The sequence below is a fragment of the Platalea leucorodia genome (assembly GCF_965183815.1).
Source record: "Platalea leucorodia genome assembly, chromosome: 3".
Classification (NCBI taxonomy): domain Eukaryota; kingdom Metazoa; phylum Chordata; class Aves; order Pelecaniformes; family Threskiornithidae; genus Platalea; species Platalea leucorodia.
Genome location: NC_138825.1, coordinates 109822185 through 109894273, shown reverse-complemented (window position 1 = coordinate 109894273; position 72089 = coordinate 109822185).

Genomic DNA, 72089 nt, shown 5'->3' with positions numbered 1-72089 from the left:
TTTGGCCAGCAGTGTCCAAAGGGCCACATTCAATGTTTCCTTGCCACATGGCATTTAAGACAGAGAAGCACTGATTATCTCCCAGGTTTCTTGCTTCAAAATGCCATCAGAAGTGGAATCCAAAGTATTAGGTGGCAGGGGACATGACCTGTTTTCTAGGAGATGAAGTAGCTAGGGTAAACACTGTCACTAAACAGATATTCATATATATTTCCTGGGGAATTTTGTATACCAATTGGACTTCAACGTAGCTCAACAAAGTAATCACATGGATTTGGCCACAAACAGTATGGTTATCAGTCGTGGTCATGGAGTTTTTAGAGTTTTGGTACAAACGTCATGTAATCTTGTAATCTGTGAAAATGTGTCTCAAGAAATTGTACGCTGTACTACTGACATCTCATTTGTTGGGTTATCTCATTTAAATTGGGTGCTAAGTTTCCACTGGCTGCCCAGGACCACAGGGTACCTGGAACAGAGTTGCAATCATGGTCTTTGACAGCTCCTGAAGACTGTGGGCTTTCATGATTCCCTTACTGTGTTGGGGAAGGAGTTTGAATAGCTGGACGTGCTGCATAAGAATTTTCTTCCCAAAACATAAGTTTTTCCTTTTAAGTACAAAACAGAAATCAGGTCACTGTATTGAAAACTGACATTTAGATGAGAATCTGTTATTCCTATCTGTCTTTTCAGCAGGAATTCACAGGTAGAGTTATATCAGCTTTATCTGGAATTGTGGAATGCTCAGTCACACCCGCTGCACTTCCAGTACAAAGAAACACAAGGACATGTTATGCACTCAGGTGATTATATCCTAAACTAATTCAGGCACAACCTGAAACAAATATATTTGATTCTGTGGATCTCATCTAAACCTCATATATCTCCATTCTACACTGACATTTATGCGGCCTGATGTTTTCTTTCTCTTTAAAATAATACTCATTATAGGAAACTAAACACATAGATCATACATATTTATGTAGAGATACATTTATCAACCATTAAAAAATTTAATTAGCCCTTTTTGTTTTGTATTTTTCTCTTTCAAGGCATAAAGCAAGCTCTATACAAATATGCTGAGAATAACCAGGTACTCTCTGGGAAGCCTCACAAATTATCCCTGTTTTTTTGTGTGCCTTAAAACATGAGCTCCTCTGAATACAAAGTCACAAATATGGGCTATACTAATGTGTTTTCCTTTCGCAACAATAATTACTTCGAGGGTAACTCCATTGGTGCAATGATACCGTTATGTAGGTTGACTTCAGTTCACTAAATCTGATTTCCAATTCAGGGATGATAGAACATATTGAAAACACAGGATCCAATTTCTACTAATAAAGATATCACAATCGTAATTAGAACTCAAGTTGTTTTAAAACCCAACTTTTATAAAGACATTTCTAAAAGGAAAATGGCTTTATATCCTCAAATGCTTTTCATGGACCTTTTTGCTACATCAAAATGATTCAATACTAGAAAATATTTTTTTTTCCTAAGACTGTTTTTTTGTTCTTTTTATTTGGAACCTGAAAAAATTCCATGAATTAAAAAGCAAATATTTGGTTATATTGCTTTATTTAAATACCTCCATCTTTCTAATTAGCTCTACTTACAGCTTACCTTGAGGAGCACGGCATCTTTTCAAATCAGTAAAAGGTAGTATAATTAGTATCCAATTTTGAAGGACTGTGTTCAAATTTGACCCCTCTACAGATTGCCTCAGTGTTTAAGGAAGCATATTCTTCTTTTTCATCTGTTACAGTCTGCAGTTTCTGCATAACGTTTACTGAAGTAAAATCTTGTTATGAAACCTGCTATGTCAATGATGTGTTACCTAACCACTTGCTGAAGGTAACCTGATAATAATTATTTTAACAGTGTTTTGCTCCTTTTCATTTCTGAATGATGCATTGAAAAAGTCTGGAAGATTTTTTTTCCTTCTTGTTTGTTTGTTTTTATTTTATTTCTTTCTTTTGCTTTGGAAATGTGAAAGCTTTAATTTTTTGTTTGTTTGTTTCATTTTGCAAGAGAACAGCCAGAGAAATATGAGAATATTTTCTTGTGAGCTCTTGAACCTTACCCAAAAGGATGGGAATGCCATACCTTCAGTAGCGACATCCTTCATCCTAAATATTTTGACTTATATAGTTGTATAAAGGTCATGAACATGCCCTGGATAGCCTGCACCCTCATAAAGTCTGAGGTCGCTGGGATTCTCTTTTAGTGCAAGAGTCAATTCAGGCCCTTTGGGCAGTGAACCATCCCATCACTAAAATACTCTGAGGATAAATTGAACAGAAGTTTTACAGTTTGACTTGAAAAAAATCTCATGTTTTACATATTATTCAATTTAACCCTGCTACCCCCAAAACACTGCATGTTCAAATGGTCTATAGATGGAGTCATACTGAGGGGGGTTTGGAAAGGGGAACAGAAAGGGTAAAGTTGTGAGCACAATAGTGTGGTTTCCCCGTTCATTTGGTTCTAGATAGATACTGAATGTATTGCTCTTTTGCAAATTTTCTTTGGGTCACTAGAGTGACTCTCGGCAGCCTTGCTTGCTGGCTGAACCGATCTGTTTTACATCACTTTTAGACAGTGCTATTCCACTAATGCATTAGACAAAAGAATTGCCACAGAACAGGGGGTCATAATAAATGGCTTTTGAAACATGTCCAGCTAAATACAAAAATAAAAAGATATTTAAAGCAGCACTAAATAAAATGGAAACATTTAAAAATAATCCCCAAAAAAACTAATTGCAACCATTTGTTTCATAGGATTAAATCCTTGTAGAACATTTCATCTGACTATTTGGACTAGGACGTGAACTTTACAAATTACTACTTTTTTATTTTATTTGGCACCAGCTGTGTGCATGCTTCTGAAACATCACCAGTCATGCTGAGCATTTAGTAGGAATGTTGCAATGGCAATTTAGATGTTAAAGGGCATTGTGATTTTTAAGGGTTTGTTATCATGGCCAGCTGTAGCTAACAGCTTGTAAGAGATCAGGAAGAGGTATGTGATTTTCCAAGTAACAAGAGCAGCCTGTGTTTACCGCAATTTCTTTCCTGCTGCAGAATGTGAGGTGCTGGATATGGAAATAGATCTTTTCCCAGGAACAGTATTAATAAATGTTGTAACTGTGTTGTATGTATTTTAATCTCTCAAAGAGTTTCAAAATGTCTAAAAAGCATCAAATACAATGTTGATACCCTTTCCAACAAGCGATTTAGTATCTATAAAAGTTGTTACATTGAAAGTTCTGGAAAAGTAAGGTGTGTTTTTTTTTTTGTCTCTGTTTTGTGCATTCAAACCAGGGAACATGGGTTAAAGCATCCTTTCATCATTTCCCTATGTAATTCTCAATAATTGGGGCCAGGATTATGGTTCATGATATGGCCATTAATTACTAGATAAGAGCAGGAGACATTCCATGGAAGATGGCGGTCCCACAAGACCTTGTTGCAGGATATTCTGTAGCTTCTTCTGATGTCAGCTACGGCTGGAAAACAGAGACCAGCCTGTTGAATCATGGGTCATTTAGGATAAATGAGGATTGTTTCAAGGCACCTTTCAAACAGTGGTTTTAAAGAGAGTATGTTTGAAAACTATTATTTGCACACAAAGCCATCATTTTCCTGATTACTTGGAAGCCTTTGAAAAGATATATGCATATTGGTCTTTTGAATGTGGAGAAAACCAAATTAAGATATAGACCACTCTTTCAAACTCATCTTTTGCTAGGTTTCTTGGTTAGGAAGAGTTTTATGCAATACTCAGTAAATATCTCATCAAATTTGTTTTGTTTGCTAAGACTTTTCAAAGTCTTTTTAAAGATTGGTAAGGTAGATGCTCTGAGATATAAATACCTGCATAACTGCATGCGAGATTAAAGTAAAACTAAATAAACAAATTATATATCAGACACAGACATACCAGGACCTCATTAAAAAGCTGGAACCATCAGCACCACACAATTAGCTTTTGTGTCTTGCAATTATGACTTACAGCTAAAGGTAAATTGATAACTCTGGTGAAAGAAAATCATGTAACGTGTTGGAGGTCCCTAGATCACCGGTTACACTTCACTTTTCACATTTCAGGAAAGATGGTGAGCCTTGCTGGACACATTGAAAGTTAATTGCACAAACTGGACTTTATTAAACAAGTAACTGAGCTACAAAGACAAAGATACATGCTGTCCTTTACTATATCTGTGAGACTTTATTCTCTGCATTGCATTAAGATATCAGTCTGATGTATTGTCTTTGCAATAGGCGGGAAACAGGAAAGAAATGTAAGCAGAAGTGCAGAGTAACAGAAAGAAGACCTCACATACTCATTCAAAACTATGTTTGTAATAAAAATGAACTACACACTGAATGAAAACCTGAATAACTACTAGGTTTTAGTTAAGGAAGAGCTCCTCACTGACCTCTGTAGTAGTTAGGCCTTGGTAACAAACTGACTGCAAACTTAATTTTTTTATCATCTCCTATGACCAAACCAGCTTCCACAAAGTAGTTGCCACCTTGTCCCCCCTTGAATTACCAAGTGTTTTGAAGTGAGAAACTCCATTATGAGAAGCTCTGAGATAATCTGCTCAGTGAAGATCTGATCTCAGCTTTAGTTTTGGTGCCTGGCTTCATCTGATTCCAGCACCCTTTGTGTTAGTGTGAGCCAACATGTATTTTTAAGTAGAGCATATAGTATGTTAAATGTTATCCATAAAAAGAAATGTCCAGTCTTCCTTTGAATATTGTTGCATTTTGACTGTTTCAGCACACTCTTGCCATGGGTTCTGTAGTCTATTAATGGTACTATGTGTGAAAATTCATCCTCTTTGCCTCCCTTCATTTTCTGAAAATAAAAACTTAGGAAGTAATTAGTAGAAAGAAAATATCCCTAGGCCCCTCCGCTCCATTTATTCATCATCCTAATGGTGGAAGCTTCAATTTTTGTAATTTCTCTGCCTCCCAGATGGGTACAGCCATCATATGGCTGGATGACAAGGACTTTACCTGAAGAAGGAAGCTGTGCCTTCTTTTCCTCAGCCTTCCACAAGAAACTGAAGTAAAACCACTACTTTTTAGATAAGCTTACAATAAATTAGGTGGATTCTGTGGACTAAGTCATCCTGTGAATGAAACCTGTGTTAAAAGAGCATGAATTCAGTTCTGCATTTTAATGCAGACAAGACTGAATGGGGAGCATGATTCCAATGCCATTTGAATATTTAGATTCAGGAGAATTTGTCAGGGCTCTGAGGGCACCATCAGGCTGCAATGGCCCTGACCACCTCCTCTGGGGCTTCCCCCATCCTGTCCACAGCTCAGAACCCCATTTCAGCCCCCTGGGACCATCAGTCCCTCCCCCAGAGATGCCACAGCAGGGCCAGTATCCAGCTCACTGCAGCCTTGCCCTGCCCATCCATGGGCACTGCTGAGCTGGGCCAACCTCTGGGCCTACATCCCAGCCTGGCCTCGGCCCATCCCCAGGGAGGTGTTGGGGCTGGGGCTGCCCCTGGTACCCCCCCAGCTGCCCTGCTCCTGGCTGGGGCAGTGAGACGGGTCCTGGCTGCCAGGCCCTGCCCTGCCACCCCTCCATGAGGAGCCCTTGCAGTCCCAGTCCTGGGGAGCCCCAGCCTGCCCAGTGCACAGACAGAGCTACAAGGTCATTTACATCCCTGAATGCTGATATAAAGGATTTCAGATTGTCAGTCACTGAGAGACATGTCTTTCTACTTTTACCAAAGCAAATACATGATAGATTTGCCCAGCTGCAGTCTAAATCATTCTTTACTTGTCTTTCCCAAGACCGTTTCATTGCATATTAGGTGGCATGTTAGCACCTTGCTCTGTGCACATTATCCCTCCTCTTTCTGTCTGCTACAGACTTGTTGGAACAGCACCTAGAGGAAATCTCTGCTGAGTGGCGATGGGGGACATACAATGTCCCTGCTGCAGCCCCCAAGGCCTCCCCGAGTGGCAGCCTTAGGGGGAACTTTTGCACAGGCTCCAGAATTCTGAGACTGCTCTCTGGCTTTGCCTTGTGATCTGTCAGTTACAGACTTGTGCTGGGATTCAGCCTGGGATTAGTATAAATGTCCTTATGTGAGTGTCTGCAGATGTGCTAGGAATCTGAGCTCCCAAAACAGTCAGCGGAGATGGGGGAGCGATTCAGCTGACCAGCCATGGGCTTCAGGTGGCTAAATGGGGGTGCCTCTTGTGGAATACTCTGCCTCCCCTCCAGCTGTCCTCAGAAGAGCATGTCTCCCCTGGATCTTTTGTCTCCTACTTGCCAGTCCCCATGCAGAGATAAATTGGGACATTTCAAATTGCAGTGGAGGCCTATTTGTGAGCAACTGAATAATGCCATCAGTGTCTGCTGTAGGGTGAACCAAGCCACTCTCTAGGCTGCATTGTTTGCATTGCCTAGTTTGCCTTTGGTTATAATGGGAGCTCAGATTTCTAGTGTGCCTCTACATGGACACTTACTTTTCAGAGTCTTTGCATACTTTTAGATATCTTAAATTTGGTCTCCTATCTCATTTGCACTTTCTCATGTACAAAATAGGATAAATCCTACACATGCTCTCTCTGTTTGCTTGTACTACAGAGAAGCAATCTCCTCCTTGTCTGCAGGTACTTTGCTGCTTTCTAGGTGCTGTGTCTCAATTTCTTGTGGGATACATGTCTAAGCAGCACTTCAGTTGCTTTACTGCAAATGGCAGGACTATGGAAGATAACAAGGTTACTCCCTAAGACATTAAGATTTCTCTGTCTGTCTCCACAGTAAGCAGTTCAGTTAGAAGGAGAAATCCTTTTCTGCTACCTGTCTTCAGAGTCAGGGGTGAGTATTCAACATAGTAGCAAACAAACTCATGCTCTTCATGATGAAGACAGGACAACAGAAACTGTAACCTGGTAGGGGGACAGAAGACAAGTTGCATCAGTAAATAATGATGTTAAACTGTAGTTAAGCCGCTGCACAATATTACAGCAAATATCAAAGCATTTTCAAAATTAGATTTTTTCACCATCCCAAAAGCCATGTTTGATGAATAAGCTATTTACTGTAGTGGGTAAGACCTGAAAAGATTCTTTTTCTGCACAGTTATACACACCTTGGTTTGCAGCTGCCGTGAATGAAAGCAGGAACTGCAGGGAGTCTGGCAGGTTTCATCATCACGTGTAACTTGTGACCCTAAGTCTTACATTTGGATGCTGTGGATGCCCTACTTTCTGAACTATGGATTTATTTTAAACCACTAATTGTGAAAATGAGTAGTAAGAATCACAATTAAATATATAAAATCCCTTTTATGTTTGTAATTAATAAAATAAAGACTCCTTGCTCTGAACCAGAGAAAATGTCCATTTTTCATCAAGGAATGAAAAAAAATGGCTTCGACTTTTAGATGTTTTAAAAGCTTTAGTCTGCCCAGCTAGGGAGGAAAACAGGCTTAAAATCAAGTTACATAAATGTCTGCAAATAAGCTAGTCATTCTGCACATGTTCTGGTTTAAAAAGCTTCTATGAACTTCTCTGAAGTCTTTTCCATTTCAAGATCCACAATAATTCTGCAAATTAATTACCCATGTATGTGATAATGTGGCTGTCCCCCTTTGTGTCCTTTTTCAGATAAATGTGATTTAACCATCCTGTTGGTACAATCCTTTCCAGCTGGGTTTGTTTCCTACAGATATGCTTTCTCCTGAGGGCCCAAGCTGTACCTCTCTTTGGCTACACCAAATGAACAAAACAAAAGATTCTGGATGCCTCCTTGATATTGAACAGAGATGAAGACACAGATGTTCATCTTGTGGGGACTTCAGTTTTCAGACTTAATTCCCCAGGGCCTCAGACCTACTCCACCAAAGTTAGAAAGTGTTTCTCCCTTGTCTTCAGGGGAAGTTGTTTTAGGTCTCTTTATTTCCTAAAAGTATTTTGAAAATCCTCTTCTGATACTGGCAGAATATAATACCTGCTTTCTTGAGTTCAGAAGTCATACTGCTAATCTGTCTGACACGACACAAATGAAAAAGGAAGGGCTCCAACCTGCAAGTTTCCTTTCTGCTGGGGTGGGGTTTCAGTGACAGTGCTCTACACAAAGAATTTTACTCTCAACTTTGAAACTCATTGCCAGCTGACTGATATTAAAATCATTGTCTTTTTTTTTTTTACCTTAGAAACTTCTCAATCCTGACAAATGTTAATGCAAAACCTATGGCATCAGCATGACCTGGCATCTACCCAACCTCTGCACCTGCACAATTACAGCCAAGCTTTCCTAAACACTTCTTCCCTAACAGCTTGTTTTGTTTTGGGTTTGCTGTTGTTTTGTGCCGTTTTCACCACCTTTCTCTTTTTAAACACCAAACGCTTATGGCAGGCATAATTTTTCAGATGTTGTTTTGGAGAGTTTTTCAGAGCTAATCATATATGCCCCTTGAGAAGGTTTGCAAGACTGGCCCACACCTGAAGCCGGAGTTGGTGAGTTCCAGCAAAGATACCGGCAAAGATCCACAGCCATCTGGCTCGCCTGAAGGGCAGCGGGAGAGGCTGCTCAAGGAGTGCAGAGCCAGCAGCTGTATTCTGCTCAGGCCACTCTGACAGTTCCCACCGTACCTATAAAAGCAGAGCTATCAATCACTAAACAAGATCAGCCAGCATTTTAGTATTTCCCTCCCCTTTCTCGCTCTCTTTCTTTCCCTGTTGCAAATGGCCCTGAGTGTTCTGCACCAATACACAGTCAGGTGTGTTTACACACAAGTCATTTGCATGAGTGCTTGTGACCTGTCAAGACAGAGAAAATGAATGTCAGCTCATTATCAGAAAGGGGAAAACAAGCAAAAAACTTCGAAGGTGGAGACCAGGAACCAGATGCTTAGTTATGTTAATTGCCCAAGCTCCTCTGATTTCAGTTGAGTTTTATCAATCTACCTCAGCTGAGAATCTGGTGTATGATATAACGAAATAAGGATGTTCACATGTTACATTTTTTTTTTCCTAAAAGAAGTGGATTTAGATCTGTTATGCCAAATTTATAATATTTGAATGGGTAAAATAAAGTAGGAATTAATAGGCTGAGAATTCTTTTTATTTATGTTGATATAAATCTGGAAGAAGTGTTCAGAAATCTGTTCAAATGTGTACAAATGTGGTTACATTCAGAATCTGCAGACTTCAATATGTCTGATCAGGATCTAACGGCCCACTCATTTTTAAACAGAACGTCTCCTGCAACAGCAATGGAAGAGCTCTACCAGGAAACAGATGGTATGTAATGGACCGCGATTTGACCTTTCATCTACAGCCTGAGAAGTATGTAATAGGTCTGCATTACTGATCAGTAATTGCTAAATCCAGGAGTTCCTATTTTTGCATCAAAAGGAAACCTGTAACTCATTATGTAAAAGCTAAATCATGAAATTTGTACTTAATTTCATTGAGTTTTCTCTATTCAGAGAGATGAAGGAAAACAATGTCTACTTTAGGATTTTGACCATGTTGATTATTAGATATAGACTGTCATCTCAGGATTTCCTAGAGAAGGTTGCCTGTATCTTGGTTGCTAATTTTCCCTTCAAAAAAGAAAATACAAAACCCCAAATTTGTACTTGCCCTGTGTTGGCACAGTTTCATCAAAATATTGGTCTGTAAATACGAAGAAAAACTAATTTATCAGTCTGTAAAAATATATGTATATTACATGTGGTATCATGTTTAAAAAAAAAAGAAAAGAAAGAACAACTTAGTGACTACAAAAGAATAATTTGAAATGGGAGACAATCTTTGAGCAATGGGAGTTAACAGCTGTAGAAAAAATTAGACTGACACAATATGATTAAAATGCTGAACTTCTGTTGATCACAAAGAATCCAGTGGTTTACTATGGCCCCATATACTTAGCTGATTTGTTTTTGAAAATTGTGATTAAAAACTTTTATTTGAAGCATTACAAGCACGCAGATTCTCATAATGTAAAGGAATTTATGTTTATATGGAAACATTATAGTATGATATAAATTTTGAAAAAAGACATTTGTACTTTGCTTTTCCCCTTAATTTTGAACTTTTTAATTGCCTTGACTGTGTGATACTCTGAGAAAAGTTTCTAAGGAGACACTTCTGTGTTTCAAAGCATGCAGACATAATTATCACCCGTTCAAGATGCTAGGTGTTTGCCTAGGTAGACATTCATTACCCATTTTAAAAGGACAATTACAGGGGCAGTGTGGATACCCATGGTTACCTTTGTAAAATGTCTGAATAATTTAATTGCTTAAATCTCCCTTTATTTTAGCCAGCTGATGGGATTTGTACACCCTTGCCATTTTTGTGTGACGTTGCTTACATTTGTACACAGCTGAACATGAACTCGGACTAGTTGTTGAAGAAGAGCTCCTAAAATGTCAATAATATGTTTCCCTGCATTAATCAGATTTTCCTGTGTAGGTGAGTGAATTTGGGGAATTTACTCACTGTTTTTTTGTGTTACTTAAAGCATCAGGAAGTCTGATTTTCATTAGTGAAAATTCTAACTCCTCCTATTCATTTTGGCCAGGGATTTTGACAGAGAACATTCGTTTTCAAAACCTTTGACATTCTAAATCCCTGTGGTCTGACTTTATATTTTGATTTATTCCTCCTCACAGTCTTGCTTTATCTTACATTCATAGTCAAGGACTTTGCAACAAAAATGTTGGAACTTTCATTTTGTGGCTTGATAACTTGTAATTAATTCAATCAATTTTTTTTTTTCCTATTTTTTTTTCTAGTTGATGGTTATTACTGCTTGTTCTAGCAAAGGAGGTCATTCATACTTGTGTGACTTTTTAGCAGGCCTGCTTCTAATGGGTCCTCCTTGGTAAAATTTTACCTACCAGTGGTAGCATTTAGACCTTCTTATTCACCCAAAATGATCAATAAAGATTGCTATGGCAGCAACAAAACATTTAATCCCTGCAAAAAAGTCGGCGAATATAAACTGACCTGCCCTACATCAGCACAGTATCTAACTCACATTGTGCTTGTCCTACAGTTATTTAAATATATGTCAGCAGATACAATAGGGCAAATATGCCAAAAGGAGGTCCTGAATTAGGAAAGTGCTTAAGTCCAAATTCAAGCAAATAAGCAAAGGCGTAAGGGCTTTAGGACTTTGCTGACTCAAAGTTTGCATGACTAAATTGCAACCCAAAGACCTGCACGTTTGAACATGACAGATACCACGAAAGATATAATTGTTGGTACCCAAGTGATAATTGCACATCTGCATATTAACTTGGATAGAGAAATCTGAAGGGGAAAAAATACAAGATTGAACAAGTCATGTTATGTTTTGGGAGTTAAGACTGATACTTTGGTATGCAAAACATTTCTCCTTTTCTTCTGTTTTTGGTGGCTTTATTTATAGGGTCTGATGCAAATTCCACTAGCTTCAATGGACTTTGGATCATATCCCTGAAAAGGAAAGCATTTATCTTCTATATAGAAATTCAGATACAGCAAGTAGATTCCCCTATACCTTCATATATTTGTTAGATACGTGCTAAATAATGTTTTATACCAGGTCTTTTGCTTCTTTAACAAATTAAAGGAATGTATTTTTGCACAGTTTACCACAAACAATATTGGTTTTTATTGTTAGGGCTCTTTGAATTAATTCCAGGTTTATCTGCACACACCTGTGAGCCTTGGGAATAACCTGTCTCAGTTTTGGATTTGAAACAAAACTAAGAAATGCAGGCAGATATTTTTTTCAAGTAGACTTGGAACAGAGATCTTTTGGGGGGATCTTTTAAATTGAAACATTGATTATATTTCTCCAGGCTGGAGCAACATACTGGCTCCTGAGAAATCCAGAACTGCAAAGAATAGCTTCACAATTTTTTTTTGTCTTTTCACAAAATAGGCTACATAAACACAGGTCATCTCTGATATTGATTCCATTCTCTAATGCTGTTAGAAAAACCTCCAAGCAGTACCCTGGGCTGATAATCTCACTATTGAAAAAAAGAGCCTTGCAGAAGTTGTCTCATAAGCTGCATGTGCAAGACCAATTTCTGGATATAGCACTCTATACACAAATGAAAATGGCATAAAAGTTTTAAATATTAATGTAGAACTTGCTTCTATTGGCTTTATGATATCTACTGATGATACTCAACATAAACAAAAAATACTACTTGGTATATTAAGTCAGATACAAGGCTTGCAGAGTAACGTGCAAAAGCCAATGTAAGGGATGATACAATGTAATTGTCTGAATACAGAAAGCATGAAAATTCTTGTGTTTTGACCCCAGTACAATGCACAGAAGAAAAGAATTACACAACATCAGTGCTAAAGAGGTATAAAACATCCTCTATCAAGCCTAGCCTGATTTCAAAGAGTTTGCACAAGGGAAGAAAGGGGTTGCTCAGCTCAAGATGTGCAAAACCGATGTCAACTCACCTCAGCAGGCAAAATGAAGCTAGAAAGAGGAACAGGTATGAACAAATCATGTGACCACTGACAGGCTGCTGAATAGTTCATTTGTCATCTGTGACTAGTACTTGACACAGATAAACATCAGGCATCACATAAAAACATGGATAAGCCCCCATGATTCCAAAGGTCAATGAATCCAGGGGGCAGATACAGCTATCATTTTTACAGGCATAAATCTGTGGTAATCTATTGCAGCTCACTCAGTTCCTTTGGGCTGACATTAGGTAAGCAGGGACAAAAATGGATGGAAAAGTCACCATTTTGAAAAGTGAAACGGATGATTTTTTTTTAATCTCACGTTCAAAATTTCATGCCTCTACAGCAGTAAACAAAAGCATCAGGAGCACTTCTACATGCACTGGGCTGCTTTCCTCATGTCATTTTATCCTTCCTCAGCTTGAGCAGGAGAAACGTGGAATAATGAAATTTGGAAGAAGAAGAAGATTTATAATAAAAATAGTACTGCTATGCACACTTTTCAAATGGCATCTCAGAATTTTTAATGATGGGGACAATAAAGAGCATTTTTGAACTGCACATATTTTCACTGATATGGTAAACTGCCAAATTTCATTTTGCACTACTGATTAAGATGTAATGATGGATAAGTACACTTTGTAAACCATACACATACTGTAACTGCTGGTTCTCTGGAACTGTTTTCAGTTTTAATGGGAATATATATCTAGATACACACATATACATGTACACATATATATATTTAATGGGATTAAAAGAGAATTTACAGAGAATACAGATATAAGACTACTAGGAAGTACGTGCTAGTTTGACCTATGACCATTACAAAACAAAGTCACTTAGTGCCACACTTACTCCTGTGGTAAATCTACCTCAGGAAACAATACTTACTTTCTGTATTTCTATTGTGCAAGGCGAATCAAATGAGCTTAAACAGTTAGATGTCCTTAAGTTGTTTTTTCTTCATGTGGTGGGTAGCAGACCTTAGAAAATCACTGACAAAAGACCTTATGAATGTTAAAATTTTACCTGGGATCAAGCGAAGATGGGATAGACACTCAAAAGAAAAGACAGAAGAAAATCCATGAAAGCTACAAAAAAGATAGAAACCACATTTGGTTCAGGAAATCCCCTGAGCTGAAAATATATGGAGTCTGAAAGAATACCTGGGAGAAGGATCAAACCTTCTTGTCCCATTCCTGCAATCTGTGAGGTGCCCCCTTTGCAGCCCTCCAAGCAGAACTCAGTTCCAGGCTGACTCTTGCTCTCACCCCCTTCACCCATTCCTATAATATGTACGCTTATCTTAAGAAATCTAGAGGTAAAACTTAGGGTCAGTTAAATAAGTCCAGATTATAAAGGTTCACATTGAGTTAGTAAACAGGAGATGAGAATCTGATGAAGAAAACTGTAAAACATCCCTCTTCTGATTTTTAGGCATCCAAAGCAGTGATTCCCTATTTCGCCCATGATTTTCTCTGTGCAATTAGAATCACAGAATCATAGAATAGTTTGGGTTGGAAGGGACCTCTGAAAGTTGTCTAGTCCAACACCCTGAAATGATCAGGGACATCTACAACTAGATCAGGTTGCTCAGAGCCCCGTCCAACCTCACCTTGAATGTCTCCAAGGGATGGGGCATCTACCACCTCTCTGCGCAACCTGTTCCAGTGTTTCACCACCTTCATTGTAAACAATTTCTTCCTTATATCTAGCCTAAATCTACCGTCTTTTACTTTAAAATCATTATCCCTTGTCCTGTCACAATAGGCCCTGCTAAAAATTCTGTCCCCTTCTTTCTTATAGGCCCCCTTTAAGTACTGAAAGGCTCCAATAAGGTCTCCCCGAAGCCTTCTCTTCTCCAGGATGAACAACCCCAACTCTCTCAGCCTTTCTTCACAGGAGAGGTGCTCTAGCCCTCTGATCATCTTTGTGGCCCTCCTATGGACTCACTCCAACAGGTCCATGTCTTTTCTGTATTGGAGACCCCAGAGCTGGATGCAGTACTGTAGGTGGGGTCTCACCAGAGTGGAGTAGGGAGGCAGAATCACCTCCCTCGACCTGCTGGCCACGCTTCTTTTGATGCAGCTCGGGATACGGTTGGCCTTCTGGGCTGCAAGCACACATTGTTGGCTCATGTCCAGCTTTTCATCCACCAGTATCCCCAAGTCCTCTCTGCGGGGCTGCTCTCAATCCCTTCATCCCCCAGCCTGTATTAATACCAGGGGTTGCCCCGACCCATGTGCAGGACCTTGCACTTCTCTTTGTTGAACCTCATGAGGTTCACACAGGCCCACTTCTCAAGCTTGTCCAGGTCCCTCTGGATAGCATCCTGTCTCTCAAGCATGTAAACAGCACCACTCAGCTTGGTGTTGTCTGCAAACTTGCTGAGGGTGCACTCGATCCCACTGTCTGTGTCACTGATGAATATATTAAGCAGTACTGGCCCCAGTACAGACCCCTGAGGGACACCACTTGTCACTGATCTCCATCTGGACATTGAGCCATTGGCCACTACCCTCTGGATGTAACCATCTAACCAATTCCTCATCCACTGAACAGTCCACCCATCAAATCCATATCTCTTCAATTTAGAGAAAAGGATGTTGTGGAGGACTGTGTCAAAGGAGTTACAGAAATCCAGACAGATGACATCTGTAGCTCTTCTTTATTAGTCTGATATATTTTTCTACTAATTTCTCTCTTGCTGAATATTTTTAACTGACAAAATTCAAGAATACTACAGAGCATATCACAGAAAATCTCACAGTAAGGAATGTAGCCTTTGTCTAACTTCAGTTTTTATGATCTTAGAAGTGATAACACTTCTAAAAGTGCTTTTTAAGAAGAGGACACAGTCTGCTACAGGAATGATGCCATGATTGGCTACAAGCCAATACTTAAAACACACTTCTATGCTGTTTTAATGGACACAATTTCTGGTCAGGGAAAAGAAAACACAACTTACTGTAAGTGAGCTCAGCAAGCTCATTCGTTCTGGTTTTGATTTTTTTTTTGTTGGTGTTTTTTTTGTTTTCTGAAGGCAATCAATAACTAACAATTTATTATAAATAACATTTGGGATGCATTGCTTTCCTGTGTATTAAATACAGTGATGGTTTTCACTCAGCAAGGGAAGTACCATGATAATTACCTTTAATGTCTAAATGACTTTATAGACCTTACTCAGACAAAAATTGCTCCTGCTTCTTCTCTAAGTGCCAACCATCACTCCCTCTCTACTGAATGCTGTGAAAATCATTATTTACCTCCAGGGAGGTAAACAGTAAGGTTATTTCATCTTTTTTTTTCTTTCAGAGAAAAACATTTTACCTCTCAGAAGATCTTGGTCTCAGTAAAAGGCTAGTAATGTACTTCTGGAAGCCAATTTACTTCTGTTAGATTATTAATCAAAGAATACAAAGTAAATACTAAGTAAAGTTGTAGGTCAAATGCTAATATATTGGTGTAATTCTGTCAGGAGATCTTGACTTGGCAAGAAATTGCCCACATAAAGTCATTGCCTCTATAAAGGTGTCTTCTTTGAGGCTGGAAATATAAGCACCTTTTGCATTTCTCTTCTGGGTTTGCCAGAGAGGTTGTTTACATCTGGATGTGTCATACATTTTAAAGGAAATTGAGTCATTTATAACTCATTATAAGTCAATAAATTTTCTAAACTACCCAGACTTACTGATTATAAGGTTTACAAAAGACCAAGTCTTCATCAGAAAAAGAAGAGACTGGAGAGATGTATTTCTTTCTAAAATCTATGCATAGCCTTTGATGATATAAATTTCTGGCTCTCTAAAGTTACCTTTTCAATTTACATATCCCAAAGTAAGACAATACTGATCTGAAATGACACTGCTCTGCAAAATATAAGTTTGTCATACTGCAATGTGTCTGAAAAGAGTGTATCATACTGATCTAGCAGGGGGAACTTTAGGATAAGACTATATTTTCTATGGTTTTCTTAAAATTATACTGAGGGTATAGTTGGAAAAACTGTTCAGCCTCAGAATAGTCATTATAAGGAAAAACATTTCACATTCTGTTTCTAAAAGGGTGTTACAGTGTTAAAAAGAACAATACTCATCTGACTATTTTAGCCACCAGTACAGAATGGTGATTTGTTTCCCTCTAATGGTGACTGGGTCGTGTATTGTTTGGTGCATAGACTACAAGCTTTCACCATAGACAGAAATCGCTGCTCTTTGACTTTACGATTCAGTGAGATTATATTTATTTTTATCTTATCTGGACGACTAAAATTAAATCCATTCATTTTTGCTTATAAACAGTTTCACTTGCAAATTCTCCATATTATAAGATTTGTATTATTCACCCTGGAAAAAAGCTTTAGATGCATTAAAGCTATAAATCACAATGTGCTAGAGTGGTCCAGAGCAACATACTGGAATTCAGTTTTGGTCAGATATATTATTGTTCTAGCATGTCTCAGCCAAATGATATCTATACAAAGTTAGGCAAAGCTGTGCCATACCCTCATTTTTCTCTCTGTCTCTAGCACTGTTGGCATTTTAATGCTACAGGCTGAAATATTGGTATTATTACTAAATCCCATAGGAGCATGAGACATACTCCAGAAAAACATGAGATCACTGTAACAGGGCAGGCAAGTTTCCATGCATCTTCCTGGGATCATTTACTGTTGGTTTTCTGTTGCGGTTATCACGTGATTGGGCACAAGGAGTCACTGTATTTATGAATTCCTAATGAGCATTTCTCTGAACCTGAAAACCAGCTTGGCAAAGCTCTGTGCAGGTATACACTGGTATTAGTGCCCCCTCTATTGTGCAGTGGCTGCTGCCTAAAGACAAATGCCACAGCTTTTGAGCCACTATTGAAAAAAGCACAATGCACTGTCCAGTAAGAGCAATATTTCTATTCTCATATTTCATTTATTAGCACTGCAACTAAATGAAATGTCACGAAAGCATGTCCCTCTGTTGAAGCCTAGAAGAGGCTGATAGAAGAATGGTGGTTTTAATGAGAAGTAGACTGGGAGATGAGGAAGCTTTTGTCAGTAACTTCCATGTACTATTGGGTTTGGGTACTACCTGGAACATAGGAGGCTGAAGTTAAAATTCCTACTTTTCCTGATTTGGAGTAACTTGGGATGAGAAACTCTGCTCCCAATCAGGCAGAGAAAGTCTTATTTTTGATTCAGACTAAGTACCATTCACTGGACATGAGTCTCAAAGACTGAAAGTGTCATGCATACTTGTGTGTCTACAAGGAAGGGTATTTTTGCTTTGATTTGAATGAAACAGAAATGAAACATTGAAGGAACATACTCTGCCCAGTTCTATGGTTATGCCCTTAAAGCTTGGCAGTAGCACTGAGTTCTTTTTAGTTCAGGCAGCAAACCTTTCATTGAACTAATGAGTAGAAAACAGCCAAAAGCAATCTTCAGTCAGCTCTAAGTTCAATGATGATTGCTGAAGAATTCTGATAGTATTAAAATACTTGAAAGCGTAAATATATCACCTGGCCTTATTTTTTTTTACTTTGATAAAAAAGGATATACATATTTGCAATACAGTCTAGGCTCCTGCATTTCTAGGTATTGTACGTAAATAAATTGCCATCACCCTGTACAGTACAGTTCACTTGTCAGGTCCGTGAAATTGTAATAGGAAACTGCTCATATACTTATATTATAACCATATGTGTTGCTCCTGATCTTTTGCAAATAGTTGCTGCACCTGAGTGGTCTGTATGTCCCTTAATTTTGTTCCTTAAACTAGGCACGGTAATGATTGACTTTAGTAGAGTAAAGGTAAAATATGGAAAAGGAAATGTCTGTAAAAGCAATAGAGAATTAAAAAAAAAAAGAAAAAAAAAAAAAAGAAAAAGAAAGCAATTGAGAAGAAAACCTCCTTATAGCAGAGCAGTGTTAGACAGAGCTGCTGTTTCTCTGGGCTTTTGAAGTCTATTTTTTCTCTTTGACAATCATAAGCTAGGCTCTTCCAGTTGTGTTCTTTTTTTCCCCCTTTATCCAGATGAGAATGTGTTTAATGATCTGGGTATTTTGTCAGAGAAATTTTGGTGAGTTTTTTCACTTTGACCAAATGAATTTTACAAACAAAATTCTTCAATATGTCCATATTTCAGGTGTTATCTGATCATGAATTCCAGGATGTTTTTTTTCTTTCATTTTGCACAGCTAATAGAATTCAGAGTTCTGCAGTAACTAGGGAGGATTTGGTTGTCTCATATAGGCATCCAGTGTCATTTCAAAGATCCAAGGGCATCCAAAATGCCTGCGTGGAGCTGGGAGATCCAATGTAAGCACTTGGACACTTGGACCCTTCTAGTGGAGGCTGAGCAGATATCCTATGATGCCTAAAATGACAATCAGTATTTACATGTAGGCAAATGAATCTTGCTCTAAAGAGAGGGTGTGCATTTAGGTTGTAAAAGATAATTACTGCTGCTTTGACTGTTGAGTTTCTGTGATGTGTTTGCAGTTACTGCAGAACACTACTGAAGAACATGGAGAAGAACATCAGACTATGAAATCACATGAACTTGGGTCTCAGTTTAGTAGCTCCCACATAGGTTTCCAGGAGTAAACCACTGAGATGCCGTAGGCTATCCCACCTGAACTCTGTCTCTCATTAAGTCCTGTGGCAGCCATGTGCCAGACAGGTTGGGTACCCTGGGGCATCTCAGGCAGCGCTAGACACTTACATTCAATTAATTTATGAATTGATTGAATGAAGGTTATTGAATGAAGTCCTACATATCCACCACGTGGGATCCACTATATATCCTATATTCACTATAGGAATGAAGTCTTATATATCCACTATGCGGATATCTACATCTGAGGTAAATAGACTAGGCTTCTGTCATAATCAGTGGAGAGGAAATGGTGGGGTTTTAGGTAAGATTAATCTAATTTACTTGAGATGGGATGGTTTGTCCTCCAAGATATCTCAGGTGCCTAGATCAGATCAAGACATTGATACCTTTTCTATCAGATTTTCCTGATCCAAAAGCGCAATTAGGGGACATTGTGTGTCACACATCTTCTGCAGAGCTGAACATGTACTGGAGAGGAGCTAAGTTTGTCCACAGTGTACCCATTTCCTGTCCTATGACACTGTTAGAATGGGATGCAGATCCTTATTTGACCTCTCCTTCCTCTTTTCCCATGTCCTTTTGTGTGGGAAGGTGGAGAACATGACTCAGTCTTCCATGGGCCCAGAATTCAGCTCTCAGGGAAGGAAAAGAAAGTTGACCTTTCAGTTAGCCTGCACCTTTTGCAGTGGTTTTCATGGGTGCAAAGCAAGTCTCACTTGTTACCCTCTAATGTATCATTTCAATCGTGTTTTGCCTTGTGACAGCTCAATAACCAACACAAGAGAGAATCAGACACAGGAAAGGCTCTGTTACACTTCAGCTCTCACCCCACAAAACTTAGGTACACATATACCAATATCCTATTCAAATATTTGCATAATGCATCAACATATCCTTATTTTGAGAGGATTTCTTTTCTGTGCTATAGATCTCCAGAAAACGTTAACCACCAGTTTTAAGCTGCAAGAGGTGAAAATAACTTGAGAGAGATTTTTTGCCAAGGTAGAAGAAACTAAAGACTATCAAAAAATGTCTGCTAATGGACTTTTGTAAATGGTGTGATTCAGGTGAGAAAAAAAGGATAGAAAATAGCATGGATTGAATTAATAAAAAAATGGAATATAGTGTCACCAATTTAATGTGCATACAAGTTTCAAACAAGATGAAAAACACTTTGCTTCAGGCAATTTCTTCAAATAGAAAAAAACAACCTTCCATCATTTTTATTTGTAGAGGTTCTTTGAGTTACTAAGTAACCTCTACACTAAAATATTTCTCCTTGAAAAGGAAACTAGGGGAGAAAAGCAGGAGCCAGATATTGCAGTTCCTTAAACAGATCACTACTCTGTGGAGTCAGGTTTGGAACCAGGAAAGATCCTTCTTTAAATAACCTGGTCTTGCAGGTTCACCTCTGTCTTTTCTCCCATCATGGGTTTCAGACGCTGAAGAGCTCTCTAAGAAAGTCTAATGCAATATTTCCCAGCAGGCTTCTTCTTAAAAGCATCTTATCCACTCACTTTTTCTCCCTACATCCATAAGTAATAGCCAACTCTTACACTTCTGACTGCGACACCAGTCCAGCTGAAGAGAAGAAGCCAGTGTCACATAATTCTTGGTTGCTGAGTGGGAGGTGACTGTAGCCAAAAATAAGTCAAATTATGATTTAACCTAACTTCACTTTTACCAATATTTTGATCATTTCAGGAGCCCCATTATCTGCCTCTTTCATATGAATCCTTTATATGCCCTTAAGCTCTTAAACTAAGTTAATGGACTGTAACTGAAGAAAATCTAGATTGAGAAGGGAAATTATTCTTTTACTTTGGGTTATTGTTTGTCCTTCATTCATTTCAAGCTTATTTTATGTCATCATCACCATAATTTCTCTTCCTTTCTTTTATATTGCTATTTTTACTTTTACTTTTTATTTCATTTTAATGATTGACACCATCAGTAAATTAAAATGTCATAGCTCATTCAAAACCCCATCACCACTGTTGAGTGATAGTAACTCTGCTACCATTTTGCCTGAAAGCTGCCAAAGAGAGAGGAAAGAATAGTTAATAGCATCACTCACAGCCTGCTGCCCATGTGATAAACAAAATATTCTTTTTGGAATAAGGCCATGTGAATGTCATTAAAACATAATAATACTAACTCTGATGAAAATTAAATATTATACTTTCACCAGGAATCAAAATATCCAAATATAATGTGAGTCCCTCTAAAAGGGCAGGTTTAATTTAAACACTGATGATAGTTGTTTCAGTTCCTTAAAGACTTTGTCTTGTAAACTTGAGAGCTCTAAAAGCCAAATCCTTCCCTCCCACTTCATTCATCTATCCATTCACATCATCAGCCCAAGCAAAACACTTCCTTGCTTGCCTTCTCTAATCAATCCTGAGAGCCTGTGAACTCCCATTAACTTACTTAACTACTTCATAGGGGGTATTGTAAGAACTAATTAAACAGTTCCTGTTTGGACACTGCTTTGGATATGTATGGTGCTGTGGAAATGCTATGCTATTATTTAAGCAATAAATAATGAATAAATCATTTCCATCTTTGACAATCTCCAGCTCAGCTGCAGATTAGCCCTTTCCAGGCTTCAGGATTCAGTTACTGGGTATGGAGATGTAAGTCCATGCAGTTTAGCATGTGGATGATTTCAGTATAGTTAGGTCGGCATCCACCAAGTGAAGATCAGGGCCTGAATCAGAGCATCTGTTTTAAGGTGTCTTCTCTTATTCCTGCTGCAGGTAGCAAGTATCGAAGGAAAGAACCTTCTCCTCCACTTTCTTGGTCCCCTTTTTTTCCCAGAAGGCCTGAATGATGCGAAAATCCTCCTTGTGGAAGCAGAAAGGCAGAAAACAGTGCAGATGGGAGACTGTATGCCCCACATCCTGAAGAAGATAGAGGATGGCGTCCCAGGAGGGAGCATGTACAGGGTGCAGTAGAGAAAGAGGCTGAAAAGTTTGCTGTTTCTTCCTAAACTTATACCTTATCCTCAGCCGACTCACGAGGATGCCAGGGTGCCCTCCATGTTCTCTGTCAAACCTGCACCAGGACGCCTGCCAACACCACTACAAAATTCTCAGCAATAAGAAATTTCATCTTAAAAATCGGTACACTGAGGCACTATATTAATGTTCATACAGCCCATTCTCATGATCTGTAAGGTGCTAGAGGGAAAGTACACTATCTTTACTTGGTTTTAGACTTTTTCTTTCCTTCAAGACCAGCAACCCTATTGCTTTGGAATAAAAAAATTCTTTTCAAGATTGCTGTTCCATACACTGATTTGAAAAACATTTTTTAAAAGCTTCTCATCTCAGTCTCCTTTCTTCCTCCTTTTGGTATATGATAGATTAGAAAGTGAGGTTTAAGTACAATTAAAGTAGCAGCAGAGAATAAGTTTCTCCAAAATGTTGCCAGACATAATTGTGCATGATTGAGTAAACTGTTCACACTGAACAATTTCATCCAGGGGATCTTATCCATTTTTTCCATCCTTGGAAACAATGCTGGAGGAAACTGATGTATTCATTCTCTAAAAATATCCAAAGGAAAAGTTACAGAAACACTTCAGCCTCCAGGTTACTCATGACTATCTACTTTCACTGTTCATTTAGCTGTCTACTCCAGAAGATTCAGCAGTCATTCTTTAGAAATGAAGCTACTGCAGGAACAGCCCAGCTTAACAGTTGCAGAGGGACAGTGAGGGTCATATGCCTACATCCTGCTTCATAGAGCCATGTATTTGCATGTGTAGGGCAGGTCTGAGGCATTATATTACCAAAGGATTGAAGAGTTACTGAAGAGCAGGTAGGGTGAATGTACAAAATGATAGTAAAATGGTCAAGGCACTCATCTGAAAAAAAGGAGAGACATCTGGGGACATCAGGGAATTTTATAAACTAGTATGGCAGTGTTAAATTAATTTAAGCACATATAGTGATGGGTAGAAGTAGAAATTAAGCTGAGTTGCTTTCCTATTTTCCTTTTGCAGGTGAGAAGCAATGAAGCGAGTGCCATGTAGTTTTGGTGCCTCCGTCATTTGGACTGGGGACCTGTTGCATCATGGCATCGTTTCTCACCAGCTCACATGGTCCATTTTGTTCCATGAAAAACTCACCACTGGGGAATGGAGAGAAGAGTGAACACCCTAGTCATGTCTTACGTGGACATAGGCCATGATCTTGGACATGGAAAGTGAGGAGTACAATACAAACATGCCTCAGACACCAAGAAGGACATGTGAGCACACTATTTGAGAGAAAATCACATAGTAAAATAATAATTTTTAAGTGTTAAAAAAAATGTTAGTCTTCAAACTTTGTATCCTAGCATACCAGAGTTTTTTAACATTATGTATTTTTACTTTGACTGAGTTCAACACAGATTTAGATATTTCTCCCCCTAACCCCCGCCAGGACTGAGACAAATCATGAAGGAATTAGCTTGAAAAACTTCAGTGGTGAAAGCACTGGGTCCAGTCCCACTCCACCCAGCACGAATACACTTGGAGAAAGTCCTCAGAGGACAGTGCTATCTGTCTGAGGGAGGGAGCTCTGAACTGGCTAAGGGCAACAGAGGCATCTGTGCCTACCCCACATCAGCCATCTGAGATAGCGATGGGTGGTTCTAGGCAAACTGGCAATCACAGATTTCCACTTCTTTTTTTTTTTTTTTTTTAATAGCTCAAAGAGCAAACAAACCTCCAAAACACAAGGGATGTAGAACAGGATTCTTCCAAATCTTGTGAAACTGGATTTCATGTACTTGAATAAAATGGTCATGGCAAACCACTTCATCTGGGTAATAGTTCTCCTTTTTCTTCCCTTGGAATGAAAGCTTGTGTGAAACAACTTGTAAACTCTGTGAAGCAAGCTATATGGGAACATGACAGACTATCAGTTATTCATGAATGATCAAATGCGTCTCTTCATACCCTCAGTTTGTTATTTATATTGAACAAATTATTGCGTAAAGAATCTTCTTGATGCCTGACTGAATTACTGAAATTTTGATGGACAAGAGAAGGGAAAATAAATGAGTTTGAGAGGATTGCATGAACTTTTATGTTCAGAACTTTTGGGAAAACATCAATGATGCTAGTGAGAAGTTTTGCTATTTTGTTTCAAACGGGAAAACAAATTAATGAATTTCTCCTCCATGTTCATTGGCATGAACACTCTCTAATGTCTATGGTCATATCAGAACATACCTTTTACTGTAGGTCTTAACCCTGCAATAATTAAGACATTAGGCTTAACTTGGATGTACTCATTACCTGACGTCTTTGAACAGTTAAAAGTATTGCTAAGACCAGAGCTGATTATACACAAGGAGAACCCAGAAGTCATAGAATCATAGAATAGTTTGGGTTGGAAGGGACCTTTAAAGGTCATCTAGTCCAACTCCCTTGCAATCTGCAGGGACATCTACAACTAGATCAGGTTGCTCAGAGCCCTGCCCAACCTGACCTTGAAAGTTTCCAGGGATGAGGCATCTACCACCTCTCTGCGCAACCTGTTCCAGTGTTTCACCACCTTCATTGTAAACAATTTCTTCCTTATATCTAGTCTAAATCTACCGTCTTTTACTTTAAAATCATTATCCCTTGTCCTGTCACAACAGGCCCTGCTAAAAATTCTGTCCCCATCTTTCTCATAGGCCCCCTTTAAGTACTAAAAGGCTGCAATAAGGTCTCCCCGAAGCCTTCTCTTCTCCAGGATGAACAACCCCAACTCTCTCAGCCTTTCTTGTCGAGTTAAGGTACAAACAAACAGCCTCAATAAGAATTTCAGAAAACTGCAGTCTAAAAGATTCAAGTTTTTACTATAGAGCTACTGCCCCTAGTTGTTATATACGAGGAATTCACACTACCTTGCTTAGGTGCCTACATAGGATGACTTACTTAAGTTAAAAGGCTTATCTCTTATCTAGCCAAAAGAGAGAAAGAGGTTCCATTTTGAGGGTGATACAGAGCAACCTGTTTAAAAGGTACTCTGGATTTCCCTTGGGGTAAACCTAGTTTTCTCTGCTGACTGTAAAGGAAGACCAGGGAGACAGATCTTCCAGTTCAGCGTATAAACGAGGCACTTAAAGCTGGGATGATCATACACCTTTTTACATTCCCATTCATAAATGTGCAAAAAATGCTCTTCCAATCTTGTTTATGTATATATATGCACAAAAACAGGGAAACAAACATTCTGATTGTACACGTGTGCACATACACAAGTTTCCAGATGAACATGTGTTTTACAACAATCACAAAAAAAGGTTTAATACTATATTCTCTATTTGAGCTCTTCTGTTCACCACTTCTTTCTTTTTTATCTAGCAGCTTCATAGTTTCACAGCTGAATTTTAAATTTGCCTATCAATAATCAAGTAGCATTATAGGGACTTTAAAGTAAATGTATGAAACATCTGTACACATTGTATAAATCTGGACAGGCATTTCATATTTGAGGTCACTTTTATTGGATAGCTGTTGGCAATTGCTAGAAAATATACATTTTCAGGTCAGTAAAATCACATGGTTTATCAAACAGGGAGGGGAGCCCTCTGGGTATGCTGAGTAAGAACTCAACAGAATCTAGTTTTAAAACTTTATGCTTTAATTAAAATGTATACTGATGTGTAGTCATTTCCCTGAGCACAGCAATATGGTAATAACCCTTTAAAAAATTCAGATCTCTGCAGTTTCATAGTACATTTTTCAATCTGATCAAACATTTTTTTTCTCTCTCTAATCAGTACTTTTTGTGGTTTATGCATACAGTATTATATTTTATTCCATTCCCCTGTGGATTGTTACATATCTCAAGTATGTTGAGTAAAGATCCCTTAAAAACACCAAAAAAGCAGTATGAAGTAACACTTGTTCTTCACAAAGACTCATGTGCCTAAAAAGACATAGACACCTTCCATGAGAAAATGTCGTTCTTGCTATCTTGCTCAGTAAGTTGATGTACTCACAGCAAAATACAAGCTGGTGGTTACTGTTCCCAGCTCCAGGTGATGGTGTTCTACTGCAACAGCAGCAACTAATCCCCAGACGGACCAAAAGAAACCAGAGGCAGAAATGGCAGAAAGAGAAGTGGGGAGAGACAGGTCTGCCTGCAAGGTACCCACAAAGAAACTGAATTTATCCCCTTCTAATGTTGGTAAAAATACATTTTCACATTTCTCATAACCTGTAAGTGAAATTTTCCCTTTTTAAATTTCCAACTGCACTACTGGAATGAAGTGGTGTGGAATGAATATCTGTTAGGGAGAAAAGAAAACTTGTAGGGTTTGTCAAGTTAAACAAGTGGTTTGTAACTGAAGACCAGCATAATGATTCAACAAGATGTCTAAATTACATTATGCAGGGAACTTGAATTTTGATATCTTTTATTTTTGAGAATCTGAACTTAAACCTTCTCATTTCTCACAGGATTTTATGTGTGTGTGCTGTATGTGGAATTGCAGTGTGGAACTCCTGTACATATCTTCAGTACATGTATGTTTATTCACCTTGCTTTCCCACTAGCTGATATACAAGAAAGAGAAGGAACTTACCTGCAGCTGCCTAAAATGAGGAGGATTTTAGTCCCAGAACTACCTAGTAATCATGTTTATTGCCTTTACCACATGGAATCACTATAATAGAACAGATTTACTCCATATTGAGGTGAAACTGTAAATATGCTGTGTATGATCTGCAATAAAATAGCATCTGAACTTGTAACCCCTTGAAGTTCATTGCAGTTAGTTGTAATTTAATTTCAAGTTTGTTAACTGGAGCTATGCTTTTACTTTCCCTTATTTTTAAGTTGTTTAAGGAAGCCTACTCAATTTACTCTGTATAGAATAGAAGTTTTTAGAGACTGTCTGATGGAGGGCAAAAGAGGGTGACCCTCGGCTGTTAGGGTTCTGGGACACTGTTACTTGCTTGGAAGTTAAGAAATTGTGTGTGTCTTTGGGATAAATCTTATTAGGTTTCCTTGCTAAGAGACTCTCTTTCTTTTAGTAGAGCAACTGTACAACATCATGATGTGCAACTTGACTGCAGGTGAATAGGTGAATCAACTGTGGGGCAGTACAGGAAATTCACGAGAAGCAAATGCAGGACTGTGAAAACAGAGAATGACAATTACATATGAAGATTTAGATTAAATATGTTCTGGGACTTTGTATAGGAAAAGATTTGTTTCATTTTTGTTACTTCAGAGCAGCTTAAAATCAGATTTCAGATGGAATAGAGATACTCTGGCATAAAACTTTAGTTTATCCCTTTCATCTTGCCTGCAGTGTGTGAGGGGTTTGAGCCTTTTAGCCCCTTCCTGGCTCAAGGAAGAGAATTCCACTCTACCTGTTTTGTTCAATGTCCTTTGCTAGAGCATGTAATAGTATTTGAAACAAATTCCACTAATAACTCACATCTCATTTCTGTGGCTGTGTTTTATATCATACAAGTCTCTGGCTTTAATGGTGACTCCAAAAACCACATGCTCATCCAGGAGGACTGCCTTTACTTTTATGATATCAAAGTCACATTTGTTTTATTTTATTTATTTATTTAACATTTATTTTATTTAACAACTCTTCTGTTTAGTAGAGCCTCATAAATGAGTTGTAGACTATTCACCAGAGGTTCACAATTTAACTGAAGAGAGGTCAGTGGCTTTGTAGACCAGCTCTAGAATGATAGCTGGTATGTAGGGACTGGTACAGAGCAAAACACTGGTGCAGTTGTAGAAGCAGCTGAAAGCTTCATCAGAGTAGGGCTTAACAGTGGAAAAGACCAGGCAAACAAGGGAAAGTGGGGAAAAGAAAGAAACTGATGGGTATATCAAAAGGGCTCTTAACTCCTTCAGGCAAGCACAGCACCACAGAGACTGGATTCAGAATACGTAATTGGAGGATAATTGTTCTGTGTGGCAGGGACTGTCTTTATTTACATGCATTGTATGATGCCAAGTACATTTCGAGCCCAAGAAACAATATGAATTATTATTACTTATTTATTTATTTATGGGACCAGTGGGGATAATAATCTGTTAGAAACTTGCACTGCTGGAGAGAGCATTTAACTTTTCTAGACATGCCCCACGATTCTTGTGTTTTAACCCATCAAATTAATTAAAATATTGCAAATGTTTCTCCTCAAGTGGTCTGTAATTTGCACATGTATGGAATCCTAGAAGTTAGAAATGGAAAAGGCACATTATTCAGTTCCATTATCTGCCTACACCATATTTTCTTTAGAAAGGAATTACCATATTGAAACTTAAATATGTCCATTTGCAAGGGTAAATGTACAAAATAATCAAGATAGACATCTATTTGCATAAAAGACCGCATATATTCAACTGTGAGAAAAATTAAGAGATTGAACAGAAGCAGACTGGAAACTTCATTTTACATTTGGGATAGGCAGCTTGTAAACCACTGTGAAAACCCTCAGCATGAGGTAAACCTTAGTATAATATTAAAATAACTTTTTTTTGTTAGTTTCACATATATTTTCCCAGATAGACCTACGCAGAGATATTTCAAATTGCCATGAGAAAATTTCTACTTAGCTGGAGTCACAACATATTGGACACTATATATAAAGTCTGTTTTCTACCACAACTTTGAATATATTCAGGTGCTTTGACAGACAGAGAGATCTTTTGGACATTTGCTACAACTGAATTTTGAAGTTCTTCTACTGGAAGATAAAACACAAGTTGTTTTGATTTCATTAATAAAAGCCAAAAAAATAACAGTGTGAAAACTAAGGTCCATTAAATTTTAAGAGCAAATAAACTATATTTATTAGATAATTTGGTTTGTGTAAGAAAGACCTGGATGATTCAGACCTGATGTCTTAGGCATTTTCCAAGCTTTGTTACCTTTCTCACAAAGTACCATGCATGTGTCACGGTGGAAATAACTGGTTAGGCAACAATCTTATCCTCTAAGAATTTATTTTCTTTTCTAGAGATTTTGGGGTGGGCGATGGAGGTTTACCTATACTGATGCTTTCAAAAAAGCACCTTTTCTCTTAATATCACATTGAGTGATGATGTAAAGGTGAGCTGGTTTCTGCTTCTCTTAATGTTACCTTGACCCTTCCATAATGTTTCTTGTCTTCACTGATGCCTGATGAGCTTTTCTAGCTTCACTTCAGCTCCCATGCATGCTGAGGGCAGCCGTTTTCCACCTGCTGATGATTTGTACCTCAAGAAAATCACCTCAATAACCATTGTGTTCCTCATGTAGCACACCAAAGCAAACAAAAGCAGGTTATTTTTCAAAAGTAAAGGTGTTATTAGAAAATAAATGAGATGTTTTGAAAACATCTCATTTGAAAACTGTATGAGCTAGAATGAAGTCTGTAAGAACTCCTTGCCTTGCAGAGTCCTCTCAGGGACTTAGTCCAGCCACTTCCTGGGTGATGTCTCAATGGTCCCTTTGGACAAAGTCCGCCATGTTTCAGCTCTGTGTTTGCTCCCGGTTCTTGTTGCAGCTTCCCTCCTGGATGCGAGTCTTGCTCTATTTTCTCCTTTCCCTTGCTTACCTGCTTACCAGGAAGCCCATCCTCTCTCACATGCTGAGCTGCTCTCAAGGTAGGGGTAATCTTTCCTGCAAGGCCAAACTTGACCCTGTGTGCAGCGGTTAGGACAATGGCGCTGTCAGCAGTGGCCTCAGCTGTCCACCTGCAGCCTTTTAACCCAAAGTACTGCAAGGAAGCAATGTGGATATCTCCTTTCTCCCCCCACCCCTGGTCACACTGTGACTGCTTGCGTGCTGATTGCAGCTCACTCCAGTGACAGTGATTTTCATGACCAATAGATGACGAGATTGCAGTTCAGCTATTGAGATGCTGCTAGTGCTAATGAGAAGACAATGTGGGTAATCAAACTAAACACAATGCAAATGTGTTGGTCCAGGTTGTAACATCAATATTTGTTGTCCCTGCTAATATAAGCCTCTTCCTTCCAATATTCTTTTCCTTCAAATGAAACAGCTTGTTCCATCTGAAATGAAGTGGTTTGCATATTTCAGAGGGACAAAAGGAAGTATTTGTAAGGAACAGACACTATTTTTCAAACTTCCACGTAAGTACCTCTGAAAAATGAGAGAGAAAAAACAGCCAATTGTTTTGGAAGGATCACTAAAAAAGTTCTAACCTTTTTGTTTGGTTGGTTGGTTTTCCCCTGAAACAATCTGACAAATTTAATGCATATTCACTATTCAGTACACCCACATATGAACCATAGTGATGTCTTTATATGACATTGTTGGTATATTTTTGCAGTTAAAATTTGTCTTTTGTGTCAATCCTGTTGCTGATATTTGTTGCTTAGTAAAGCTTATCTCTTGTCCTGTCGCCCAGTTTAAATTCAAATATGTGCAACGTCCCCCCTGCTGATGCAAAGCTGGAAAAATACTGGACTCAATTTACTGGACTTTCACATTTGTGGAGCTGCATGAGTAAGACATTTCATTACACAATGAGCATAGACACTAGCAGTCAAAACATTGATAATGTACAAGAGCCCAAATGAAATCTGCTTTTCGGAAGGATATTAAAAAGGCTTGCCTTTCTGACTCTGTCATTTGTAAATTTGCATATCATACAGAAAAGAAAAATGCCAAAGGGCCCATATACTGTTTCTGCTTCTAAGTTTTCTTTCTTTATCATTTTTCATTCTTTGCATAGAATAATGCTTATTGTTCTAATTTTTAGAAGACAGCCAATTACAACAGTCAGAAATCACCTGGAATAAAATGGTAAACTTCTAAAAATGCAAACGAATAAAAATGCTTCCATTGCTAATAATGGGCAAAGTTGAGGCTTGTCAATAAGCACTACAATAATAGAGCTATGTAGTGACTTGAATATGGGCAAGATATTTCCCCTCTAAGCCGTGTTCCCTCACTGGCATGAGTGTAGCAAAGAGCCTGTGACTTCCCTTACCAGAATCTACATGTGAGAGAAAATTTCCAGTTGTTTTTCTCTGTGGTAGTAACCAAACAAATTGGTCCTTATTTCCTATTCTAGGACCATGGGGTGGAGGGACTTTTTGTGGGTGATTTAATCCAATCCTCTGCTTTTGCAGGCATCATTAGCTTTGTCTTCTGTGTTTTCTGAACAGGACCATGTACTCGTCAGTAGCAGGTCTCCAATCACTATTGCTTTCTCTGTGTCCATGCTATGTCTGATTTTGCATCCTGCTCCAGAAGTTTGATTTCTTCCTAGTCTGTTTCTTGTGTTGCTCGAAACCATATGCACATTTGTGTGAGACTGAGAGGCATGGGCATGAAAGTTTAGTGCCATTCTAGGTGCCCTGAGACCTGGCAATATGGCACTGGACCGGTAGGAACTCATTGCTATCTGCAGCAGCTGGAGGTCGAGACATGCTAAGGCCTCTCAGATGACTCTATATGTCTATGTTTAGGTAAGTGGACCCCATCCATTTCAGTAGGTTCTTACCTTGAGATTGAACTCAATCTACATTTACGTACATTACTCTTGAACTCAAATGAAGATGTCTACATATTGATATCTCCCATTATTATCTATGGATGTTTAGGATTCAGTTCAGGTGCATACAAGCTCATGTATCTCATGTTTTGCCCAAGATGCACCAGAGTATCCTGCCTGTCCTCCAGCTGCTACTCCAGAAGAACACAGGTCTCCTGGAGGCCTTGGGTCCCCTAACCCCACAGATACCATCGTACACATCAGAGAGAATGAGGATCAGGCAGCTGAGTTGAGCATTTAGTCAACATCACCAGAGGAGTACATCTATCAGATAAATATAGGCACCTAGTGTCACTCAAAGCCTACCAGGGTTTCAGAGACATCTGCACAGATAACACAGGATTTGTGGGTAACTTTTGGAGCACAACTGGGAGGCTGGACCGGATATCCCACAGAACCTAAAGTGAAATAAATGCTTCCCGTTGGGCAGCTGCATCCTGTCCTGGGACTCCTCAGAACTACATATCTCCTTTCCAGCCCAGCAAACCATTTATCACCTCCACTCTCTGCTCTGCTCACTGATCCCTTCACAGGCTCTCTCTGCCCTCTGCCTGGTGGGCCTTCCTACCCAGCCATTCATGATGTGGCTGCTGACATGGAACAGGCATCCCACCAAATCACGGCACCATATATGTGCATGCCATGGCTACATCTCCACTGCAGGGCACATGTGTGCAGCCCCTTCTCCCCTGCCTCCCACCACCAAGCTCCTGGTTTGGCTGATCACAGGACACAGCAAAGGCTCTGGGAGCGTGATAAGAGTCGTGATTCATGCTCTTAACCCCAGCAGTGAATACTCCATTAGAAGCACAACACTTGCTATGGAGCTTGGCTACCTGTAAGCCACTACACAACTCACTCCCAGATCTGCATGCCTCCTCTCCTGCTCACCTACCTTGCCCTCTCTCTTCACAGCTCCCTTGCTAGGATCTAGTCCTCCCTCCTCTTGACCAGATCTTCTGCAAGTTGCTCTTTCTGTTGTCCTGCTTGCTGATTCCCAAATATAACTGAGAACTTTCTCTCATCTGTATCAGTGATTCCACTTACATATACATTTTTGTATCCATAGCTTCTTATGTATTGTATATTCTTCCTGGATGAGGCTATTCTATCTTCCTACCTTAGTCTCTATTTGCCTCTAAAATATTAGATAATATATAATGATGAAATATTGAATACTGTTAATGCTGTGGTAGAGCAGGAAATGAATTAGAATGGGGGCCTTGAAGGTTTATCATCGTCTGTATTTTTTTACACTATGCAAATGCTAAGTGTAATTGCTTTTTACCATTGATTTTCTTGATTTATAGAGTTTAAGGCCTAAAGTTCGACACTGATCATCAAGAATGACCTTTTTCATTATACAGGCTACCAAATTTAATCCAGTAATTCTTTATGGAGCCCAGTATGTTCTTAGTGAGGTAATTATTATTGAAAAAAAATCAGATGCAATTTGGTGACCACATCTAATTTCTCAAAGCCATAACAACCCTTATAAGCTTTTGTTTTCCTGAGGATACCCTTCAGCAAGAACTTACTTTTGTGCTTTAGCATTTTAATACGTAATTATAATTTTAATTAAACAATGAAGATACTGCAATAATAGTTTCCTCATTAAAATATGAATCAACAGGAAAATTAAGGTATTATGGCAACCTAAAGTGGGCTATGCTGAAACTGGGTCATTTTTTTATTTAAGAGTTAAGTCTTAATTATTGCTCTTTGTGTAAAATGTATATTATAAAATATCCAAGGTAGACAAAGGACCATTGCATATGTCCATTTACATGGAGAACACTGGGCAAAATCCTGCTGTCAGCTCCCCCTGGGTCTTTTAATTCTGTCCAAACTTGCCCAAATATGAATCAAATGTGGTCTTTTAATTTCTGTTTTGGTTTTGTTTGGGTTTTTTTTCCTGTCCTTTTGGGGTTATTTGAAAAGCTTGCCTTGCTGAATGCTTTCAGTCACTGCTGAATTTGTGGCAGCTCCTTCTGTGCCACACCTTAAGTGGCTCCCTTCCCACAAAGAGCAGGTCCCACAGTCACAGAGATACCCTCAGGGGGAAATGAGGAAAAGCTAAGGAGTAAAAAGCTGTGCTGGAAATACATTTGTTAATGACATTTGATCTGAATTAACTTTTCCAAAGGGACTCAAGGCATTGATGTAGAACCAGTGGAGGCAAAGGAAAACTGTGGCAAGTAACTTCAGAAATAGTACATATGGAATAATCCAGGAAGAAAATTATATAGGGGCCAGAGCTGATGTAAAAGCATGAGGCACTCCTCAGAAATACAGGACTGAGGGCTGAGACAGTTACCTTCTGAAGACTGGTCCTTCTTGGGGAGCCTTCAGAGGTGACGCAGCCAAATCCCATCTGCTTCACAGCAACTCGAGCTTCAGCCACCTGCACTACCACGCTGCATTTCCTTATGGCCCTGTGCCTGCCAGCAAGTGGGGGCAGAGCATCAGCTCAGTGATGACCTCAGATCACCTGAATTGCTTCTGATAACTCTGGGACTAACTCTGCTGTCATTGTTCACAGTGAAGCACAACAGCCACAGCAAGCGAGCCTGTGGGAAACAGTCCGGGAATTTGGGCTGAGTTGCTCCACATGAAAACTGTGGCAGGAGGCTTTGAGATTGGCAGGGTGTCAGGCACCATTTTGTCCTCTCAGATCAGCAATGCTTAGCATTTGCATCATCAGAAAGCACTGCTGAATCTCAGTGATTTGCCCCATGTAGCTCATGAAAAAAAATTCATGGGGAAAAAAAAAAGTGCCTTTGATTTATTTGTATGGACTAGTTCTAACTTCTCTATCAAATGTAGTTGTCGTTGAGTGAACGTGTGCTGCCACCCATAGGCAGCCCCCCAAATGTCTCTTTGCTCTTGCAGTTTATAATAAACAACACCGCTTCTCACATGAAAGTCTGTTCCCCTGTTCCCTCACATCTCCCAGCTATCCTCGGAGCTAACCACAGACTATGGCATTAAATTAAGTATAAACAAGATGAGAATGAGCTAATTTCACTATTTTAGTTAAAGGTAGCTCACTGAAAATTTCTCATTGCTTGTGAATATAGTAATATTATTGCTGCTTTTCCTCATTCTATCTACAAAAGGAAATGAGAACAGGGTGGGTTTTTTCCCCTGTTCTCTGATGTGTTGCTAGTAATCACTCTAATTTAATAATTTTTAATAATTAAACTCAAGTATGCTTGCTTAGCCAGAAGAAGGCTCCTGGGAGACCTTACTGAGGCCTTTCAATACTTAAAGGGGGCTTATAAAGCCTGTAGCGACAGAACAAGGGGCAACAGTTTTAACATAAAAGAGGGTAGATTTAGACGGGATATAAAGAAGACATTCTTTACTATGAGGGTGTTGAGACACTGGAACAGGTTGCCCAGAGAAGTTGTGGATGCATCATCACTGGAAGTGTTCAAGGTCAGGTTGGATGGGCTTTGAGCAACCTGATCTAGTGACAGATGTCCCTGTGCACAGCAGGGGGGGTTGACTGGATGATCTTTAAAGGTCCCTTCCAACCCAAACGACTCTATGATTCTATGATTCTATATCTGAAATAAAGATTAGTGGGCTTTGGTAACTTATAATTTGTGCACTCCATGTACCTATGTAATATGACTAATAATACTTTGGCAATAATGAAGTTAGCTATAGTAGAGCACCAGCTGACGAGTTGGTCTAAGGGAGGGAGAACAATTTTCTAGTATTGAGCATTCTGACTTTCTGACTTATTGCAGCCTTACTGGGTACACACTGGAAGGAGTAAAAAGTAACAGGTTTTGTTTTTCGAGGGAAAAAATCAAATTAAGATCAGCAAAATCATTTCCAAGCAAGACATGAATTCAATAGCATAAATACTGAAAACTGCACGATCATCCAGGAAAAGAGACAGCTTTGTTAATATCATTGCTACTAGCACTGGTGCATTGCTACATTTCAACATATGGCTCCTGCAAAACAGAAAAAAACTATTGATAACTTGACAAAAGTGCTGTGTCTCGGCCTCTTCACAGCAGGGGAATGAAAAAATCAAGACTGTTATGATTAGTATGAAGTGTTGCTACTGAGGTTTCCCTTTTGCCCTATTTTTTTAAAAAGGTGAAGAGGGAAATCACATTTAATATTTCTTTTAATTCATACACCCAAATGGTGGCCAGTTTTCAGTTTTTAATCTTCACTTTAACAAAGAGCAGTTGGGCAGCTATTGACGGTGAAACACAGCAGTCGACTACCTTGTAAATTAGAAGCTGCGGTAGTAAAAATGTATTTGTATATCACCGGGAGTAGAGAGAGTGTCTGCCTTGTAAATTTAATTAAACAGCAGGTGCAAAATCAGGTCATATGGCTTTGATGTGCCCCATGTGAGGATGACAACTAGACAATGATTCTAATATGAAGAAATTTGCATACATTTGCATTGCATTGCATAGAACATTGTAGCTCACACCTACTTTCTGTGTTTCATTTTGGGGAAGTTGAAGATTTGAATGAACGATTTCTATTTAGTTTCTACAACTAAACACAAGAAATGCTTTTGTTCTGTCATGGTAGGGAACATATGGGTTATGATGCTGTTATGTACCATTTTATAGAGTATGCTTACATGATAATCAAACATTTGAAAATGCAGCTGAGGTACTTGTAATGACAGGAGAAGCAAGACTGGAAGCGGGGGGGAATACAGAGGAAGAATGGAAACAACCTCTGCGTTTTAATCTTTCCTTGATGATCATTTGTTTACCAGAGCATTAATGCAAATCTACATTCTGGTCTTTGTCCAGGGGGTGTCACAAACAATTCTCTTTGCTTTAGTAGTTAATATTGTAAACAATGAAATTAAGTAGGTTAGAAGTGTTTTCAAATCTGGCAATTAGCACCTCATAATGATTATTAGTTATAAAAAAATGCAATTTCTTACGTTACTGGCCAAAGCTAAGAGTAGAAGTGCATAGATGATAGCTATGCTTCTTCTGCTAACAGTTTAGTGGGAAAACCAACTGTATAGATCCCCAGATCTTTTCTTTGCTGTTAAAAATGTTAATGAACAGTTGGTTTCATTTTTGACAGTTTGTCTGTGAGATTTTGAATCCCAACACTGTTTTTGCTGACTGTGCTAGATGTATAAGTTTTAGAGGCTATTAAAACACAACTGGGAGGGCAAAATGAATTGTGAGAGAAGAAGATGCGGCTGAAAAAAGGCTGAACTTTGCTCATTAGGTATTACCTAAACCTGGATCAGCAAAGACCAAAACCTGCCAAGCAAAGGTTGCTCAGGGAAGCTATAAGCACAAGCTTGTCTGCACTTCTGCAGGCTGATCTGCAAGGCAACATGAAACAAATTTGGAAGTTTGCAGTGGCTCTTATCTTGGGTGCTGTTGTCCCTGTAAACTGCCAAATCTAGCAGCTATTAGGTTACAGTAGCAACATACCAACTACTAACACTGAACTAAGTGCAGGAATCATCCCACATAGTTCAGCTCACTTAAACCAGACACAGGGATGAGACCTAACTAGACAGCAGAGAGTCCCTGTGGCAAAGCTCTAAATACCTCATCTGTAGGAAAGCTCCCCTGGAAGGCAGTGCTAGGTGACAGCAGTCTAGTGTATGTAGTTATTCAGGTGACCTCGATTCAAGGTCCCTTGTTTGCCCCTTAGTTTATGAGACAGCCTGTAAAGATGCATCAGGCTGTATCAGGAGGCACCACTTTTAAATGCTCATGATGTTGGCTTGCACATGCAGCTTCTGGTGTAGACTCAAGCTCCCAGGAACGTAAATGCATTTCGCACTAAGGTTACACAGTTACTGGGCAAAGAACAAAAATCACATGACAAAGCTCCTGGTCACAAAGCTACAAAGACATTTGCCCTTTGAGTTGTTGCCTTTTGTTTGCAGGAATCTCACACCGCAGAACTGCTACAGGGGGACATGTAAGGGTATTTCTCACCTTGGATGTTTGATTTTGTCTCTGCTGGAGTTCTTTACTGCTTCTGTTAAAACACCGACCCGTGATTCAGCACAGCTGGGGGTCTGTGAGGAAGAGCTGGGAAAGGGAAGAGGAAGAGAAGGAAGTGGGATGAGAATTCAGAGAAAGAATGGGAGAAAACTGAACAGGAGCCTCCTAGACAGATCTTCTGCCAACATAAAATGCTTCTATTATGTTGACAGCTGATCTGCTTCAGGAGGTTTCTTTCTTTGCTACCTACAGCCTCCTCACTGAGGTTTTCTATTCCTTCAGTTGTGGTGAATGCTAAATTAACTGTTTTTGTTTACCCTATTTAGGGATAGAAACCTTCAAAGGTACTGGCCAAAATGCTATAATTTTTGTAACCATTCTCCCCAAATCATTCATCGCTAGTACTTGCTCTGTCTGTGAGACACTGTCTGTGCTTTCTCAGCTAAGTACCCCGAGTTGCCTGAGCCTGGGCACTGAAGCTTGTAGGGCCTCCAGCACCCATGCTAAGTAAATACAGTAGTTTTACTGAATTTGTCCCTAAACATTTTGTCTTAAAAAGCTCATATCCTTTGTCGTGGAGCTCCCAGGTGAAGCTTATGGAAGCTGTCAATATACCAGTTGCAAACACATAATCTCCAGCTCTAGATAAACAACAAACAATACTCTAAAACTTCCTTTTGAGGGAAAAAATATATTACTTACTTCTTTTACTCAATTTCCTTCCTTTTTCTGGAATGAATTGGGGAAAAAAAATTAAGAAAAAAAATGAGCATGAAACAAATCAACTCATTTGTTTTATCATATTTTAATTTGGGATTTTTGTTGTTTGGTTTTGTGTGGGTTTGTGTTTTTTTTTTTTTTAAACAACATGAAACGATGCCCAGGAAAGCAAACTTCAGAAGTAACACAATTAATTATGACATCAATAAACAATTCAGCAGTTCTGAGAAAATATTCAAACGACCTTCCCAAGTAAAATGCCAGCAATATATATTAAGCACCTGTAAGAACCTTTTTTAAAATAGTTAACATGCCAAATGCATTCAAACAGATTGAGTACCCATGTTAATTGCACAGCAAGGTTATTCCCACGGATCACAGAGCAAAAGAATAAGTTGTTAAGAGAATAAAAGCAAAAGCACCTAGCAAAAGCAGCCAAGCACAGTAAGGAAGACACTAGTCAAATGAAAGAAGACTGAGTGGAGTCAAGCTGTTTCATTTTACTAAACCTTCCTGCGATGTGAAACCAAGGAGCCAGTGCATATGAAGGGCAGGAAGAAAGGAGATCTGGTCAAGTCCCACAGGCGGTCCCACGTGGCAGCATCCTGAGGTGGTGAGGAGAGATGAGAGGTGGAGGTGCTACAGCTCTGTCCCACAGAACAGGGGCTTTTCCCCCGCCAGTGGATGCAGCCTGCATAGTCACTCCCTCCTGATGGCTCAGAACACAATTCCTGGCAGTGTCTCTCAGACAGTGTGACTTCAGACCATCCCCATGCAGGCTGGCTGGTACCAAGCAGGGCTTGAATTTTAGATCTTTGTTGCTCCTGCAAGCCTTTTCCCCCCAAAGGACTGGAAGCGGTTTCAGGAACTGGGCTAGAGCGGTTCCGCATCAAACAGTTACACTGCTAGGAAGAAGAAACCCACCGCTTACTTGCAGTGGCAGCTTTCCCACCTTCTGAGTGAAGGCAGCCAAAAATACCCAGCAGAGGAATTAACATTCTGTTTTATTTTACGTGGGTGTATCTCTACAAGGTATTTCTACAAGGTATGAAGAAGACATACATTTCTAACTGAATTCTCCTAACATATCAGAAATAACATTCAGAAGAAGATGAAACATTTGACCTGCATTTTGCTAAGCTTAAAAATGTAAACTTAAGTATTTTCTATGCAAATTTTCTCAACTCACAAACCTGTTACATTAAAGGACTCGCCTTCACATTTTCAAAGAAGATGTATATGAATATTAAAACCCAAGAATTTGTCAGTTCTTTTAGATAACTAAGAACCTCGTTCCCAATGTCTTTAACCTTATTACAGTCTTCATTATTGGATTCACTAACTTGGCAATAACCGATGTTGAGATAATTACCTTGGGTGAATATAATTAACTTTGCTAAAACTGGTAAACTTTTAAAAGTCACCACTCCAGGGTTTTGCTTCAGTTTTTCACAGTTTGCTCTGGTTCTTCATAATTGATATGCTTTTCTTCCAAGGTTATTCAGACAGAAATATGTCCCTCTTCACTCCCATGTCAACCAGAGGAAACACCAGATGGGCGCAACTTACTGTTATTAATTTGTACTGCATTGTAAAAAAATATAGCAAACCAGCCCAAACTATTTCCAGCTCAGTCAGAGAAAACAAGCACAGGTAGAATTAATGAAATTATCTCTATCTTACTGAAATCAACTTGGCTCAGTAATCATCAAACTAGAAGTTAGAACTAACTCTCTTGATTCCAAGGATAGCTGGGCAAGAAAAAGTATTTTCCCATATCAAAAGAGTTTCTAAAATCTAGACAATTTTCTCATTCTGTAGTCTAATGAAACTAAGCCCTTTCAAAGTGAAAAAGCCTCCATTTCACCTGAGAATATTCCAGCATTTTAGCTGGCATCTAGGAAGTAAGAAACAGGGTCAGGTCCTTAAGTTGAATGAAAGTGCTTTTTCTTGAAGAATCCAAGGTGAATATCCTAATCTTTGGGTTAATCTGGGGTAGGATTCTTTCTCATTTTAAACATCAATTTTACTCTTGTCAAAACTAAGAGATAAAAAGTCTCGATATTATCTAACATCAAATCGTTTATGTTATTTCAAAACCTTTCCCTTTCTTTCTTTCTAGCTTCCTAATCAACAAAAGATAGTAGAAGAAAGACAGTTGAAATACTGTGGCCTTGCTACACACCTTAGAAATTACATTATGATCTGTTACTAGGCTGAGTTGCTATAATACCTCTGGTTTAGTTGCTCATAGCTCGGACACAAATTATCAGTAGTTTATCATTCTAATGCCATCATCATCTCTCTCTTTTTTAAATAAGAAAAACTTATACATGCGAGGTGGGCTTCACTGCAATGTTCAAATATGACAACCAAGCTTAGTGCTTTTCCTATTTCATGTGGAGCAAACATGTGTAAATACTTTATTAAAATTAAAAAAAAAAAAAGTGAAAGCTGTTCCCCACTGATTGATTTTTCAAAAGCTCCCTAGACTGATTTGGCTACAGATGTTTGCAAAATGATTGGATGTAAAGTGGGCTTAATTCATAAAAGCAATAAAACGTTGCTTATTGACTGAACAGATGAACTAGCTGAGGGGACATAATTTGGAGTGTTCTTATTGGAAATGCTTTGAAGAAATGTAATGATAGTGCAGAAAAAAAAAGCCTTATTAGATGTGGTAGAATAAATTTACTGCAAAACATTTCAGAAGATTTGAAACACTGAGAAAATTAATTCCTGAATTTTGGACTGTACGGTTATGCATCCAAAGAAACTTGTTGTGGATTCTCAGACTCACCATGTCATTCATAGGGAACAATAAAATGATTTAAACCTACATTCAAGACAATGTTTAGATGAACAAAAAGAAAGAAGTGCTGGCAACTAAAATTCTTCCCTGTCTTGCCAAAGGACTGTTCTTTCAAGTACTGGTGCCTCCTGTGCATTTTCAAGGCTGTAAAACCTCAGGCATATTAAAAAATAGTTCCTGGTGAGTCAGGTCCTCACTCTCAACAGAGAGAGTGAAGAAATCATTACAAGATCTCTACCAGATTTCCTTTCTTGAGAATCCAGACATTTAACTCCATGCCTTATAAGGATGTGTGAAGACAGAATTAAAATCATGTTGCTCCAGGACCTCCATGTTTTCTGCTGTCATGGTTCTCATTGGTTGGGTCGGATGTCTGAGACCACACTTCTCTACAATTTATGGTTGATTTTTAATATTATTTTAGGTAGTCCTAGTAGTCACCTGGAAATTTTGATGTTCTTAGCTCTATACTTTACTAACATTCCATTTTCGACTTCTTGAACCTTTGCCATGAGAATTCTGGGCATTAGTCTTAATCTGAGTTTTGAAGGAATATTTAGAGAGAGACCCCATCTAAAACTTATGCTGGTAAGATCTCTTTTTGGAAACCTTCAAAAGCCCTTATCTCTCTCCATAGGGAACTCAAACTCTTATTTTAGAGCTATTTCAGCAAGCGCCTAGAATTTAAGCTTAGATTAGGTACCTCAAATGAGCAGATTGCATCCATATTCCCCAGGCCTTTCTCCAAACATGTGTTTGCAGATGTGTTAACTTCAATGGATATGACTTTCTTCTTCTGCTGGGCTAAAGTGTTCCCTTGGGCTGGCTCATGAACATCATTCCTGATGACAGCAGGGTGCTGTGAAGAGCATTGCTGCGCAGGATAAAAGTTAATTCCTTCTCAACGAAATGATCATCAGTGTGAGCATCTACTTTTCTCCTGGCATGACTTACAGCACAAAGCACAGGGCTGTGAAAAGAACATCCAGTCAGGCTTTCAGCTGTTGCAGAATGGTGCAGTGCCTGTTTGGAAAGCTGAAGGCCAAATGACACAACTTCAAGCATCGTTTGGGTGCCAATACTTCAAATGCCATGTATATGACTATGATCTGCAATTCCCTGTATTATATGCTCAGCCAGGGGCAAAAAATTTCTAGCAGGGTTGGATTCTGAAAACTGATGGACTCTGTTGACAGTTCACCCAACCAGAAAGGCCCTGTAAAAGTAAGCTTAACAGAGGCAAGGATTTATATTTTAATAAGTAATTGCCAACTAATGTATATTTTATTCTTAAGATGTTTATGTTTCCAGTTTGCCACAGAGCTTGCTGTATTATTTGGTTTATGTTCTGGATTGAGGGGCATGATAATCTTAATGCGCATGACATTCCTGTTGAATTTTATTTTTTGTATGGGTAAGGGTTTGATACTTTGCTGATTTAATTATTATATTTTATAGATGCATGTAGAAAATTGGAGTCATGGACTGCCATTTTAGTTCCTCGCACGCACCACTTGTCTGAGGGTGCTCTGGCTTTAAAAGGGAAGTAAAGCTATGTGTTTCCCTTTTTTAGGAACAATTCTGTTCTTAAATGTACCTATGCAGTCCCATTTGATATGCCTAGGATGCCTGAGACATCCACATGGGACTACCAGGTATCACACAAGATGTGTAGAAGACTTCTGAACAGGCAGTTGAAGACCAGGTGGGATTGTATGAGGTACTACAGGAAACTGAATTGCACTGCTCATTTTGGTCTGTTGAAAGAAAAGCTTGAGACCAGCACAAAAATTGCACTGCAGAAAAACATGAGAAATAGTACAAGAAGTTATATTTTCTGCCTTTAAGTTATGAAAAGGAAAAATCCAGCCAGCATCTTTGTAAAATCCTGCAATGCAAATGATCGAGGCACTAGGTTTTATAGCACTCTTATGCTTAAATTTTAAGCCCATTTGGAGTCATCTTCTCATCAAGTTAAGTCCATGCATAGGAATTGCCAAGATCACTGTCTTTATCTGCTGTAACGGATGACAGCAGGGTGTCCCTTGCATGTACTAGCCCACTGTTGCCTCCCTGAATGGGTGTAATTGTCAAATCTCTGTTCATAGGGTTTTTAAGGTAGCAGCAAACATTTAGGCAAATCTGGTGGCCACATGCACAATTGTGTGCTTACCTGTGAGGTCAAACTCTTTATAATGTGGTCCTAAAACTGAGAAGAGAGGGGAAGAAAAAAGGATAGATACAGATAGGAAAACCTGAAGGTAGTAACATAACAATAAGATGTCTGAGTCTTGATTTCTTCAGCCTTTCTCTCACCACCTATACCTGCCTTCTTCTCACTGGAAAAAGGCCCTTACCTGTTTTTGGAATTCATCACAGTCTGTGGGATAACAACCCATGATGACTTCCTGGAAGTACAAACAATTCAAGAGATGGTACCCTGAATTTGAGAGCCTTTGTGGTTGAAATGTGTTTTGCCTCACCTACATGACTCAGTGCTGAAGAGGTTAAACAAAAGTTGCCCCTCTTTCAAAACTGTGTTAATTAAAAATGCAAAACCCAAAGAAATCACAGCTGGATAAATAAAAACAGCCCAGATGGTATAGCAACAAACTTCTGGCAGGTCTTGAAGCAGACAGTATTCCTGCATATTTTATTTCCTAGCACAGGCTATCACCAGACCACACCAGTGATGGCTTGGGCAGTGCAGCAGAGTGCAGGGCACTCAAGCTGTCCTGGTGCTAAAACACACCTAAAAGGCAGCACAGTTCTCAGAAACACCTGACTACATACCTGGTGTTTGTTCATCACACAAAGCAAGTCCCCAGGTTCCTACCTGTGAGTCAACTGGATGTCTCTTCTCTGAGAACAAATTCCTTTTCATGATGTTCTTTCAAGTGTGTATGTAGGCAAAGTTCAGCCTTTCAGTTTGTGCATGTTATCAAATCCAGTGATATCCTGCAGTGTATTTGTCAGCTTGATCTGAAATGCACTCAGCCAGGGAATTCAGATCTACTTTGATGAGCTTTAGATCACGTTCACATGTGCAGAACTCCAGCAAATTCCAAAACAGGGTACTCTAAATTTTGAAAAGGAATTGGGTGACACCAGTCCTTCCCAGATGTGTCTGGCTAACTCTTCACATCGTATAGAGTGGCTCTGCCTATGTACAGGAGATGAGCAACGGGGATGTGTTGTTACAGCTGTTCCTTCCCATGGGCTGCCAGATTCACAAAACTCTAAACATCCAAAATCTGAGCATATCTGGACAACACTTTTGGGAGAAAAAGAAATCACATCTGAGGAAACATGGACATACGGTGACCAAGCCCATGCTCAGGGCAGTAGAAATAATTCTTATAGCTTCTTTACACACTGTATCTTGATGAGAGCCTTTCTCATTAATTTGTTAGCCCTAAGAAATCATTCAACTTCATCCCAATTGGTTTTCCTGCTCACTGGTAAGACAACACAAGTTGAAGGGAGTGGAGTAGGTGTTGCATGGATTAACTTCTGAGAATGAAATGATTGGGACAGACAAAAAGTATGGCAGAGGCATGAGAGAGTTATTGACTGGCAAGGTTAAAATAGCAGATATCAATTAAAAATAAGCACATCTCTAGAGTGATCATCACTCATCTTCTGAGTGCTCTACAATGGGGGCTCGCATTTGTCTTTTCAAATGCAGCCTGCTCTTAGTACATGTGGTAAAACCAGAATTAGCACTGCACCATGCCATCAAGCTCATTACCACATAAGCTATGCAGAAACAGTGTGGGAAATGTGTGGTATTAGTTTGTTGTTCTTTTGTTTCAGCTGTGTGCTGGTTGTGCTCTCAGACCATCTCTACTTCAGTACATGGCTTGGAGTCCCCTGCGAGGGCTCCCCACAGCTGGTAGGGTCTTCTCTGCAGGCCCAGAGGCTTACCCTCCTGTAATGGGGAACAGGGTGACCTGGACTTGAAGCTATTTCTCTAGCCTTTGTGCAGTCCTCCACAGCCTTCATTTACATTTGGCATTATGATGGAAATGAGACTCTTTTATTGCTATATAAACTCTAAACATATGGCTATATCCACCCCAGAAAGTCTCATTAAGCTGTATAAGAGGCAGGAAACAACAGACGGCTTTTGGTCACTGGGCACAATGGATATTTAGCGTTTATAATTAAAGAAAGGCTTTGGTGAAGGCAAAAAATCCTGAAAGACAACATGGCTGTTGCAGCCACAAACCTTATTATTGCTACAGCAGAAACTAACGGCATCCATTTTGTCTAGTAACTCAGAGATGGCCTTATTCCAAAGATGGTGTCCTGAGTGATTTGGATTAGGCTTTGACTCCATGGCCAGATTTTCATGCAATGCAAGTTGTTGCTGTTTTTTTCTTTCTTTTTGTAATAATATATGTGCTGCTCTGGCAGATGTTTTATTTTCACAATTTTTTTTCTAAATCAACACTGCTGAGTGATACTGAGATGCTTTGATGGTGTAATCCTGACTGAAAAAGCCTTCTGGCACATTGGATAAAGACTCGTGATATGCGTGCTGCTGTGTTACAATAGATATACCACTGCTCAACCTCCTGTTCAGGTTGAGCCCCCACATACTTTTCTCACGTCCTCTCCCGAGCCTCCCATATGGTTTTGGGAGCTGCTGAGCTTCATGGGCTGACTCCCACCTTCTGTGGGGCAAACGCAGCAGATTGAAGATCCTACACACACACATACCCCCCCTCCCCAAGCATGAGCAGGAACAGAGACAAACCTGCATTTCAATAGAAAGAAAAAGCAGCTGGCAAGAACATGACAGACATTTCTTCGTTCAATAGATCTCCTCCCGCTTCCTTTCCACCCACCCTTTTCTCTTTGGTTGCTTGTCCCTGGATCATTTCCTGCTCCAGGTGGTGTTTCCTTCTATGTGGAGAATTTAAAGACTGGAGTGCCAGCACCCTCGCTCCCTCGAGTAATAGCCTGCTCAGTGTGCAAACATCTGTGTTACTGCCTGTGCAGTTAATAGGCTTGAGTGAAATTTCCATTTTCTAGCAGACAGCTTGGGTGGGACTGAGTACTTGCCCCCGAAAAGCAATACTTGCTCTACCTTGATCCAGTGGGGACAGCGGCCTCGGTGTGAGGCAGGTGACATATGCTATATTATGTGTTTTAACTGGATATGTCATAATGTGGATTCCCATGGACTTGATGACAATGATTCCTCACTGGACTGGAAAACAATGGAGACCAAGCTCAGTATTGGGCGTAATCTTGGTCTGATGTAGAGATCAATGAATTATTACTCATTTCAGACTGAACATTGATTTCTAATTAACAAGTTGTTCATGACTGAATTCTCATTTCAGTATATATGTTTTCATCACACATATATGTATTATATATAGGTATATTTGTATATACAAACGTATTAGTCTGAGGTATTTGATTATTTCTTTTTTGTGTTCCCAGCCTTTACTTTTCCCTTTGGTCCTGACTCTGTTTACTGATATTTGGGTTTGCCTACTGGAATCACATTGGCTTTGTTCCTTGATTAGTTAATTCAAACTGACTGAATTATGAAGTAACGAGAAATTTATAACAGCATGCACACAGTGCACTTCTAGAGTGATTTATCAATGCATATCAAAAAAGTGAAAAAAGTTTTGAAGACTTTTCCAAATATGCGTAAGGATCACCTGAATGACAGGGTGAAGAAAGAGAGGCAGGGGCCTCGATAGAGGAAAACTGCTCCTGAGCTCCTGATCCAGGAGGCAGGGTAGAAGGGCTATGATTGTTACCTGGACAGAAAGCTGATAGTCAGTTTGTCACTGCTCTTAGTTCCTTCTATCACTGGCTCAATTTGTGTTGTGGAAGTTTTAACTCCATTAGGTGTTAATGTGATGGTAGAGGTGGCATTTCAGGAGAGATCTGAGAGACAGTTATTTGTAGTGGTCTGAGATGACCATTTCCAGAGTACAATGACATTTTTTTCTAAACTGATAAACCTCCTCAAGAGCCAGAGCTCTGTGGTCAGATTACAAAGGCTGGCTACTCCTTGGAGTGTGCTGGAGTCCTGATTGCTTGTGTAATTTTTTCCTACTGATAGAATCCCTCCTGGGCACAATGCTTCTTATTTATGAAACAATTAGAAAAGGGAAAGGATTTTTCTACCTTCTAAAGTGAAAACACAAAAAAGCTGGAAAAAGAAATAGCTTTAAACACATGTCCCTATGTATATTTTGTTCCACACTTTTAATAATAAAGAGTTTTATAAAACACAATTATGAAACAAACAAAAAAAAACCAAAACACCGCAGCTGAAACTCTGGAGTACTTTACGTTGTGTCTGGGATTGGGACTGTAGAGTGAGAAAGTAACCTACTTCTCTGATTTCGTTCTTACGTACAGACTCCCAAAAAGCTGAGTGTATTTTAAATAATAGATATTTAGAGGGCTTGTCTGAGGATCTTTCCTTGGCAAAGGACAGGAACAAATTGTTGATGCATATTTTGTTAACCACTTTTTGTTCTGCCAAGATGAGATGTTCCTAAGATTCTTTTGCTGTAACCTTGAAAAAGCTCCACTTGAAATCAATGGATTGAAAAACGCACCTGCAAGGGTAAGGGATGGATTAGATATCCCAGCTCAGTGCAGAGGCTCAAGTTTTCTCTGTGAGACATAATTCTTTACTGCAGCAGCTACTGAATTATTGTGATATAAGAGCTCTTGATGTGTTTTTCATGTGAAAATAAGCATTTTTCAAAGACTTTATTTACTGAACCTATGTCTCAATTCAAAACCAGAATTTAAAGTTCCACAGAGCAGTATAGATTCTTTAAAAATATCTGAAAATGTGTAATTGTAGTCAGCAGGACTGAATTTTCGCAAGCAGTAAACTAATCTAATTTACACAGGAAAACACTTTATGTATAAGTACTTAAAATTGCTCCACAAAATGCACAAACAGCATGAACTTAATGCAATAATGCATCTTCAGATGTAATGCAAAGAGTTCCTTTGTACAACTATCTCTCTAGCTCAAGAAATTAAGTGTAAAATTAAATTGTTCAAGTTCAGAAGCTTTGCTCATCAAATGCAGCATCAACACCACAGTGACAACAGTTAATTGTATGTTATATTTCACAAACATCAGACAATTTAGTACTGGATTCTTTCTCACAATTCTATGTACTGTTTTCTACTGGAACTTCCATAAGTTAGTGTGTTTTCCCACTTAAGAAGATCTATAGTTGCTGCAAAATTTTCACTGCTTCTGTAAATACATGAGTGATAGCTACTGCTGCCTGTATTTTGCTAGCTGGCAAATGTGAGCAGAGAGTTCAGTTCACACAACCGGGAGCAGACTGGTGCTGAACAGTCACAGTTTCCTTTGAAACAAATAGAGCTGAAGGAAGCAAAAACTCAGGAGGTTTTCAGCACCTTGTAACATAGAGCCTTTAATGAACTTACAACCTAAAGAGGTCCAGCCAAAAAGAAAGGGTAGTGCAGCTTCAGTAAGAGTAGTGCAATAAAAACTTCAAGACAAACTAGATTTGTTCTATTGCTTTTTGTGTGTTCTTCACAGGACACACATAAACAATTTCACAGTAACTAGAAATTGGTCTGCACAGTTCAAGTGTGCTCAAAGCCACATTTCACACACCATCGTTTGTAAGAATTCAGAACTGGTTATGTTTGTTCCTGTTATTTGCCTTTATCCAGATGTACTTCACAGGTAAATCTTATTCATTATCAAAGATCTATGAGTCACTGGAAATCATAGCCTAATTCTCACCCTGACTTACACATCATGCAGCCTCTTTACTGAAATTGCAGGAGAGGAGGATAGCTTATGAACTGGCTCCTTTTTGTGAGCGCTCCAACATCTCAATTTCAGCCTTGTAATGAATATCAAATGCATAATTGTCGCAGTATACAGTCATGTCATAGCAAAATTTGGCCTGTGGACACCTGAAGCTGCTACTTTTTCTCCTTTTCACCAGAATTTAGCTTTCCTTTATGTCAACAAAAATAGGCTTTAATAAATTTTATGACTGATTAAACCTAAACTGAAGCAAAAGTTTGTTATGTCTTCAAGTCTGCAAAACAATGTCAGTACAGTTGCTTCCACTAAGAGAGCCTGTTGACATGAATAGGCTATTGTACAGGCACAAGGAGCGACAGTGCAGAGTCCCACAGCGGTCCAAGACTTATCATGAAGTTTCTCAGGCACAGTCAGGTCCAGGGTCAAATTTCAGTTCCATGCCTGCCAAATTATTAAGTTACAATATTTCATTTTCCATAATACAATTTTTGCCATCACTGGCAAATAGTGATGATTAAAAGTGCACCCATCTGGCTCTTATTAAGATAAATTATCATATTAATCTGTTACTCTTCCTATATTTGAAATTGTGTATTTATTTTCTTTTGTGCGAGTCACCCTCTATTTAACAAAATGGACAAGGGACATAAAAGTGGTTTGGTAAGCAGTGACAGAAATCATCCTATGGAAAAGCTGTCTATAAGAGGGCTCAGTGCATGTAGAGATAAGCCCAAGAGTCCCACAGTGAGGATTTGTGCTGAGACTGGAGGATGAGAAGGACACAGCTTGAGCAAACACTTCATTAGCCATGAATAATGAATGAAGGGACTGGACAAAACTGAATGCACTGTTTAAAAGAAAAAAAAGTTATGAGCTGAACTGTCAATACCTTGTGGTGTATGCAAAGAGCAAAACAGTTTGCAGAACTGCAGTAGGTACCTAACACTAGCTATTTCCCCTGCTATCCAGCAAGTCAGGCACCTTTCTTCTCCCAGCTTACAAGGGACCAAATTTGCCCCTCTAAGGATGAATAGGATAGTATGGGGTACCTGATTAATGATTAGTTTTCAGTGACTTTCCCAGAGGTCTCAGTGTATTTAAAAAACCCAAAAACTTGAAAGGGCAAGATCACTATGATAAGTCTATAGTGAAACTTTCAATAACTTTAAAGTTATGGTACAGTTAAATAATTGTGCAGACTTTTTATCACTGGCTACACTAAGAAATCTCTCCTAGATCCTGCTTGAACATGTTTTCCATAGACTTTGTCAGAGGCATACTAGAGAGCATGCAAGACTTGTTAATGTATTCCAGGTATAAAGGAAGCACAAGAATTTTCATAAGGGCAATTAATAGAAAACAAAATCAATAATTTTATTTAATTTTCTTAGTTTGTTGTCTTATCTATAAATAAATTTTTTCAACTGATGTGAATGTGATTTATTAAAATGTGGGGTTTTTTAAGTTATCATTGGGGTTGCATTTTAAAGCTCATGGTTCAGTTGCAAAGCAAACACCGGCCTTTGTGAGACTATTGGTGGTGATACTTGTCTCACGGACATTTCTTGTGGGACATAGGAAATGGCAGGAACTTACAGTGCTTAATAAGAGATGTAATGAAATGAAGCTCAGATCATCCCTTAGAATGCTGTAGAGCAACACATAATGCTCCACAATTAGCCTTTTATCTTATGTTGATGCCTCAGCCATTAAAATAATATCCGAGCATCTTATATGCCCTATAAATAAAAGGAAAAATAACTTCATGTACTAAAAAAAAAAATAAAGGCACGGAGGTCAATAATGCTTTGAAAGCCCTGATTCTTGTAAGTACATTTACTGTGGTATGTACAGTAGAGATGTGAATTATTTATGTGCTGATGGTGCAGGATGGCATGTCATTTCACACACCATCAGGCTCAGAAAAACACCTCTAATTTAAAAAAAAAAAAGGCAGAACAAAACAGGCTATTAATACAAAACAAGCAACAGACAGTGTGAAAGGTCTGTGCTGAAATCTGCAAACAGCATTCAAATTAAAGGCTGGAAACCCTGTGTCCTTCATGTGTCCCATTATGGAATATAAGATAATATACATGCTGGTGAAGGTATAGAAATAGCAAATTGATGGACAGAAATGTGGAACGGGGATCTGGGGACAGGATATTCATAAAGGCCTGCCTAAACCTAAGCAGGTGAGTCTTTAGATGCTAGAGTGGTATGTTTCTCTTGGGGCAATTCAGAGCACCTAAAGTTAGTTTCCAGCTGGAAACCTGAGATCATCTTCTGGAGGAATAAACTTATCTTTCTCTAAGGAGAAGTGAGAGAGCCTAGCATAACTAGCCTAGACTTTGCAAATACCTGCAACACAACTTAGTCAAGTCTGCAATAACTGTGCCTCATTTTGAAGCCAGTTTTAAATGACCTTGGTAAATGAATTTAAATCCAAATAATTTTAAACAAATTCACTAGGCATCATTCAGCTCATATTATAAAGAATGGAGTCACCCATATCCTCTTCTTTTTTAGCTTTCCCAGTGGACTGTTTTTTTACTTGCTTGGTTGATAACTGTCTTTTACCAACTTTTTTTAACTTTTCTCATACCAAGAGCCCATGTCAAGTTGTTTAACCTTTTGGCACGAAGTTTTCTAAATTGGATGTCTTCTGCAGTCTTTCAGGAAGAATTTTGGAGGGAATTAAAGAAAAATTTGTTGGGTCTTGGTGAACTTTTCTAAAACATATTGCCTCAGAAAGTCCCTGTCTTGTAGACAGCAGTGTTTGGGCAGGGGTAAGATTTCATGACATGTCTGAGAAAACACATTTCATGGGGCCACATCCTGGCATCACCTTTGCAAAGCTGCAATTCACTCATTCTCTGTGGAGAATTTTGATTAAGCATCTGAATTCAGTTTAGTTTTTTCCAGGACAGAGTAGGCACTGTCCTGGGTTTTCCCCAATGCTGCATTTCTGGACTGCCACAGGATGGGATGGATCAGGTCCAGAGCTGTAGAAGTAAAGAGGGAGCAGGGAGTTTCCTCTCTTCTACAATCTTCAGCTACTGCTGTAATAATAAATAAAATAATTCAGGATCCGCTGTCTGTCTGAGAATAAATGGCCTCATGTGACTTACATCCATATGAATTAACGCTCTTCCCCCTCAAAACAGGGTGGCTTTGTCTATGTCTTTCACCCTGGGAATATGTTGTGCCCTAAACCATGTATGGTGGCTGTCTGACAAAATATTATTTGCTGTGAGCTAAACTTATGCCAGTGAGCATGCGAACCATTAAACAATATGAAGAACTGGATGCCAGTGCCTGAGCCCATGGTCTGGCTATGGTCTTCTGTGGTTTCAGCAGTCTTCCGTGCTAGGCCTGGGAAGTGGTTCTTGTTGATCTGAATGCGAAGAGGACTAGAGGGATTTTTGGGGGAGAAAAATGTCAACCATGAAATCTGGCTATACTGAAACAGGGAACGGAATTTGGGAACTGACCAGCCAAGGTTTATGGAAGGTGACTGGGACTAGAACCTGCACAGAGGATGGATAGGTGCCGGCTGAGATGGAGAAAGGTCTGACAAGCAGATGTGGTAAAGCTGGGGGGAATAAACTGCACTGGCTGGACAGAGAAACTCACCAAGTTTAATGAAATAATTTCTGCGCTGGGCCCATATCTTCTCTTTGATCTATACTATGTATATGAGAAAGGGAACAAATTTTGATTTAAAATCTTCTAATAATGGAAAATTAACTACTTTGAAGCAAGTAGTTCCAATAGATAACATGTATTTCAAAATGTAAAATTTTAATCTAAATTTCAGATGATACCCAGCACATTGTTACGTATTTTTCTGTTAACAGTAAGAAGCCATCTACTACCATTTTCTTCATGGGGGACACTTATCCATTGAAATCAAGTCATCTCTGAGCCTCCTCTTGAGTAGATTCAGTAGACTGATCCCTTCAATTTCTCATCATAAACAGTGTTTCTAGGTCTCATCTCTCTGCAGCTCCTTCTGACTTACTTTACATCACTCTCTCAGCACTATGGACATCAAAACTGAGCAGTGTATTCCCGTAGGCTCTTATTAGCATGTTAAGCAGTGCTGCATGGCTGTACTGCTCTTCAACACTCCCAACTTAGCCATACAAGTGTTCACCCTGAAGATACCTCCTTGCATTAGGGTCTTGTATTAAGCTGGTCTGAGTGAGTGCAGAGACACTGCATTCAAGAGTGCTGCTTCATCTAAGATTTATGCAACCATTAGGGCTTCTCCCTCTGCTCTCCATCATGCAGTTCTTTGTCTAACTGCACTAAATATACTACATATATGAAATTCACTAGTAATTAAAGGGATGTTCTCAGGTCCCTTTTGGGGTCATTTAAGGAAATCTTGTGAACAAACAGTAGAAGAAAAAGGAACTTGTTTGGCATGCTGGATTTGTGTTTAATATCACATAAATTTCATATATGAAATAATAGTAAATATTCTTCTTTATTCACAGGGCAACTTTGTTGCTAAAAAATTAAATATTTGCCTTCTGTTTATTTTTAGCTCTAAGCTATTCCAAACAAAATCTAAATATTAAAGTTTTTATTTCATGAGTTTTGATGCAGAACTTCAACATTGTCCATGAAAATATCCATGATATAATATAAATGGTCTGTGTACTGTAAGGCTCTGTTAATAGAACTGTCATTAGAATCCTCATTTTTTTTAGCAGAATTGTTCACAAAAATACAGACTAAAATCTAGTCATATCATAGATGTCTTATGCTTTGATAGTGTTCTACAATTTTTTTTTTCTGGATTATTTTACTGACCATGAAAAAAACTTGAATGGTACATGAACCTGCAGCTCAGCCTTAACACCTCTTTAGCAGAAGTAAAACACTTTCTCCCTCCTCGTGTAGGAGAGAAATGCTCCCTCCAGTATAGCATCTCATGTAATGAGAGATTACATATGTGCTAGTAGTTCAGTTGCAACCACAATCTTAAATTCATGAAGATCTCTTGATGACCTACTGGGATTTAAACTAGCAGCTTGTTCTAACTTCTGCCTTTGACACCTTGTTTTCTGAAGACATCTCATCTTTGTTATCAGGAAGAAGTACCCCTGTGGTAAATATTTCATCATCACCTTTTGTGGTGAATTGATAAAACAAAATAGTTTAACTGTGCCACTATGACTTTCTCTTTTTGCATTTCTGTTTTGTCTCCAAAGTGATTTATTGGTTCCACTGACTTTATGAAAGAGTGATTTCTTGCTACTTCATGATTTTGTCTGCTTAATTGTTATGGAAACAGTTACACCACTATAGTGAAGAATACACACTTCCTCAAACAGACAGGTGCTAACAGGGATTATCGGTCACATTCTTGAATGACAGAGTATGACAGTCCAAAGATGTTGACTACTTTTTTCCTTGTCACCTTGTCAGTGTAAGCACTTCTTAATCATATTTTCTACTCCTGATGAAGTGTTGCTCATTGATGCGTTGCAATTTGGCAACATCGGTCTTCACATTATGTTATTTTTGTTTATGCATCTTTTAACTAATTACTGTTTAAGTAAATGCGATGATGGAGAGGAGGAGATGTCTCGAAGCAGCCTCAGAATTGCAGAATTAAGGAGGACGGAAGGAACCTCTGGAGGTCTCTAGTTTAACCACATGCTCAAAGCAGGTCCAACAGCTCAGATCCTTCCCCAGTCAGGTTTTGAGCATCTCCAAAGACAAAGATTCCCCAGTTTTTCTGAGTTCCTGTTCTCATATTGTTTCAGGCCAGTAGGATTCATGAGATCATGACCTGCCAGAAATCATTCCATGCTGGAATTGGGCACTTCCTTTACCTAAAATATTCCCTATTTAAACAGACAAATAGGTGGCCAATACCCAGTCCATCAACACATTGAAAAAATCATAAGTATCAGCTGGCTTTTAGAGATGTAAGTGATTCTTGGTGTTGACTTCCACATCCTTTCTATTTAATTGTACAAACTGTTCTGTCACAAAAGGAAATCTTTTTCTCAATATCTTGGAAATTTTGCCTTACAATCTCTGAGTAGTGGATCAAAAAAAAGACTGAGCAATCACATTTCAGGGATGCAGTTAATAACCACAGGCCAATACTCCTGAAGGAATCATGAGGGATGGACAATAGCTGCTTTGAGATACCTCTCAAAAAGGAACCCTTCCAAGAAACACTGGGCTTGGCATTGACCAGTTATGAAAACAAATATAATAATAATGTTGCAGAACAAAACCCAGAAAGAAGACATGAAGGAATCATGGAAATAAAAATGAATGTGTAGGAACTAGATTATGCACGGTCTCTGTGTGGGTGGACAAGCAAGTATGGACATGCCAGCAAGAAAAAGGCTGACATTTCCTATTCTGTAAACTTAATACATGAACAATTTCTTCAAAGGTCTGTTAAGGCTTAGCTGCTCTGTCCTTGCCCTTACCAAGTGGTGTGGCTGAAAGGGTATCCTTTGTGGTTTCCTGTTCCTGTAAAAAGAAAACAAACATACTCTCATTGCAGCTCAGTGAACTCTCAGTGAATGTTTCCACTCTTGATGCCATTATGATCAATGGAAAAAAAATGCTAGCAAAGATTCAGAGTCCTGCTGACTATTGGTAGCCCTGATTTTAGGAGTAGTATTGTTTTCTGTACTCCATAACCAAGAATCCAAACAACTCCATGGCCAGCTCTTCTACTCTTCTACTCTCTACCTCAGCAATATCCCCTCAATATTCCCTTCCTCAAGCTCTATGCATCATCCCATCCCTCCTCCCCATGTGCCTCAGTTCCAGCAAACACTCAACTGTCCTTTTTCTAGCTTTTCCTTTTGAGCCTGGTTCATCTCAAAGGACCATTGGATTCGTTTCTGCTTAGATCATCTGTCACCTCCTGCCTTCTCCCAAGACTTCAACAAATTCTGGCACCATCTTCAATCTCTTATCTAGGAAATAAAACCTCTAAGGGCTACTTCTAGCCTATGGGCTACTGCAATTTCTTCAGACCTATTTGTGCTCCCCATCCAGGATAAAGACCTGAAGCTCCACAGAGCAGCTTCTTACCCCACCACCAAAAGACCTAAAGGGGACAGAAAGCTACACAAGGAATTATCCCTACCTACTGCCTCCACCCTCACCAACCTCACTGAGCTGCTCTAAATGATATTGAATTCTTTAAATGATAACTGCATGCTGGCCTGCTCCATCCTGCACAAACAGTGACAATACAGGGATGAAGTAAGGAATTGTGCTTCCAAGGTAGGGGGGTAGCTGTCACTAAAAGCAATGTAGTATCCAACCAATGTGTTACTGCATGGAATTTTTGATGCAATTGTTTTAACTTGGACAAACACTGACAATAATAGCACTTATGATCCAAACGCCATATGAAACTTGTCCAGCTAAGGTTTTAGTTACAAACTTTTAAGTCATCTAGTTGGAAAGATATTTGAACATTTTAAAGCAACACTGGGATCATTCATACGTGAGTTCAGTAACCTACGATGTCACGTGGAAACAATCTGACATAATTTTAGTTCAAAATATGGTAAAATCCAGTGTTTCCCATTGAACCTTTCTTTCAGCTGCTGAACAGGAGACACATCAGGTAGGAAGGTGAGCCACAGCACATCACTCTGCACTGAAAGCATCCATGAAAAGGCCTACCATGGGCTGAGAGCAGAATAGTCCAAGAGGGGCAACCATGGCGATTCTGCTGTGCATCAGGGATCCCACTGCCTCCAGTCTCACTCCCACCCCTCATGAGGACCCAGAGGGTCCACAGCTGCACTGGGTTATGTGCAGGGTCAGAAGTTGTTTGGCTGATTGAGCTGCATCAGCTGCCTGAACACCCGCTCCCACTCCACTCCAGGGACCAGTGACCGGGCCAGATGGAAGCAATTTCTCTGCCAGATCTGACCCATGGGCCATGTTTTGAACTATGCTGATTTAGTTTTACAATGCTTAGAGCCCAGCCCTCTAATCAGTAAAGGCTAATGAAGATTTGACCAGTAAGCTTAAATTCCGTGCTCCTTCTAGTTATTTATAACACATCTATCAATAGGAGCGTTTGGAAAGGAAGAATCTTACCTTTATTTTTGTCATAATCCATAGTGAAAATTTTCTAAATTTCAAACTTATGCAGACTCTCCACATCCTGTAGCTAATTCTGGTAGCTTTAGGGAGTTCCCCAGCTGGGACAAATCCAGGCTCATCTCTGTTTGGAGCATATCCAGGCTCATTTCTACTGGGGGGCCCTGAAGTTTTCCAGCATCCCTAGCCATGACGTAGACCCATTTGGGACTCCTGCCTTCAGGCTGGCCATACTGTAGCTTACAGAGTTCCCAGGACTGGGGTAGACCTGCCAGAAACACAGTTTCTCTTGGAATCTTGCCTTGGATTCGGCAAAACTTTATCAAACCCAAGCTGTTTTGAATGAAATATTTCACACTCAACCAACTGCCACTTTTCAGCAAACTTTGCTTCAGCAGAAAATTTCTGACCAATTTTATCTATTAACAAAACATCAGGTCTTTAAGGAATGCTAAATAGTGCCATTTGAGTTACGGAAGTGTTAATTCCTGTGAAATGTCTATTGTAAAAACATAAGCACCCATTTGGTCTCTGGACTTATTTAATGGCCATTGTATATGCTGTTACAATCTCCAGAAGTAACTAATATTCAGATCCAATGGGTTGTTGCTTCTCCAGTTTTTGCAGAATAAAATTCTCTTGTCCTGGTGGATGGCAGCTGTGTTTGGAGCCAAGGGAGCCCTCACTTCAAAGGAATCCACCTACGTGATGGTGAGAAATGTGCATCGTACATAGTAGGGGGATGACAGATCAAAGGTGAATCGGAAGAGAGATAGGTAAGAAAACAATCCCCTCAGCCACTGCCTCCAGGCACTGTGCTCCTAGGGAGTTTGAAAGCTCATATGCCTGAGCTTTCAGGACCATCCAGGAGCAGTTTTCCGCACTTCTGGTAAAATGGACTAAAACCATGTCCTCAATATCTATAAGCTTCTGATGACTGAAACCGACAACCAGTATGGAGATAACAGAATTATAGGAAGAAATAAGCTATAGGGAGGCAACACATTATCCCCAGTTTTATGCACTTTCAATCTCTGTTTCATCAGTATTAGGAGTGAGTTTGCAGTGTAAATAATGGGAAAAGATGGCCTGTACCTAAACTTTACATATATGATTCTTGCTAATATGGTGGACATTTAAAGAATATGAAAACATAATAATAAGTTACAGACTATGTTCTGCCTGCACTAAAATCAAGCACTATTGTATGCTAAATAAATATTTTAAATAGGATCCCTCTTTTATGGATGATGCAATATCTCTTGATATTTACGGCATTTATAAAAGGCTAAACGATTTACATTAACCAGATCATTTGCCTCATCTTTCACCATTCCATTTGTTTTATTGCTCCTATAAAACAAGATTCTCTGGACAGTTTAGATGAGGGAAGAGTGAAATACTGCTGGCCACATATCACTTCCTTCCATATCTGAGATATTTCTCTTTGGAGTGATAGGTCTCAATACTCCTATGCAGTACATGGGCATTATTTTTTTTTTTACCAGATTATCAATGTGCTTTTGTAGCAATCCTCAGAACAAAGCAAAGGAAAACAAAATAGATAAGAAAACAAAGAACATTCGTTTGCAGAATCAGTTAACTGAATTTGAATTGAGATCTAATACATGCCATTTATATTTAGGTTTAGGGTAGAAAACTAGAAATATAGTCAAAATGAAATTTGCTATCTGAGGGGTGAGAGGGGATGTAGCCACTCCCATCCTGCTATGATAAAGAAAGGAAAATGTATGAAAAAATTAGGACGGAGAATTAATTCTGAAATTCCTGGGTTGGTTGGCAGAGGTTATTGTGTGAAGTGGTGCAACTGCTGGAGGTGTTGATAACCTGGCTTTCCCAAGAAAAACAAGCAGCAGGGCCCCAGTATTTTACAGTCTGTTGTCCTGCATAACTGTCTTATTTTCCCATGCCTAAAGTCAGCTAAGATAGGAAACAAAACCACCAATATTTAAATGAATGATGGCAAACAAAACACACCAAATGACAGTGAACAATAACACTAACATTTAAAATAGCTGTGGTTATTTCCTTAGTAGAGTAAGGAGTACTGTTACATTGCAGTAAACATACCCATAAAAGACTAAGTGCTGCACACTTCGTTGTGCCCTGAACTGTGATTTCCAGAGACAATCCTTGTCCATTTTAGCTTTTTAGGCTGGTGAGCCTTAAGTAGAGAGAAGGAATGATGGAATGGATCATAACATCTGTTTCCTTTTCTAGACCAAATCATTCTTTACAAGGCCATGTGAAATGAGTGGTTCCTCCATGGCAGAAACAGAGCCTGCCACTGAAACTCTGTCGTTAGGCAAAGGACTGGGGAATGCTGTGGTGAGTGCTGCTGCTGAGGGACCACCACGAGAGTGGCATTGACAGCACTGCTTGCTGTGAGGTGCTCCTATAGGGTAGCATCAGTTCAGCAAACAACCTGAGCCCCAAATTAGCAATCCCCACTTTATTTACAAGTTCAATGGGCAAAATTCAGCTGGTCATGTGCAGTAACGCAGGTGGGCTTTGTGGCTTCACCTAATCAAACTGGGGCCCACCCACTGATCTGTCCATACCATTAAATTGCTAGTATCACCTATAGCACAACTTTGATGTGAGTCAAATTGCGTCCTGCTGACAGAGAAGGTAGCAGGGGCCAAGCAATAGGAAGATTGTATGGGGTTGTTTTGCTTTCAATGGGTAACAGAGACTAGCTGTAGGAGAAGTGCTATGGGTCTCAGTGCTAGGAGTCTGTCCCTGACCTAAACCTTTTAGCTGTATAGGCACAACCTGTGAGCACAACTGTGTCTGAGAATTGATCCAAAGAATTTATCTTGGTGACCCATGCCAAAGCTCCTTTTTCATGACAAAAATTACATGGAGAAAAGCAAAGGCAAAATTTGAATTTCTAAGGTCAGAGCAGTTTGTTATGGGTGCTTTTGCACCTTTGCATGGCGACCATCAAAAGGCAAAGATTTAAGACAAATGTTTCAAAGAATGTATGCATATTTTAAGGAGAAACAAGTTTTGTTGCAGAGACATGAGTATGTATCTGATGTCACTGTTTTATGCACATTGCTAAGATTGTAGATGAATGAAGGGTTTTTGAAGTGGATATGCAAAAAATATCTTACAGATAGCATACTTTAAAAATGCAACACAGTTCAGTGCCTCTCCAGGAGTGATATTGTTCAGAAAGTCTGAAGCAATACAATCTTATAAAAGTAAAGGTTATTGTTACAAATTATACCAATGAATCTTGTTAAGTCTGACATGATTTCAAGCCAACTGATTCTGATAGTGCCTAACCCAACTTTCTAAGAATTTTATTGCATGTTTCTAGGTTTGCTTTTTTTCTGATATATTTCAGTGATGAGATAGTGCCATACAACAGTCCTGGTCATTGAAATAGCAGAAGACCTTCAGATTATTTCAAAACTACATCTCATCACTGAGGCTTATCCCCCATTTCTGCCCAACATTCACAGACATTTCTCTGTTGGCCAAAATTTTCCTGAAAGTTCGTCCTCTAGACAGCTGTGCCAGGTAGATATCGAGGTACAAAAGAAAACCCTGAACAGCTTTAACTGGGACTTCTACCTTTATGCAGGATACATAGATGATGAAATTATATATCTATTATTAAAACTTATCTATCCATTATGGGTTCCCATATGGAAGAGCTTATCTTCTGTGGGGATGGGTGAATGGTTAAGAAATGAGCATTTGTTGACCCATGCCGCAAGCCTAGGTAGCTCTTGGTCTTTCAAAGAGTTGTCAAGCTCTTTTCCCAGAAAAAAAAAACATTTGCCTGGAATACAGCCTAATGGATCCTCCGTGTGTTTAAATTAGTGCATCCACAAAGCCAATATTCCAACAGGGGTACACAGCAGTGTTCACAATTTGATATGCTCTTAGCCCACTGCAGAAATTACTCTGAATCAGGAATTCAGTCAGACATTTCCCTGGCCATATTGTGGTATATCAGGTCTAGACATTGATGTGAAGGCCAGGTCTGCACAATAAATTCTGGCTTGCCATAGTTAGTTGGGTGTTGTGACAAAGTGTGATTGTCAGAACTATGGCAACACAAACTGCTAGCATAGACATGATTTTGTAGGAAAACTTTGCATGTGGCCAGATAGCGTCTTTAATTTGGGGAAAAGGGCACAAACTGAGCCAGCAAAATCATAGTTTTGCCAGTCTAAAATATATGGCTTCACATCCATTCTGAGAATATGTATCAGGTGGGATACTAGGAAGCTTTCCAAAGGCAGACCTTTCCTTAATTTGTAAACATTTTCATTAGAAAATGAGCATGTCTCCAAGATCTGGTTTGTGTAGTTTTTCCAAAGTCAGGAAAATTCATTAGGTCAACGTTTCTTTGAAAATTTGACTTTCTACCTCCTTTTACCTTCATATATTATCTGCGAAATATGGATTATAGTATTTTCCTACTTGACCAGAGTGTTGTATATATATGTTTATTGAAAAAGTTGAGGTTCTCAGGTGCCTTAAGCTCACAGAGCTTTTCCTGGAAAGAGAAACACTTTTTTTTGTTCAAGTTCTATGGGAAAATACAGTTTTTGACAAGCTTTTTTTTGACTCAGAGGTTTCCAAATTTCCAAACTTTTTCAGACATGGGGAAGAAGGTGGGTTCAGGAATCTGACATATCAAGATGATATATCATTTTTCACTTATTATTATATACAATGTAGAAAAGAAAAATCTATCCCAAACTTGCATAAATATTCAAAGTATTAAATGAGAACACAAAGTTAGCTTGATTTAGCTACCATCCCTGTGAAAATCTGCAATTCCATTCCTTTCTAACTACAGCCTTTCTAAATATTAACAGAAGAAAGCAGACATAGAAGAATTTGAAAAGTTTCTGTAATTTATCAGAAAAACTTATTTCAAAATTAGTAAGACACATAAGTGAGAAGCATATCAAATTAAAGAACATATTTGAACACTAAAATAAGACCCCCAGAAACAATAAATCAAGACTTGGTTTTGCCTCTGGAAAACACCAGAGTTTTTGAGATCCCCATTTGCCAGCCCCCTGGCAGGTCCTGGTTTTTAGGTGACTGCCTAGATAGCAGCAACATTATCATAGAATCATAGAATCATCAAAGTTGGTAAAGACCCTTAAGATCATCGAGTCCAGCCGTTAACCTATCACTGCCAAGTCCATCTATACCATGTCTTCGAGCACCGTATCTATCCGTTCTTTAAATACCTCCAGGGATGGAGACTCAACCACTACCCTGGGAAGCCTGTTCCAGTGCCTGACTACCCTTTCGGTGAAGAAGTTTTTCCTAATATCTAACCTAAACTTCCCCTGGCGCAGCTTGAGGCCGTTTCCTCTCATCCTATCCCTTGTTACTAGGGAGAACAGACCGACCCCCACCTCTCTACAGCCTCCTTTCAGGTAGTTGTAGAGAGCAATAAGGTCTCCCCTCAGCCTCCTCTTCTCCAAACTAAGCAACCCCAGCTCCCTCAGCCACTCCTCATAAGCCTTGTGCTCCAGACCCTTCACCAGCTTCGTTGCCCTTCTCTGGACACACTCCAGCACCTCGATGTCCTTCTTGTAGTGAGGGGCCCAAAACTGAACACAGTACTCGAGGTGCGGCCTCACCAGTGCCGAATACAGGGGCACTATCACCTCCCTGGTCCTGCTGACCACACTATTCTTGATACAGGCCAGGATGCCATTGGCCCTCTTGGCCACCTGAGCACACTGATGGCTCATGTTCAGGCGGCTGTCAACCAACACCCCCAGGTCCTTTTCCGCCAGACAGCTCTCCAGCCACCCTTCCCCAGCCTGTTGCATTGCATGGGGTTGTTGTGACCGAAGTGCAGGACCCAGCACTTAGCCTTGTTCAATCTCATACAGTTGGCCCCGTCCCATCAATCCAGCCTGTCCAGGTCCCTCTGCAGGGCCTTCCTACCCTCCAGCCGATCGACACTTCCACCCAGCTTGGTGTCATCTGCAAACTTACTGAGGGTGCACTCGATCCCCTCATCCAGATCATCGATGAAGATATTGAACAGGACTGGCCCCGGTACTGAGCCCTGGGGAACACCACTTGTGACTGGCCACCAACTGGATTTGACTCCATTCACCACCACTGTTTGGGCTTGGCCGTCCAGCCAGTTTTTAACCCAGCATAGAGTGCACTTATCCAAGCTGTGAGCGGCCAGCTTCTCCAGGAGAATGCTGTGAGAGACAGCGTCAAAGGCCTTACTAAAGTCCAAGTAGGCAACATCCACAGCCTATGCTATGGTCATACCTGGGTTGTACAACTGGAACATCAGGGATACAGAGCAAACCCCAGAGGATAAGTGTAATTGCAGTACAGATCACTTAAGTACTTCTCTGAGTCCTGCCTTACTTGTGTTTTAAAGTGAACACAGTGCCTAGGTTGAACACCTTGCTTGCTGTAGAACAGGTACTTAGTCATTCACGCTCAGCTTCAGACAACTATAGTGGTTAAGGCCCATCAGCTGAGTCATCAAACTGTTGTGGTGTGTATTCTTGCCTGATCCATTTGTAAGGCAAAATATGATTGCTTATTTTGGTGTAAGCTAAATAACCTAACTATGCAATCAACTCAGCCAAAAAGCATATGCAGTAAGATTTAGGGTGACTGAGCTAATCAATGGTAACTTGGTGAGACACACTAACTCACATTTGCTCATGGACTCATATTTTATTTCTGTTCTTATGGTTTCTACTTTCACAAGATTTCCACCAGGCATTCTGTAGATTGGTAGGTAGGAACACTTCTTTTTATTGTGGATTAAGAGTTAATGACACTGGAGTATAAAGAAGGAGCCTAAGTCCAGTTGAGGTAGTTCTGTTTCCTTCAGGAGCTGTTCATGGAGATCTAGAAAGGAAAAGACACCAAGGAATGGATTGAACTATGTATGAACATTGGCATAATCTTCAGAATATAAACTTATCAAGTGCGAGTTTATATTTCAGACCTTTTATTTCCTGACCATGACCAGATTTCTCCTCCATGAATTTATCTTGTCTCCTTAGGAACCCATTAATACCTTTGGCCTCTAACAGCCTATGGCTACAAGTTCCATCATTTTAAAATGCACAAAAAGGTATTTCCATGAATGTGCTTTATGGTTGTTGCTGTATAGTAGCACTAAGTGTCCTTTCGTGCTGAGAAATATTAAACAATTACAGGGTTTTATGCCTGGGGAATCAAGGATGAATTCAACATCATGACCCTTTTGTGAAAATAGAAGAGTGAAGATGGTGATTGACGAGAATAGATCTATTCAAGACCCAGGTATAAATTGTCACGTTTTATTTCCTGAACTATGTTTCATTGGATGACTTTCAGGACAATTAGCAGAATGATTTCAAAAGTTTTCAGATTGCTTTAATGGATATACCATTGAACTAATGTTAACATTTTAATATATTGTATTTATTATGAGGCAAACACCCTAAAGATTTCCTGTCAGGAAAAACCAAAAAACAACTAATCAAATTATGTTAGCATATTGCCATTTTCAGTACCATGACCATGTTATGTCAAGGCAATTGGATGAAGGTAGATACTTTTATTGAAGACAACTTTCTGTCTATAAGTACAATAAAAAGTATATTGAAGAAGGAAATAATAAAGTACTTTAGCAAAAGCAATAGACCACTGATATTAGTGCACCTTTAGATATGCAATGGATTAGCCTTGGCTAAGGGCCAAACACCCACCCAGCTGCTCCCTCACTCCCCTTCTTTAACAGGATGGGAGCAAAAATAGGATGAGGAAGCTTGTGGGTTGAGATAAAGTCAGGGAGATTGCTTACTGTGGTGGACAAAACTGACGCTTCTAGGAGAAAATTAATTTAATTTATTGCCAATTACAATGGATTCAGGTAATGAGAAACAAAAAGACAAACTTTAGAACAATACCTTTCCTCCCTGCTTTTCCAGGCTCAACTTTACTCCTTCACTCATGTTTTATTTCCCCTTAATCTCTTTTTTCCTATGTTTTTATCTTTTCCTTCTGCTTAATTATTAAAAGTCATGTTTTTATTTATAACTTGTTACCTTGAAACAATTATTATATTTTTTAAATAGCCAGCAGTGCAACCTTACTTGAGCAAGCATTTTAGACAAAATTATTTTATAACACCCTTATTTCCCTTCAGGCATCAGAATTACCAGAACAGAGAAAAGAAACAAGTGTTTGTTCTGTGAATCTTTTTTGTTGTTATTTCTAGAGTTGGTCTAAAAATAGAAATAATATTCTGTGAAAAATATTTCTGAATATTATTCCTGTTTTTAAAGATTCTAAACCTTTTTCAAAACACCATGAAAGTGGTAAAAATAGCAAATAAATTCAATGCAAAATGTAACAGATTAGTGTTGTTAAAATTCACTGAAACCTCTCTGACATGCTGAAGTAATCTCTGTGAAACACCGCTGTGAAATATTGCTTCCAAAGCTATTCATATTCAGAATGTATTTGATATCTACTGGTGAATTTATTTTGTACCCAAAAACCATTGACAAGTTCAGTGGAATTCTTCTTATTTAACAGCAAGTTCAGTTTCATTGAAGTGTTGACATTTTTTTAGTTTGATGAACTTACCTACCTCAGCTTGCATCACTTGATAATTGATGTTGTTTAAGAGTAGCTTTGTAACACTATGGACAATTATTAAGTATAGAAATTGGTGAATTTAGTTCCAGAGTATCGTTATCAATTGTATATTATGGTTAAAGCGATATTATCTCCAGCTTTGCTTTCAAAGTTATATGCTTATGCCAGGTATCCTATTTTATGGAGTTCCACAAACCGATTTTGTTTCTATTGCCACCCTATGTCTGGAATTATTTTCTTATATTCAATAGCAAATCTTGCTTTGTTCACTAATTCTACAGAATATTTTAAGATTTTCTATCACTGCAGTGACACCTGCTGTTGAAAGCAAATTTGTTAATAGCTCAAAGGTATAAGAGAATAATTTTCATAGTACGGATTGTCTTAAAACCACCAGCATCTGGGACTTTTCACTACCTGCTAGCTTGGAAGAGAAGGGAAAGAGATATGGAAAGGGGAAGGGGAAGGGGAAGGGGAAGGGGAAGGGGAGGGGAGGGGAGGGGAGGGGAGGGGAGGGGAGGGGAGGGGAGGGGAGGGGAGGGAAGGGAAGGGAAGGGAAGGGAAGGGAAGGGAAGGGAAGGGAAGGGAAGGGAAGGGAAGGGAAGGGAAGGGAAGGGAAGGGAAGGGAAGGGAAGGGAAGGGAAGGGGAGGGGAGGGGAGGGGAGGGGAGGGGAGGGGAGGGGAGGGGAGGGAAGGGAAGGGAAGGGAAGGGAAGGGAAGGGAAGGGAAGGGAAGGGAAGGGAAGGGAAGGGAAGGGAAGGGAAGGGAAGGGAAGGGAAGGGAAGGGAAGGGAAGGGAAGGGAAGGGAAGGGAAGGGAAGGGAAGGGAAGGGAAGGGAAGGAGGGAAGGGAAGGGAAGGGAAGGGAAGGGAAGAAGAGGAATGGAGAGGGGAAGACAGAGAGAATCATAGAATCATAGAATTGTTAAGGTTGGAAAAGACCCTTAAGATCATCGAGTCCAACCGTTAACCTATCACTGCCAAGTCCACCACTAAACCATGTCCTCAAGCACCACGTCTACCCATCTTTTAAATACCTCCAGGGATGGAGACTCAACCACGTCCCTGGGCAGCCTGTTCCAGTGCCTGACTACCCTTTCAATGATGAAGTTTTTCCTAATATCCAACCTAAACCTGCCCTGGCGCAGCTTGAGGCCGTTTCCTCTCGTCCCATTGCTTGTTACTAGGGAGAAGAGACCGACCCCCACCTCGCTACAACCTCCTTTCAGGTAGTTGTAGAGAGCAATAAGGTCTCCCCTCAGCCTCCTCTTCTCCAAACTAAACAAAAAGGAAGAGGAAGAAGGAGAGAGAGAGAGAAGTAACATTTTCACAAATATTAACTGATACCTGTCAGTCACTGCATGGCTAAGACTTTTTTTTTTTTCCCCCCTAAAGAACTTGGTTTAATATCAGCATGTTTTCTGATGTTCCTTGGTCATGGTCTTCTCACGTAGAACAAAAATACTGAAATAATTCTTCTGTACTGAAGACTGGTTCATGTGTTAATACAACTGCTAAGGTTCATTTCTCAACCTCAGAATAGTGACTTTTCAAATTCACTAGATTTAGAAAACTCAAGGTGTCTGTGAAATGAAAGTGAATAGAGAAGTGAAAGACCACTGTGTATTTTTTTTCCTGAGGAGAAGCACTGACGTTTTTTAATTTGTTTTAGGGAATATTAAAGCATTCCTTTGTATGTATGTGTGTTTGTAGGTATATACATATGTTTCAGTTTCAACTAAAGAAACTGTAGCTGTGTGGTTGCACACAGAAAAATGCTTCAATAAAGCCTAAGTGGAATATACAATCAATGGATTTAAATCTATATATACAGTTTTGTCTGTAACAGAATTCCTGTGTGCTAGCATACATAAAATATGAGCATCACTAATAAACAGCAGCTGGAGTATATAGCAAGCTGGATCTTTGCGTGGAATATCTTTAAGGTGTTTTTGGCACAACTTCCAGGACTGTCTTGACCAACACTTTCCCAGATGTGTAGGATTATGGGATATATCTATTGGAATCTCTCAGGAAAGCACTTTAATTCACAGCCACACCTGGGCTGGATATTGCAATCAGCTCCCATTTTCCATTTACAATTTTCCTACCTCGTTCATTTTAATTTCTCTGTTTTCTCCCTTATCACTTAATATATTTTCCTCATTATTGGCATCTGGGCTGTGTGTTCTAACACAAACACCGAAAGACCAAATCAAGATTAAAAAAAAAAGAGCAAAAATATTCCCATTTCAGATGGAAGAGCAGATGGAGCTCTTGGCACTTCAGAGGATTCAAATTGACCCTCTGCACCAAGCTCAGGGAAGACAGACTGTCACTGCTGACTGGAAAACACTAAAGAGACCTGTTTTCCCATCGAATATACAGTAGCATTTTCTAATTCTTTAGCTCTAAACTGTGCATGGCCATGAAAGAGCAGCTGATTTTTTCAGATTAGACTCTTTCATAGCTCATGGATGCTCTTCTCTTACTTTTATGTTGAAATGATTGTTCTGAATTTTGAGGTATAATTTTGATATTACCATTTTCTTATCAGTGTCTGAGAGGGACTGCGATTAAGGGGTGACTATGCTCTGCTCCTTCCTCTCCCCTCGTCCCCTGTGCCTTCTTGGTAATTTTAGCAGCCCCATTGCCATCATCCAGGGATTAAAACACTCTGAACAGAAAGGGCTAGAACCTCAGCTGGTGCAAAAGGATTCACCTCTGCCCAGAGCAGTTCACGATCTGGCTTGAATTCTCAAAGCCAACCTATGAATGTTCCCAGAATAACCATACAACCAACTATGTACTATGTTGGTTGCCTATACTCGGTATTAAGACAATGTGCTTTTAATGAGCTTTTCTGCATGTTTTATGCTATTCCATTTTGGTTACAGCATTGTTTCTTTAGACTGGTGCAAAATACTCAGTATGAAATGTATCTAATAATTTATTTCTAAATGATATAAGGGCAATTTGAACATTTTTTTTTTTTTCTGAAGGGGAGAAGAAAAGTTATATTTTGGATAAAGCTTTTCCTGCAGAAACAGGGCAGACACAAGTGGTATAAATGTTAGCAAAATGTATATCCTCTTAAAGGGCATCAAAGTTTCAGCTAAGTTTAGAAGCTGAAAGACTGATGTAAACCAGAACCATACAAAAGGCTCAGGTAAGTCAGATTCTGACAGAGTGTGAAAGGCTACTTTGATATCTCCATCTTACCCCTGTTTCTGATCAAATTGTCATTACTTCTCTGCAGTCACATTCAGGAAAAATTCTGTCCAAGAAGTAAACAGGAATTATGAATTTATTTTTTATATGAACAAAATGGTGTCACTGGTGCTTGACTAGCCCACATAACACATCTTTGTTTCTCTAAACCAGAGCAGAGAAATGAGTAAAGGAGTAAGCATGTCTACATGGGAGGGTCAGAAACAGTAGTCCGTTGTCAATATTTTACGAAGGTCATTCCATGAAATGATCTGTGCTAAATCCAGTGTGGTAAGAAGCACACTGTGACAATATGGAGATTGCCAATGCTGTGAGAATTTTAATTCTCCATTGACACAATGCACAACTGAGAATGGACACATCAGGACTTGGCAATTACATGACTATTGGTCATGGGCAGGGAATTCTTTTTTGAAAGACAGGCTGACCACAGCAATAGTGCTCTGAAACACCCTGTTCAGCATATGTCATCTCAAGGAAAACACCATAGACTAAAGAGATTTTGCTCTCCAGGTATTATCTTCTTGAAAAAGATATATCTTTAGAATTGGGTGCAAGTTGCTGTATTCAAGACATTATTTTTCTGAGGAATTTTTATGAGCATTTCTAAAGAGAAAGTAGGCTCTGAAAGACATAAAAATGCTTGTCCCCTTCCTCCATGGAAGGGAAATCTACCCACGAGATGCGAAGAATCCTCTTCCCAGACATCATTTGTGGAAGCACCAGTCTTTCACTTCTTTGTTCACTCTGTTTTCTGTAGTGAAAGTCTAAATAATCACTGAGCTAATTTTAAAAAGAACTCTGACAAAAAGCCACCAATCCCACTTACTGTCTCGTGTTATGCTGTGGTGAATGTATTACAAGGGAGACTTACATGTGATGGCAATACTTCCTCTGGCAGGAGCTGCAGAGCCACATCATGCAGATCCTCCTCCAGGAAAGCTGCAGATATAATCTAAAATGTGCTGAGGTCCCTCATGATTATTTAAATTCAAAATTAGAAGCCAGAGCTGTACAAAAATATTTCTTCTTATATTTTCCTGAAACTAGGATAATAAAGAAAAATCATTCACTCTACTAAATGTATAGCAAGCTGAATTTGGCCCTTTTATTAATACAACTTTAGCTGTTGCTAACATAGGCTGGATTCCACTCGGACTGAAAGTATAAACTCAAAATTCAACAAGCAATCCCACTCTACCTGGATTTTAAAGATAACTCAATTTGGTCGTGTACCCTTATTTTTCTCCATAAAAGTGGCAAACACAGACTAGCTACAAGTAACATTTCCTTTTTAAATAGTTATTTTTCAGTTTTAAGAGGACATAAAAGCATCTGAAATTATGAACATAATTTTCCACTCAAATATATTTTTGTGCCAAGTTTTGGTATAAAGAAAATTTTCAGCTGAGTGACAAACCAATAAATATGTAGGCTTACAGTAGCTCTTCTGAGAAACTGAACTTCAAAGAGTGTCTTTATAATACTAACAAAAATGTGCTAATTTTTATGCTTATTTTTCTTTCTTAGTTCGTTCCTAATGGTTAGGAAGTTGATCGTTCATTTTTCTACTGCCATTCACACCAGCTGCTAGAAAACAGCTATAAAAATACTCCCAGTGCAGATCTTGACCGTAGATCACTGTACCTAGACCCAGCTGCAGATGGATGGAGCAGCTGGTCCAGAGAGGTGCTGTTCCTGACTCCCACACACACTTGGTCATGATGCATGAAGCAGCACAGTTGCTCCCCAGCCACAATTCCCATTCAGTCACAGATTTATGAAGTAATGAGCCGCCTACCAGAAAAAAACAAAACCAGCAGCTCTCCAGCACACTTTAAACAAACACCCAAGAATATTCCATAATTATAAATAACTGCAGCTCAGCCATCAGATGAATTGCTAAAAGTTTTTTACATAACTTGTTAAATGGGAATCAAATACAGCAGAGCAAGGAAAGAAGGAAATATGCCTATGTAGGGAGACAGCAACATAAGAATTGGTAATTATTTTTCAGGACACATTTTTTTTTAACATCAGTGTGATAGTTGATGGGGCTGTTCTGCAATGATTTATGAATATTTCATGTGACCTGGCTATTCAATAATTATTGTGTGAACATGACAGCTTATCCTAATTGTAGCTATAACAGAAACAAGCAAGAAGAATGAAGAATGGTGTGAGATAAGATATGGAGCCTGTAGTAAATGCTAATCCACTGTGGAGGGACAATAGACAGCCTATAACATGTGAGCATGCAAAATCCTGACTCCAAGGCAATTAGCATTATTTTTTACCAGCCTGTGCATAGGGGACCACCAAGGATTCATGGCCAAATAGAAACAATCTCTCCAGAGGGGAGGCAGGAATTTCTTGCAAGGTGTTTGGACATAGTCCTTGTTTGTGGTATGTGTGCAAAACAGACCTGGCCAATCCATCAGCTTGAGATAATGGGATTTTTGGAAAGGAGGGCATGCATAGAGAGGACTTATTGTTCTAAAATTATTTTCCTCTTGGTGTTTTGCTTCCAGTTTTAAACTGTTAATTTATGAAAACTAGTTATTGCAGCTACCAGAACTGGGATGTTTTCAAGTTCCTGAGTAGTGTATCTCCCAGCTGTATCCTGAAACTGCATTAAGGCATCATGCTCGTAGAAGCTGCTGTTCTCCCCTCACATCTAATGCTAGAGTTTCCATGTAAAAATAACCCAAGAACAAGACAGAAAAAGCGCATAACTTGAGCAGCAGCTTGATCTGGACATTCCAGTTCCCAGAGATGCACGATGGTGCACCCCAGCAACTAGAGAGATGCAGCTTGCTTTCATCAGCAATCATTGCCTCCAAAAGGACAGAACTACAGTTGTCTATCCAGTTTGATCTGCTGGTTAAGTGCAGTGAATCTGTAGGAAAATAACAGCACATCACACATTGGACAAAGGCTAGAAATAGGAGCCCAAGAGTTAAACTCATAAAACATGTTATTGCAAAAAGATTTACATAACATTTATCTACCCTGCTGTGCCTTTCAGAAACTTAATATGATTTGACTTTGCTCAGTACTATTCAGTGCTGATAAAAATTATATTCACAGCTCAAAATAACCCAATCTCATGTATACTATTTGTTTGTTACTACAGATGCAATATTA